A 72089-nucleotide genomic window follows, 5' to 3' on the forward strand; every position below is an offset into this window, starting at 1 on the left:
GAATCATGATGTTGTTTCGTCCTTCTTGGATCGTTGATTTTTTTGCTACGCGTCTCAGCATAAGATGACCCTCCTGCAATGGGGCTTTCTTGTTGAGTGACTCCCAAAGAGAAACTAGGACCATCTATTATATTTTTTATACCTCGAGTTCTCGTGCCCGGAGAGTCAATTTCAGCCATTGAAATCGAATCTGTGAATCTTGAGGAAAAATAACACTAAGAATGGATGATTTCTATATCTGAGAATGATGAAATTAAAGCAACAGAGAATTTTACAAAAAATAAAAAAAAACAGCAAACAACATGCATCTTCACAAAAAATATACTGAAATACATTATACAAAATCAAAACCGAAAAAAAACATACCTATTTTTGGTAAATGATTTACTTAGAAACTGTAAAAATAGTGTGGTGTTATGTGAGAGTGAAAAACGGAATTGATAATTGAAGAGGTGGAAGAAACCGATTTGAATTATGGAAGAAATGGGGGGAATTGGGAGTTAATTGCGTGTATTTAGGGGGGGAGAGAGAGAGAGAGTATATTTGGGAACTATGCGTCCAAACAGGGATATGGTGTTGCACGGTTATTTAGTAAAAAAGTGGGGTAGCTATGAAGTGTAAAATTTGAAAAATATATTTATGGATCATAAATATTAAAAAGGTTAGATATTATCCATAAATAAATCTTAGGGGTAGTTACACCAAGTAAATTTTACTTAATAATATTAGCTTCCATCTTCGTCTTCATCGGACTCGATAGTTTAGAAAGAATTTGCCTATTGGGCCTTGGCCCAACAGGTTGGCTGGACTTCGCCTGAATGGCCATGCAGTGGAGGACTGGAAAAAGAAGAGGAACCCGGTTAGTTTTTGATTTACTGAACTTATCACACACAAAAGTATACATATGCAATATATGTATACATATACATATACATATACAATTCATAAGCAGGAACAGTGTATACACACAAATGTACAAGATTGGGACTTTGTAGCCCAAGACCAAAATATAAGAAGAAAAGTACCTAAGTCCCCTTTCTTTAACTTAGATTTTTAAAGGTTGGGCTATTCCTTACTAAAACTTGAATTGGGCCAGGCCCATCTAGGACTCTAAGATGAACACTATGTTGAAATTGAGGCTTAATAAGAGTTCCCTCCCTTTTTATTTACTTAATATGTAGGACTTATACATTGCTAGCCTGTTCCACCCATATGCATGATATACCCCAAGATATACACACCATGATGTGTATATCAGATTTATATTAAATGTATGCCTTCCCTGTTCTGAGGAACTAATGTATATTTTCTGTATATCCAGCCTTAACATACGTTCTAGAGCTCACATTTTAATTAGTTGACCAGGTCTTTACCCCTTTACTTATACCAAGGATGATTCATATCTCATATAGATATCAAATTTAGATAAGATTAGTTAAACCATTACTTAAGATCAAATAAGCTATACAATTAGACATTGGCACCATAGAGCACATAGTAGAGAGAAATGAATATTCAGTTTAAACACATGGATTGCTTCACAGTTTCAAATAACACAAGAATGGAAAGAATAGGTATCTACTTAACTTTCTCAGACCCAGAATGGGGAAACCATGGGAAACAATTAACATGTCAATCAAGAATGAGATATATATAAACTACAAGGCTCCTGTCATAAGAAAGCAGACACATATAGGTAGAACAGGACTTAGCTAGGCTTGGGTGCACATATGCAGGACACTACAGTATACAGAGAAAGCAAATAGCAATTTGAACCAAACAGGTGCAATATATAGACAAGAGAAGATGCCAACAAGTTTAGATACATGAGATGGTACAAGATTACTCTTCAAATTTCAGTTAAGCTTAACACAGTGGCAACAATATATGACAAGAATATGCAGGATTTATACACAAATGCAACTCAGGAGAGATAGAGAGAATACAAAGAAAAACAACCATGCCTTTTGATAAAATCTTTGAGGGAGGGATTTACAGAGTTCTAGTGGCCTTTAGTGACTCAATTCCTGTACATTTAATACTCAGATTTCATTCATGTTTTGAAACTCTAAAGTCTCTTCTTTTGTTTCTGACTTAGCCAAATGAACACACCTAAATTTCCCACTCAGTCTTAGTAAATCATTCATCCATGTATCCCTGATTCCAATCTGTGTTCTTTTGGTCTAATGATAGAATCTATATGATTATAAGGCATTTGTGCAGTAAGCATGCACCCTATAGGCTACAGAAGTGCCAAGGTACCCTTATATGGAGAAAAGGTGTTATGAACCAAGCAATGCTTGGTTCTTCCTTAATCCTTTCTCAGGACACCTTTTAAAAAGGCTCTTCAAGGCCATATGATTTTTAACTTACTCTTAGTCCCTTATGATCATATGAAATCTGTTACTTAAGATGTTCACAACTAAGTATTCAAACAAGTTCAAATGCATGTACACATAAGCAGACATGACCATTTAGGTTAGGACTAGAATCATTTCTCACCACTAAGGCCTAATAAAATTCATACAGAGTCATAGCATGGGTCAAGTTTTCATTAGTAGGTTCCTTAAGTCATTTAACTTCACAGAACCATCAAAAGCTAGTCTGAACATTCAGCAGGTCATATCATGTTATAAACTCTATCTAACCAAGTCACAGAGGCATATATAAAACAGTCAGTCAAGTAGTGGCAACTAAACACATGGACAAAGTATTAAAGCTCAAACCAAGACTCAAATAGTTCAAGAGGAACACAATAGGCAGACTTTCAATTTGAATCTTGAACCAGTTTTGTTCCAAATAAAACTATGCAGGAATTTTATGATTAAAGCATAAATTCAGGTTAGCAACTTGACTCACACTCTTTTACAGATCTTAGGCATGGGACAATCACACATATTAACTAGGAACAGTGTCAACTCTCATTTTAATGCATTCAAGATCTTCAAACAAGATTCAGAGATATTTCATGTAAACAAGTAATCAAATAGACTTGGATTAATCCTGATTCTTAATAGTGATCTTCTAAACACTTAATCTAATCTAACCTTTAAGACTTTTGGCATAACTAGATTCACAGAAAAAAAAAAAAACAAAGACTCAGTCAGTATTAAAACAGATCCCAAAATGCAATGTGCAGGTGCAAAGGCAACAGGATACTCATGTTCACAAATAGGCTATATGGTAAGCATTTAGATTTCTACTCAAGTTCCAATGACCTAAACCCTTTTAGAAGATTGATTTAGATCACTTAATAGCTTGCTTCTTAGGCAGGGTTCCTCCCATTAACAGATACTGTGTACACAAAGCTCAAACTGACCTAGGTGATTCCATCTTCCCTCCCCTTTACCTGGTCTCACTTTAATATTGAAGAAGATCAGTCCTATAAAGCAGTGTATCCACTTAACCCATTATTAATAACAAATGATCTATTGTTAGACCACACTCTTCACTCTAAAAGAGACCCCTTTTAAACTCATTTCTATTATGGTTATGTCCTTGATTAATGTCTAATACTAACTTAATAGTAGCTAGTTTATTCAGATAGGACTAAGTCCATTCAGTACCCATCAATTCAGACTTAAGTTGTCAAATTCAGGACCATATGCCAATATTCTAGTGTCTAGGAGACTATGCAGCATTCAAGGTTCAGTTGAGAACTCAGATATACCTCAGTATTAAACACACTATTGAGCTGAGCCACCTATTCAATTACTACAAGCATCTTCAAACAATTATTCTAATAAACACCGTATTAATGACTAAATGAACACTACACTTAGGCATAACCTAAACATAAACTAAATCAAAGCAAAAAATGATAAAAGCTTACCTTTTTGATGCGTATCCGCGAACAAGAATGGATTTGGAGCCTTTGTGCTTCCAATTCTCAAACTCAATCACACAAGAAAAGAATTGTGCAATCTCTGTGACTTCCGCGCGAATGCCATTTCGGATTGAGGCGGCGTTCTAGGGTTAGGGGTAAAAAGGGAAGGGAGGAGAGAGAGAGAGAGTCGTGTTTGGTATGAGGAAAATGGAAGTGGAAGGGGGATATTACCCCAAGTCTGAAGTGTTTTGGGTCGGGTCTGGTGGACTCGGTCCAATTTTAAAAGGATGGACATGGGCCCTCTTTTCCCTATGTATATTATATATGTATACTTATGTATACTAGGTGTATATATGTGTATAGGGGTAGGACGGGTAATTTAAAAAAAATAGACGAACATTTACAACAACGAATTATTGACCATGGTATCATATTAAGACATAATTCATCCATTAGTTAATTTTAAGATGGCCAATAGTGTAAAAATCATTTTGACCTCTAAAAATGCATGATTCATTTTGTTGGTCATCCACGGACTCTGAGTAATTAAAATAAATTACGGGAGGTCAAAAATTAGGTGTCAACAGTGACATTTTCCCGTTTCGATCGGGTTTTGGTCTACTTCCTCATCTTAATCTTATTTTCATTAGTTATTCCAGTGTTTTATCGATTCTGTAATAGGATTAGTTTAGTTTAAATTTTGTCAGTTAAGTTACTGATTAATGGTTTACTCCCTAGTATAATCGTGTTTCTTCAGTTCAGTGACCTCTTCCTTTATGCATATATTCTTGTTGAGTGTTCTTTTCGTTGTTAGATGCTTAGTGATTAGTTAAAAGTAGGTGTGGCTGTCTGTTGCCTTTAACTAGTGATGGATTTGAATCTGGTTAACTTCACCAGTTGTTAACATATTATTCTCTAATAATTTTGCTGCTAGATTTGGTTATTAGTTATTTCTTCCTCTTTAAAGTTGCTTGTTTCCTTTGGCTTGTGTGAGGTTTGATTGATTAATAACTACAGTCCGATAATTATTGAATCATATGAAGAAACAAGTCTTGCCCAAATATTTTAAGGGGTCCAAAACTTTAGCAAAATGACTTTTAACTTCAGCCTCCTCTAAATGATTTTTGAACATTTCCTTGTTATACATAAGAAATATATTAAAAGAAATTTGCCTCTTTTCTTTTACTACTCTAAATCAGTAGGGCTATTAGCATCCTTTGAATTACTGGGTTTGCTAGAAGTGCATTTCAAAAACAGTAAGGATCTTTAACTTCACTTCTTTTAAAAGTGTTTATAGAAAATGGTTTTGCCCCTATTTGGTGATTCAATCTACATTTTTAAGTATGTCTTGATAAGGTTGAGAAGCAAAGACTAATAGCATTTACCTAGGGCTACATTACTTTAGTTTATTGTTGCATGTTGAGTATAAGGTCCTGAAGAGTTAAGTTTTGTGCCTTGATTTACTAGCTCCCTGCCCATCACTACTTAACACTCAGTCTTAGATTTATTGAAGAAATTAGGTAAGGTCTTAGTTTGTTGAGTTGAAAGACTGGAGGCTCTAGGACCCCACCCCAAAAATTCTTGAACCAAGACTACCTTTCAAAAAAAATGATCTGTTTTTATTTATTCATTATAACTCCCTCCCCTTTAGATCTTAGTCATGGCCTGTAGCAAGTAGTGTCCTCCCTCTGTTAAAACAAAAAAATGATTTTTGGTATTTCAGAGATTTTGAACTGATCTATGCTCTTGAAGATTGTCATGATTCTCTCTAAGTCAGTTCATCTCTCTGATCTTAACTGATGTTTAAATGTCATTTAATTCAAAGGCTGTTAAATGGATGAATCTGTTAATTTGAAGTAATGTGTGTTCTAAGTTTGAGCTTTCTTTTGTTTAGTCTTAATAGTATTTATCAAATATCTTGGAAAGTTACATGCCCTATGTGTTTGTGATTTTTTCAGAATGTTAGTCTCTTATGAGATTTTATTTAGTGATGTTCATGACCCTAACTCTTTAGAGTCTTTACTATGTTTCATCCACCATAAGTCTATGAATCTCCATGAATCTATGTCCTTAGAACAAGTGTAGATCCCTGGTTCCTTTTTCCTACAAGTGTGAAATTTCTTTTTACTCAGTGTCAGTTCAATTGCATAGCATGCTAAATAGTTAAATGATGTGTGTTCTCCTCATTTATTTTATCTCTTGTTCGTATGGTGTCTTGAATGTAATCTCCGTGTTTGTCTACATGAAGATGGTATATTGATAAATCCAATGATTTTTCTTTGACTAATATACTGTGAAAATTGCTTATGTATATTATCTGTTTAAGTACACGAAACCTGGAAAGAACGTGTCAAAATCTCATATGCTAAATGAAAACATTATGGAACTTTGTCAAAATATATGTTCAGTTTGATAGTTTTCATACTTTAAATTATACGGCTGACTTGTATGAAGAATTTGTTTAATTTCCCATGTTTTTTTTGTATCCTACATTCTAAACTTTTTTTCTCCTCGTCTTTGTTTACATGTGCACCCTGGGAGCAAATGGAGTCTTAATTCGGGACTCTTGCAAACTTGGAGTCTTAACCCAAGACTCTCCTATTACCGAGCATGGAGTCTATTCCGCAGATTCTCTTTTAAATGCATCAAATATGTCAAGAGGAACGAGCAAAATTGCTCGGGACTTCTTTTGGCTATCTTTCTATTACCAGTCATTCCATTTTCATTTTTTATTTTATTGCATTTTTTTAATTTATTTGTTAAACACAATCGCTGGCTTGTTTATGCTTGGTGTATCCCTGTTTTGGGATTTAAGGATAAACTTACTTAGTGTAGGTTTTATTCTATCATTTAGACTCCAATCATTTATTATTAATAAAGTAATATTTTCATCACTTAAAGAGTGGTAATATTTATATAGGAGCTGAAGATGAATCTGAAAGCAATTCTTCGAAGGCAACCACTGAAATATATTAGTGCACTGTTTGGATTTGTATTATTTTTATTATTATTATTATTATTATTATTATTATTATTATTATTATTATTATTATTTTTAAAATCTTATTTTATTTTCTCGCTAAAACCGTGGCTTTGGAACAGCTAGATTAAAATTCCGTTTTCAGTTTTGGCATATTTTGAGATAAAAAGAATACCGTTTTATAAACCTTGCTCATGTTTTGAATTGACTGCTACTTGTTTCGAATCATTCAAATTCAATAATATTTCAATATGTGAAAGTGCCAGGGATTTGTAAAGATTTCTTTATATTTTATTTTGGTTTCAAAGCTATAAAGTTGACTACCATTATTTATGTTTTAATACTATAAGCTTGCTAGGTGCATGTTATTTTTCTCAAATGGTTATAAAGTATCTACAATGCAATGTTTGTATTTTGAGATCATTTTTTTAACCTAAGTTTGGCCGGTTAACCGTAATTAACGGATCTTAAAGGATGCTTAATTTCTTCCCTTTAGGATAATTAAGAACCCTTACCTAGAATCGTTAAGTTAAGAAGACCATTAATCGGAGTTAACTTTTAGCATTACTTAATTAATAATTAGGTGTCCTAATTCACCGTTAAAATAATTAGGTGGCGACTCCTTAAGTTAAATAATTAGGAATCACTAATATGTTGTACTCCGCTTTGACCCGGTTAAAAGGGGGTATAACAGCTTGACGACTCTACTGGAGATTATTTAGGTTCTTAACCATAACAAACATAGGTTAATTAAGTTATTGTGCTTTAGCTGTTCTTCTTATGTGTTTTATGAAGTGATTTTTTTCAATTCATTTCTTTATTTGCTTTAACTATTTCTTTTATGTGATAATTTTTGTTATTTACTTTAACTATTTCTTTTGTGTGATAATTTTTGTTATTTACTTTAACTATTTCTGTTATGTGAATTCTTGTAATTACGTGTTATTGCATTCTTTAAAAACTGCCATTCCGCTCATATTTCCTCCAATTACGGAAAATTCACACTATCACACGTGCACGGGAGGTGTGTTTTGCGCACCCGCAAATTTCTTTCAAAATCTCAAAATTTAGGAGAGTTGGCATATGCGTGGGGTGTCCGAATTCTCAGTGACCGTGTAGCCTTCTCACTCGAGTAGTCCGCTCGGGAACCTTGTTTCTAGTAAGCCAAATCTTAGAAGACTTAGGATAGAGCTATGCCACCAATTCCATCTAAGTCATGCATGCATAAACCTTAGGTGTCGGTCCTTGGTATCGACTCCATAATTAGGAAGCCTACCAAACCGTTGACGGATTTCATAACCCAACGACCAACAAACATATTATGTGTAACGTGATAATAATAATAATAATAATAATAATAATAATAATAATAATAATAATAATAATAATAATAATAATAATAATAATAATAATAATAATAGAAAGATCCAAGCCTAACCATGACATGTCGAGTTTGGGAATCGTTTCTTTTTCTTTTTTATAGGATGGATTTCGTCCCCCAGATCCCCAAGATTAAGATGGTCAGTGGCATCCCTAGCAAGCTGAGGATATGGTGGGAAGATTTGGACCTTGGTAGTAGACTGGTTGTTACGAGGAGGCTGAGGTTTCTCACTTCACTGTTCCAGATCACTCCCGACAAACATGTGATTAGAGCATTACTTCAATTTTGGGATTCAAATCGAGTTGTCTTCAAATTTAAGGACTTTGAACTCACACCCACATTGGAAAAAATCAGTTATTTTACTAATTTGAAATACCAAGGGAGAGGTCAGATTATCCTGCACAGTCAATCAGGGAAGAAATTTCTTCGCTACTTGGGGTTGAAGAACACTAAGAAACTCCGATGCTTCGAGAATAACTGGGTCTCTTTGGATTATTTGTATGAGAGGTACGGTCGTCAAGATGGTCACAAGCTGTTCAAGAAGGAATTCTCATGCACTCCCGCCCATTGACAATTTAGACATCCCATTGTATTTGTTGTTGCCTTACTTGGGACTTTGGCATTCCCACGGGAATACGGGAAGATCAGTACTTGCATATGTTCTGTGGCTCGAGCACTTTTTGAAAGGGTTGACGGTGCGCAACTCACTTTGGTTCCCATGATTTTAGCAGAAATACTTCGAGCTTTAGGAAAGTGTAAAAGAGGTGAAACAAATTTCTTTGAGGGTTGCAATCTTCTCCTGCAGATGTGAGCAATGGAGCATTGTTACCAACGTCCGAATATGGCAGACATATGTTTCAGTGAATCAAATAAAATTGATAGTTTTTACGAAAGAATGAAACTGTTTGTATCTCCAGTCGGCACTAATGATTGGTATGAGTTCTTGATTTCCCGCACTGGTGATCAAATCCAATGAAAATACCCATTGCTATCACGTACCACGGCCTACATAAGAGGTAGAAGACTTACTATATCGAGCTTATTGGGTTGAAGAGCCTCTAGCCATACGCTCCAGTACGCGTACTTTGACAGTTCGGTTTAGACCAAGTAATACCTCTCCAAGCTAATATGAGTGATTCTGAAATCCTCTTTGGGCCATACTTCAGAGTTCCTAGAGCTGGCCAGATTCTCGATGAATGGGATAATATTAATCCAATAAGTATTGGGGTTGGACCGGCAGGAGGTATCCCAGAATATCATGCGTGGCTTCAAGAAGACTATGGTAACATAGATCCTAGCCCAGCAGGTGAACCAGGCTTCGAGAATATTGGGAAGACAATTTGGATAAGACATTCTCGCTTGGGAACCATGGTTGTCACTCCGGAGATGTGGGCTCAAATGACGAATATAATGCAGTATTTGGGGAATGTGGGAGCAGGGCCTAGCAATGATGGGGCATCATCTTCATTTCCATCGCCAGCGTGAACAAGTGCAAAAGATCTAGGCCAAGTCTTAGGATTGTTTTTACATTATGTCATCTTTTATGTATTTCAGTTTATTGTCTCATCAATGTACTCGCTTTTGTTATTTCAATGAAACTTGGCCTTTTATTTCCAAACTCAAGTGTCTCAATTTAATGGCTTGGATCACTCTATCATAATCTCGAATATTTGGCGTTAGGCCTACCTCTGGTACAAAAGAGGTCCCCTACATAATAGATTGCGCTATGATTGCTAGATTTCTCTTTTATTATGTGATTTGTTGCTATGTAATATATGTTTCTTTCAACATTATTTGTCAAATGTTAATATTGTTTTATTAAAGTAGCAATCATTCACACTATACTAACGTAGTTTTCTTCATTTTTGAAGGTTTTCTTTTATTTTGATTATTTCCCCAAAGGTTGATTCGTGTTGACTGCGAACTGGCGGATCACTCATACTTCACAAGATCAAAAGCACTAGCATCCAACAACATGAATGATTCAGGTGCATCTGAACAGACTGGCTTGGGACTTATCACTGTTCCGAGAGACGAACCTGGGGCTTCAGAGGGAAGGAATGCTGATGAACTCATCGCCCAATTGATGCAACAAATGGCCAACATGCAAAGTGAAATTGAGAGACTTCGAAATCTCACCAACCTGTCCATTAACCTTAACACTCCTCCTCATGAACAGAGAACAAGTGCGACAATCCCACCATCCCTTTCCCTCAAACCATCCACTTCACACAATCAATCCAAGCGCTACTAATTCGCCCCCCATCCTACAATAAACTAACCTACAACAAACCATCTCACAACAATCTAATCCACAACAAGCCATCCCACAACCAACTAACACACAATAAGCCATCCTGCAACAAAATAACCCGCAACAAGCCAACCCACAACAAGTTAACTTTCAACAAGCCAATTTGTTACCCTTCACCACTCCATATGTTCCTCAGCCTTCAGTTATCCAAACTATCCCACACAACCAGACTACCCTACCTACCCAAAGCTACCAAGAAACCCAACACATACCGTTGGCACACGCCACTAACCACAACATGCAGTATGTGCCACCAGTATATGTAGTAGAAGCTCAACCTTTCACTACCCCATTACAAACCATGCCACATCTAGAGGCCGATACTTATGAGGAGATAGAAAGGAAACAACGGCAAAAACGGATGAGAATGTTGCCAAGGAGATTCGTAGTCTGAAGGAAGCATTTAAAAGCATCCAAACCCACAAAGGATGTGAAGGACTTGAATACGAAGATCTTTGTATTCATCCCGATATTGAGTTGCCTGCCGGATATAAGGTGCCAAAATTCGATATGTTTTATGGAAAAGGAAACCCTCGGGCTCATTTGAGGTCGTACTGTGATAAGCTCGTTGGATTAGAAAAAGATCCAGCCATTAGGATGAAGCTATTTATAAGGAGCTTGACAGGAGAAACACTTGATTGGTACACATGCCAAGATCCGCAGAAATGGCGTAGTTGGGAAGAGATGGCGCAAGAATTCATGGATAGGTTCAGGTTTAACACTGAGACTGTCCCAGACAGATTCTATTTGATGAAGTTAGAAAGGAAGTCAACAGAAACTTTAAGAGAGTATGCTATGCGGTGGAGAGCAGAAGCCGCAAAGGTCCAGCCCCCGATGGCTAAAAGTGAGATGACGACGCTCTTTGTACAATCTCTTAAAGATGCAACATACTATGAAAGGTTGATAAGTGTCATCGGGCAAAAGTTTTCTGAAGTAGTTAGAATGGGAGATTTCATAGAAGAAGGTACCAAGACGGGAAGAATCACAAATTTGACAGCCTTGCAAGCAACAAGTAAGGCAATTCAATCAGATTCAATTGAGGGTGCAGCTAAGAAGAAGAAGGACGGAGTGTCCACGGTCATGACCATTCAGGAACTTAGACCAAACCAGATGTTAACCTACCAATACCCTTCATCCCAACCTTCATATTACAACCAATACGCCCAAGTCCCTTAGCCTTATTACCAACCTCCACCTGCTCCCTATTCTGTTTACCACACCCAGCCAACATATTGCCCACCTTGAGCACCTGCCTATCAAAGCCCATCACAATACCAACCAACCTACCCACCTCAACCCCAATACCAACCACAAAACCATCCACAAAATGCACCCAGACCTCGCCCAAACTTTGAAAGAAAGCCAACCAAAACTTATACACCATTAGTCGAACCTTTAGCACAATTATACGAAAGGTTGAGAAGCGCAAGGATACTCTAACAGATTCAGGGAAGAGTTCCTAACCCCCTTCCAGGATGGTATGATGGGACTAAGCATTGTGCATATTACTCAGGAGTTGCCGGACATGACACTGAAAATTGCCTTACTCTCAAAGACAAAATCGAGGCATTGATCAAAGAAGGAGTCATTCATCTCAAAGGATCTCCCCCAAATATAAATAACAACCCTCTACCCAATCATAGTGATACAAATGTGAACATGATCACCATTGATGAAGACTGTAACTTGGAAGGGACTATTGTACCGGTCAAAAAAGAGAAAAAAGTTGAATCATTAGCCTTTATTGCTCCCGTAATTGCAGTCCAAATGAGGGCACCAATTGAAATGGAGGTGCTCACTCCAAGGCCTAGGATCACAGCCTTAGTTGCTCAGGCACCTTCTTTCAACACCAAAGCAGTTCCCTGGAATTATTCGTCTAATGAAAGGAACAAAGAAAAAGAAAAATTAGTTGTAGAAACTGTTGCTGCTGGAATAACAAGATCTGGGCGGTGTTATCCCCCGAAGAGGTAGCACCGAATAAGGAAAATAGCCAAAAGAAGGCTGTGATTGAGGCTAAAGTAGAAGAATTCTGGAGGAAAATGCCAACTAAGGAATATTTTATCGTAGAACAACTAAAGAAAACACCAACCCAGATTTCTTTATTGTCATTGTTGATGAATTCTGAAACTCACAGGAGCGTTTTAGTGAAGTTACTAAATGAAGCTTATGTCCCAGCCGAGACCTCTAGCGAGAAATTTTCAGCCATGGTTGGAGAAGTCTTCGAAGCCCACAAAGTCTCTTTTCATGCCGATGAGTTGCCACCTGAAGGTTTGGGGCACAACAAGGCATTGAACATTACAGTCAAATGCAGGGATAAATTCATTTCTAAAGTGTTGATTGATGGGGGTTCAGTTGTTAACATATGTCCAGTCATTACTCTTCGAGCTTTAGGAATTTATATTGGGAAACTTCGTGACAGTCACGTGAGGGTTAAAGGTTTTGATGGAGCTCAAAGGGGTGTCGTAGGGGAAATTGACTTAGCGCTGGAAATTGGACCCGTGGAGTTTATGGTGGAATTCCAAGTGATGAATATATCTGCTAGTTACAAGTTGCTGATAGGAAGGCTGTGGATCTATATGGCTGGTGCAGTCCCTTATACCCTGCATCAAAATTTGAAATTTGTCTGGAATCATCAGGAAATTGTGATCCATGGAGAAGGCAATAATTCGATTTATCCCGAAAACTCAATTCCTGTTATTGAAAGTGTAGAAAGGCTAGACGGATCTGTTTTCCATATTAAGGAAATTATGTGCACTACCCAAGCTGAAAGGGTAAAATTGCCACGTGTGCCTATGATGGTGGCTTGGGAAATGTTGAAGAATGGTTTTAAGCCTGGTCAAGGTCTCGAAGTGAATTTGGATGGAATAGTAGAACCAATTCAATTACCCGATCAGAAGGATACTTTTGGTCTTGGATACGAGCCCACTCTTGAAGAAATCTCATTGGCTAGTCTCAAAAGGAAAGGTGATATTCCCTTGCCAAAGCTTGTCCCTCTCCTAAATCAGTCATTTTTCAAGGCGTCTGTCACCTAAGTATCAAAGGAAGCTGCTGAAGACAGCCTCGTGGAAGGTCTCAAGAATCTATTCATTGCCGAGGAAGAAGTTGAATGCAATGTGATTCTGGATGATTGCCCTGAAACTCCAACTATCTGGGATGCTGAGCCTGGAGATGCTTTAAACAATTGGACTTTCACCCCGCCCCCGGTTCTTCGGGAGTCTTGGTAGATGATTGTATTAGTATTTAATGAAACAACGCGATTCAAAATTGAGGCCTGAATCGTGTTTATGCTTTTGGTGTGTTTTGCCTCCACCTTTTGAAAGCTTAAATGCTAAATCCAAACTATGCTTTTCTATTTTTAATTTCGTCTTCATTTAATTAATTTCACTTTTCTTTTTCAGCAATCAAACTAGTAAATCTACTGATACTGTGTATGTGACACGTAATGAAACAAACGAACCAATCCTAAATGCCGAACAAGATTCTGAAGAATATGAAGAGGACATGCAACCTGAAGAATTAACTAAAGATTTTGAACATTTTGAGAGTAAGCCAAAACCAAATTTGGATGAAACAGAGACCATAAACTTGGGAGATTCAGAAACAGTGAGGGAAACAAGAATTAGCGTCCATTTAACTCCGTCACAAAGGGAAGAATTGATCAACCTTTTGAGAAGATATGTGGATGTGTTCGCTTGGTCTTATGATGATCTGCCGGGTCTAAGCACGGATATTGTTTCGCATAAGTTGCCTACTGATCCATCTTGTCCTCCGGTGAAACAAAAGAAAAGAAATATTAAACCTGATTTGAGTTTAAAAGTCAAGGAAGAAGTCTCCAAGCAATTTAATGCAAAGGTCATTCGAGCTAGAAGGTATCCCACTTGGCTAGCCAATATTGTACCTGTACCGAAGAAGGATGGCAAAGTCAGGGTATGTGTGGATTATCGGGATCTCAACAAGGCTAGCCCAGAAAGATGATTTTCCCCTCCCAAATATTCATATACTTATTGATAATTGTGCGAAGCATGAGCTAAAGTCATTCATTGATTGCTTCGCAGGCTACCACCAAATTCTGATGGATGAAGAAGATGCTGAGAAAACGGCATTCATCACACCTTGGGGAGTATACTATTATCGAGTGATGCCTTTTGGACTCAAGAATGCAGGTGCCACCTATATGAGAGCCATGACTTCCATTTTTCATGACATGATCCATAAGGAGATTAAAGTCTATATGGATGATATCATCATCAAGTCACGAAAGAGTTCAGATCACTTGACGGATTTGAAGAAGTTCTTTGACAGGTTGAGGCGATACAATTTGAAATTAAATCCTGCAAAATGTGCATTTGGTGTTCCTGCTGGGAAGTTGTTAGGTTTTATTGTGAGCAGGAGAGGCATAGAATTGGATCCTTCGAAGATAAAGGCTATTCAAGACTTGCCTGCCCCAAAGAGTCGAAAGGACGTGATGAGTTTCCTCGGTCGTCTCAACTATATTAGCCAGTTCATAGCAAAATCGACGGTAATATGTGAGCCAATAATCAAGTTATTGAAGAAAGATGCTGCTACCAAATGGACGGAAGATTGCCAACCAGCTTTTGATAGAATCAAAGAGTATTTGTCTAATCCGCCTGTTTTGGTGCCTCCAGAAGTTGGAGGACCTTTGTTATTATATTTTTTTGTGTCAGCGAATGCATTTGGATGCATGTTGGGACAACATGATAAAACAGGAAAGAAGGAGCAAGCAATATACTATTTGAGCAAGAAGTTCCTGCCTTATGAGGCCCGTTATACTTTGTTGGAACGCATCTGTTGTGCCTTGACTTGGGTTGCACAAAATTTGAGACATTACCTATCTGCATATACTACTTATCTCATCTCAAGTATGGATCCACTCAAGTATATCTTTCAGAAGCCTATGCCTACTGGAAAGTTAGCCAAATGGCAAATTTGCTAAGTGAGTTTGATATTGTATATGTTACCCAAAAGGTTGTCAAAGGGCATGCAATAGCGGATCGTCTTGCTGAAAATCCCGTAGATGAAGAATACATGCCTCTTAAGACTTATTTCCCCGATGAAAAGGTGTTGTTTATCGGAGAAGATATCTCAAAGGAATATCCAGGGCGGATAATGTTCTTTGATGGGGCTGCAAACTCCAAAGGAGTTGGCGTTGGATCAGTCTTAGTTTCGGAGTCAGGCCAGCATTATCCAATTTCAGAAAAGCTCAGGTTTCCGTGCACCAACAATATGGCAGAATATGAGGCTTGTATTTTTGGACTCAGAATGGCCGTTGATACGAACATACAAGAATTATTGGTTATAGGTGATTCTGACTTACTGGTTCATCAAGTACAAGGCAAATAGACCACTAAGATCATAAAGATACTTCCGTAGCTGCATTGTGTGAAAGATTTGTGTAGGAGATTTATCAAGATGGAATTCAAACATGTCCCAAGGGCTCAAAATGAGTTCGCTGATGCTTTGGCAACCTTGTCCTCTATGATTCAGCACCCGGACAAGAATTACATAGATCCTATCAAGGTGAATGTGCAAGATCAGCAAGCCTATTGTTTCCATGTAAATGAAGAACCTGATGGAGAACCATGGTACTCTGACATTAAGAAGGATCTCAAGGCAGGAGACTATCCAGAAGGCATAACCAGTGTTCAGAAGAGAACACTTCGAAGATTAACAAATCACTTTTTCCTAAATGGAGAAATCATTTATAGGAGGACTCCAGATTTAGGATTGTTAAGGTGTGTTGATGCCAAAGAAGCGGTCAAGTTGATTGAAGAAGTGCATGGCGGTACATGTGGACCTCATCTGAATGGTTTCACTCTGGCTAAGAAAATTCTACGAGCTGGCTATTTCTGGATGACTATGGAAACAAACTGCATTCGTTTTGTACAAAAATGTCACCAATGTCAGATTCATGGCGATTTGATTCGAGTCCCACCAAATAAGTTAAATGTGACGAGTTCTCCTTGGCCATTTGCAGCTTGGGGCATGGATGTCATTGGTCCTATCGAGCCGGCCGCATCAAATGGACATAGGTTCATTTTGGTAGCCATCTACTACTTCACAAAATGGGTAGAAGCATCTTCGTACAAGTCAGTGACGAAGAAGGTAGTGGTAGAATTTGTTCGCAATAACATCATTTGTCGATTCGGAATCCCTGAGTCAATTATAACAGATAATGGAGCTAATCTTAATAGTGGCCTGATGTGTGAGATATGCGAAACATTTAAAATTACTCACCGCAATTCCACCCCATACCGACCTCAGATGAATGGAGCAGTTGAAGAAGCCAACAAAAACATCAAGAGAATATTGCGGAAGATGATTGATAATTACAGACATTGGCCTGAAAAATTGCCATTGGCCCTTCTCGGTTATCGCACCACTGTTAGGACTTCAACTGGGGCAACGCCTTATCTTTTGGTCTATGGAACAGAGGCCGTGTTACCTACAGAGGTAGAGATACCAACCTTGAGGATTAGCCAAGAAGCTGAGTTGAGTGATGCCAAGTGGATACAAAATCAATATGAACAATTGATGCTCATTGACAAAAAAAGGATGAATGCAGTTTGTCATGGACAGCTTTATCAGAACAGAATGACCAAAGCTTTCAACAAGAAGGTTAGACCGAGACAATTCAAACCGGGGCAATTGGTGTTAAAGCGCATATTCCCACACCAAAATGAAGCTAAGGGAAAATTTGCACCTAACTAGAAAGGGCCTTACATGGTTCACTGAGTACTAACTGGAGGAGCACTAATTCTAGCAGAAATGGATGGCGAAGTATGGCCGAAAGCTATCAATGCAGATGTCGTCAAGAGATACTACCTTTAGGAGATTTTCGTTTATTTTATATGCAATGTCTTTCCATGTAATGAAAGCTACGTTCCCTCGGTGGGATACGTAAAGAAACCTATATCGAGTTTGATCTCTTTAAGATAGAAATTTCTAAAATTTCCATTTGCTTGTAATATGAACTACGCCTGACCTGATTCCCGTGGTGGGATACATTGGCGGCCTACATAGGCTTTGGTCACATTATTAGAAAACCTCAATTTTATTTTGCCTTATATGTTATGAACTACGCCTGACCTGATTCCCGTAGTGGGATACGTAGGCGGCCTACATAGGCTTCGGTCACATTATTAGAGAACATCAATTTTATTTTGCCTTGTATGTTTTGAACTAAGCTTGACCTGATTCCCTTGGCGGGATACGTAGGCAGCCTATATAAGGCTCGGTTTCGTCACGTTAAAAGTTCAATATCCTCCTATGCCAGAAACTAGGACAATTTTTAAGGGCATCATTGCAAAACGACATCGAGAGACATGAAAGAGTATATGGTCAACATAGTCATCAGACAAAGGAAAGACTTTGGAGAAAGGACGGTCGCTTTGTTTCACAACGTGTCACGGTTCCAAGTTCGGCAGAAATTATTAATCACTATATACATATTTACCATAAATTTATGCATATTTCCTTTTGAAATAATATGATTTTTAATCAAATAGTTTTATTAATTGGCCAAGACTTAGAAATAGACGGAGGTTACAAGTCCAGACAAAGCTGGAAGCACGAAGCATCAAGAACTGGATCTTCAAAGTCAACGCGAATCAACCTCCCCCGAAACTTACAAATTTTCTTTGAGTGCAGGTTTTCAAAATTGCGGAAACTGGAAATCTGTAATGTTTACAGCCTTGCAAGGACTATGCGTCGAACGGTTTGAGTTTTCTTATAACATTTAGGAAATATTATGCCTCTCAAGTGTCAATAATTCTCGAAATTTACGATAAATTAATTCTTAAGTCTTACAAAGATTTTCAAATGTATCGATGCACAAATATTTTCTACTCCTTGCTCCGCATAAATGCTTTCAAATGCACTGCACATGCACTACTGCTTTCAAATGCTCTGTATAAATGCTTTCAAACGCACTGCACATGCATCGCACTACTGCTTTCAAATGCTCTGCATAATTGCTTTCAAACGCACTGCACATGAATCGCACTACTGCTTTCAAATGCTCTGCATAAATTCTTTCAAATGCACTGCACACGCATAGCACTACCGCTTTCAAATGCTCTGCATAAATGCTTTCAAATGCACTGCACATGCATTGCACCACTGCTTTCAAATGCTCTGCATAAATGCTTTCAAATGCACTGCACATGTATTGCAATACTGCTTTCAAATGCACTGCACATGCATTGCATAACTGCTTTCAAATGCTTTGCATGCCTGGTTTAAGAAACACTACACACGCACTGCACAAATGCTTTCAACCGCTTCGCGTAAATGCTTTCAAACGCATATGCACCGCACAAATGCTTTAAAATTCACTACATAAATGCTTTACACCATGAGTCATGTTGGTTTGAAAAACCTCATTTTCATCAATCATTGGGTTTTAAAGAAAAACCTCATTATGCCGGCTTAGAAAGCCCCGTTTTCATAAATCATTCGGCTTAAATAGCCTCATCTTCATATCCGGTTTGAAGCCTCATTTTCATTAATCATAGCCAAAGGCATCATTCTCATGAATCATTGGCCTAGAACTTCATTTGCATTAGCCTTAGCTAAGGCTATCATTTTATTAAATCATTGCAGCTCACATTGCCACATTCTCATAAGTTAACACTTGAGATGTGTCATTTCCATGTGTTTATTTTACATCGCTTTACCTTCAATATTTATTTAATAACTTTTTATCTAGCTCAAGTTTCGCAGGAGCTTTAGCGCAACGTGGAACTACTTCTTCGGCAATGAACTGGGATAATTTATTGGGAAGGATAATCAGACTTTCTGACAAAGGTCAAGGGTCTACCTCGATCGCCCATCTCTACCCCCCAAATATTCCGCTTACATCCATAATCCGATCATCGAGTTCACACGTATTCATATTTCAGAATTCTCAAGTTCGATATATTTCCTCAATCATAATAACTAGTGTCATTATAATTCGACACTGGGACAATATTTTTCAAAGATTCGCACCAATCGTGACTCGTTATTCGCAGGTGTCATAGCCATCCCAGAACTACACACGGCCTGATTCTCGTGCAACCCGGGATATGTAGGCAACTCGGAGACCAGATTTCGGCCACAATTCTCTCAAATTTTCTTTACCCTTATAGTCTCCCAAATCCTTTTAGCCGGGACAAAATAGGCTACTAAGTCAACGTCTTTGCCCGAAAATTCTTTCATCATACTGGCCAAAGAGGGACAAGTTGTTGACACCCAATTTTGTCCGGCCTTTCTTCCAAAATATTTATTTTCGCTTCTAAAATTTTTGACAACTTAAGAAGAGTTATTTATATTTTATTGCAATTATTAGCTTTCCATTAATATCGTCGTTTCATTGTCCAACTATAATCGTTGGCTATTATCATTATTATTACCGTTATTATTATTATTATTATTATTATTATTATTATTATATTGCCATCACTTAATATCATGATTGCCATGATCACTTTTAGCATCTTACGCATCACATTTATTTTGTATATTTAGACGATAACATTTACTTACTTTTAAACTTTATAAATATTATCGCGCAACTATTACGATATCATATAATTTTACTTTTATTTGAGTACTAATGAATATATTTTTATATTAAGTAATATTTTAGCACGTGTTAATATATAATTACCTAAGAAGTGTCTTTCGTTTAAATTTAGAGGCCAACGAAATCAGCTAGACCAACCCAAGTCAGCTAAAGCAGCCCAAGTCAGCTAATTGGAGCCCAAAACTGAAGCCCAGCAGATCCATTCCAAATAAAACCTATACTAAAAAATTTACCTTCTTACCACCAATGCCCAAACGTCCATCAATGCCCAGCAGAACCTTTTGTCTTCTACTCATCTTTGGCTAACGATTCAGCCTTCATCAGCCATGGCAGAATTTTGTTCTTCCATTTCTGGGTAAGAACTGCCACCTATAACGTCCCCTTATACCTTCTCTCTAATGAGGTCAACACAAAAGGCCAAAACACCTCTGAAATTTCTGAGAAAAATCAACCCTAGGAGATTCAATTTTGATTTCAAACAGCAAATTCGTATAAAATCCAGCCCAAAACTTTGAATCCGAAAAAAAGCCTATTTTGTATCTATAAATACTAGCATTTGGAGTCCATTTGGACCAAGGTTCTGGCCGCCACTCTTGCTCTCAAAAACTCTTGTTTTCTTCTCGTTTCTTACCTCCTAAAAGTTCAATTGCTTGCTGCCATCTTTTTTATATATATAAAAAATACTCAAGTTCGAGGTCGGATTGCGTAAGATCTAAGACCCCCGCACCCCGTTCACTGCACCATTAAAAGGTAATTTTTCCTTCGTTTCAGCTTTATTTTCCTTTTTGTTAAGTTCTGTGTGCATTCTGAATTCTAGTATAGGTTAGCTTAGTTTTGAAACGCTGTGTTAGAATTATATGAGTAAACTTCCTTCCTCATCTTAATCTTATTTTCATTATTTATTCCAGTATTTTATCGATTCTGTAATAGGATTAGTTTAGTTTAAATTTTGTCAGTTAAGTTACTGATTAATGGTTTACTCCCTAGTATAATCATGTTTCTTCCAGTGACCTCTTCCTTTATATATATACTAGTAAATGTAACCGCGCTTCGCGCGGTCATGAAATATCTCATCACCTTTACAAACTAATTTACTATATTCGAAAATTGAATATACTATAAAATAGTCTTTTTAAGTGTTAATCCGTTTTATTATTATTATCACTTTTTTCTAAAAAAAAATGTTTGACATTTATCATCTTACATAATTAGATCTATCCAAAAAGAAAAACAAATCCCTTAAATTATGGGTAAAAAATATTTTTCCTCTCTAATTTTGCTTTAAAATCAAATACCTTTCCCAATTTTGAAGAATCGACATTTTCTCCTCCTATTCTATGCTATGTTTATTTTGCCTTCATCATTATCAATCTCATTTATTATATTTTCTTAAGTTTTTGACTAATTACCCATGTCATTATACAATTTTATATTCTATGTGATATTTATTTTGTTTGACCTAGCTCCTGGTATAACTAATATAAAAAACATTATAACCGCATATACATAAAGCAACTATTCCTCTTCTTTCTCCTCTGCCCGTTACTATTGATTTATTTCATCAATAAAAATCAACAAACCTGAAATTAATGTTTATTTCATTAAATTTAAATCAGGAACAGAAATTACAGAATTGACATCAAAAGTTTCAAATGAATGTGAAAATCTTACCATCGAATATGCGATCTGAATGAAGTTCCTCCCATTTATTCCTCATAGTCAATCATCTTCGTACTACCACTTTAGTCCATGAAGATTGCAGGAAAGAAGTTGACATCAACTTATTAGTATTCATTCAAGAATATACAGTTACATAACCCCCACCTATATAAACATATTATACTAAAAAACATTGTATATAAATATATTTTTTATCATATACAAACCGGAATTTATATATTTAGACAACCGATGGTCTCCCTCGGTTTAAACCACGTCCACTCCCAAGGATCTCCTCCGATCTTGAAAAAGACACTGACCAAAGACGGAAGTTACACTGGAGTTCAGGATTTTTTGACGGATTCTATCGGTTTATCTTCCAAACCATTCTTTTCCGATATTGTCAAATTCGGTTTTATTTCGTTGGTTTTGACCTTCGATTTTCCTGTTTTTAGTAGTGATCATATAAGATTTGGTAATCTTGAAAATAAAATAAATTACACGATATAACATGTAAAAATAATCGAATATGCAAAATTTCTTATTCTAACTGAATACATAACTTAAATACATATCCAATTGAACCCCAAGAAGGAAATAAATATGAAGGAAAAAAGCGATACCTGATAATTTTTGTTCTGTTTTCATGGCTGCAAAAAAGCCACCAATGAAGCTGTAAAAATATGGAGAAGATGGTGTTGTATCTTTGAAGTAAGATCATAAGATATATATTTAATTAATTCAACATGCGAAAACAAAAGAAAGTTTGAAGTCATTGTTGCTGGGTGTTGAGAATTTCCTTTAGATGCTACATCCGAGACGCAACAATTTTACAAGCTGATATATAGCCAACCTCCATAACTTGCACAACTCTTCTTCTCCTCCATAATCTCTGCCACATGTTTGATGGATTTATTATAATTATTGTAATTAAAAGCTTATGTTTTGATATTTGCCGTTTCTTTTCTTCATATTCATCAGGTTAATTATGCATATTAGAATAGTGTTGAGTTGGTCAAGTTAAGGCAGTGATTAATGAGAGCTATTATACTAAAAAATTGGAAGAAAAGGCCATATCAGTATTGCCCCAAAATGGAGACGGTATGCGTTCCTTTTTCTCCATGATTAAAGAATTGAACATTGAGCATCTAATTGCAATAAGTAACCTTTTAATGCTTGAATTGAATTTTTTTTTCATGATTATATTTCATTTTAATTAGAAAAATGAGGTAAAATGTCAAAAAATTGACAAAAAAGATAAATACCAATGGTGGCCATAGAGAGGTGCCACATCACCTTGTCTATGCCTAGCTTTATATTATATATAGATTCTTGTTGAGTGTTCTTTTCGTTGTTAGATGCTTAGTGATTAGTTAAAAATAGGTGTGGCTGTCTATTGCCTTTAACTAGTGATGGATTTGAATCTGGTTAACTTCACCAGCTGTTAACATATTATTCTCTAATAATTTTGCTGCTAGGTTTGGTTATTAGTTATTTCTTCCTCTTTAAAGTTTCTTGTTTCCTTTAGCTTGTGTGAGGTTTGATTGATTAATAACTACAATCCGATAATTATTGAATCACATGAAGAAACAAGTCTTGCCCAAATATTTTAAGGGGTCCAAAACTTTAGCAAAATGACTTTTAACTTCAGCCTCCTCTAAATGATTTTTGAACATTTCCTTGTTATACATGAGAAATATATTAAAAGAAATTTGCCTCTTTTCTTTTACTACTCTAAATCAGTAGGGCTATTAGCATCCTTTGAATTACTGGGTTTGCTAGAAGTGCATTTCAAAAACAGTAAGGATCTTTAACTTCACTTCTTTTAAAAGTGTTTATAGAAAATGGTTTTGCCCCTCTTTTGTGATTCAATCTACATTTTTAAGCATGTCTTGATAAGGTTGAGAAGCAAAGACTAATAGCATTTACCTAGGGCTACATTACTTTAGTATACTGTTGCATGTTGAGTATAAGGTCCTGAAGAGTTAAGTTTTGTGCCTTGATTTACTAGCTCCCTGCCCATCACTACTTAATACTCAGTCTTAGATTTATTGACGAAATTAGGTAAGGTCTTAGTTTGTTGAGTTGAAAGACCGGAGGCTCTAGGACCCCACCCCCAAAATTCTTGAACCAAGACTACCTTTCAAAAAAAATGATCTATTTTTATTTATTCATTATAACTCCCTCCCTTTTAGATCTTAGTGATGGCCTGTAGCAAATAGTGTCCTCCCTCTGTTAAAACAAAAAAATGATTTTTGATATTTCAGAGATTTTGAACTGATCTATGCTCTTGAAGATTGTCATGATTCTCTCTAAGTCGGTTCATCTCTCTGATCTTAATTGATGTTTAAATGTCATTTAATTCAAAGGCTGTTAAATGGCTGAATCTGTTAATTTGAAGTAATGTGTGTTCTAAGTTTGAGTTTTCTTTTGTTTAGTCTTAATAGTATTTATCAAATATCTTGGAAAGCTACCTGCCTTATGTGTGGTTGATTTTTTCAGAATGTTAGTCCCTTATGAGATTTTATTTAGTGATGTTCATGACCCTAACTCTTTATTATGTTTCATCCACCATAAGTCTATGAATCTCTATGAATCTATGTCCTTAGAACAACATGATTTTTTTAAAACCAGTCAAGTGTAGATCCCTAGTTCCTTTTCCCTACAAGTGTGAAATTTCTTTTTACTCAGTGTCAGTTCAATTGCATAGCATGCTAAATAGTTAAATGATATGTGTTCTCCTCATTTCTTTTATCTCTTGTTCGTATGGTGTCTTGCATGTAACCTCCGTGTTTGTCTAAATGAAGATGGTATATTGATAAATCCAATGATTTTTCTTTGACTAATATACTGTGAAAATTGCTTATGTATATTATCTGTTTAAGTACACGAAACCTGGAAAGAACGTGTCAAAATCTCGTATGCTAAATGAAAACATTATGGAACTTTGTCAAAATATATGTTCAGTTTGATAGTTTTCATACTTTAAATTATACGGCTGACTTGTATGAAGAATTTGTTTAATTTCCCATGTTTTTTTTTGTATCCTGCATTCTAATCTTTTTTTCTCCTCGTCTTTGTTTATATGTGCACCCTGGGAGCAAATATAGTCTTAATTCGGGACTCTTAAAAACTTGAAGTCTTAACCCAAGACTCTCCTATTACCGAGCATGGAGTCTATTCCGCATATTCTCTTTTAAATGCATCAAATATGTCAAGAGGAACGAGCAAAATTGCTCAGGACTTCTTTTGGCTATCTTTCTATTACCATTCATTCCATTTTCATTTTTTATTTTATTGCATTTTTTTAATTTATTTGTTAAACACAATCGCTGGTTTGTTTATGCTTGGTGTATCCCTGTTTTGGGATTTTAGGATAAACTTACTTAGTGTAGGTTTTATTCTATCATTTAGACTATCCCAATAATTTATTATTAATAAAATAATATTTTCATCACTTAAAGAGTGGTAATATTTATATAGGGGCTGAAGATGAATCTGAAAACAATTCTTCGAAGGCAACCACTAAAATATATTAGTGCACTGTTTGGACTGGTATTTTTTTATTATTGTTATTATTATTATTATTATTATTATTATTATTATTATTATTATTATTATTATTATTATTATTTTGCAAATCTTATTTTATTTTCTCGCTAAAACCGTGGCTTTGGAACAGCTAGATTAAAATTCTGTTTTCAGTTTTGACATATTGAGATAAAAAGAATACCGTTTTATAAACCTTGCTCATGTTTTGAATTGACTGCTACTTGTTTCGAATCATTCAAATTCAATAATATTTCAATATGTGAAAGTGCCAGGGATTTGTAAAGATTTCTTTATATTTTATTTTGACTTCAAAACTATAAAGTTGACTACCATTATTTATGTTTTAATACTATAAGCTTGCTAGTTGCAAGCTATTTTTCTCAAATGGTTATAAAGTATCTACAATGCTATATTTGTATTTTGAGATCATTTTTGTAACCTAAGTTTGGCCGGTTAACCGTAGTTAATAGATCGTAAAACGTGCTTAATCCCTTCCCTTTAGGATAACTAAGAATCCTTACCTAGAATCGTTAAGTTAAGAAGACCATTAATCGGAGTTAACTTTTAGCATTACTTAATTAATAATTAGGTGTTCTAATTCGCCGTTAAAATAATTAGGTGGCGACTCCTTAAGTTAAATAATTAGGAATCACTAATATGTTGTACTCCGCTTTGACCCGGTTAAAAGGTAGTATAACAATAAGAATAAATAGATTTTGGGTTTTGAGAGAGTGATAGAAGGATCTTGATTCGACGAAATAGGGATTTTTAGGTGAGAGGATTGAGGTTCTTGGTCTGATGGGATTGAGCTTTTAGAGGGTGAGAGAGTAATCTTATTTCAGGCATGGTCGAAAATTCTTTTTAAGACATGATTGAACCGAGAGAGAAAAAGGTTGAAGAACAGAGTTCTTACTAAGAGTTCTAAAGAGAGGATAATCAGAGAGTTCAAGAGAGAAAAGGGGAAATGAGCCTTTTAGTTAAGGGTTCAGCGATGAATCAATTTTGATTGGCTGGGAGAACTTTTCTTTATCAACTATGTTGGTTCAGATAGATGAGGCATTTTGGATCAGCAGGGTTGATATAAGGAAAAAGTTTAATGACATGGAACCCTTTAGCAATTTAAAGACATATCAGTACTGAAGAACTACTAACCTGAGTCTAGGGTTCTTTGACAAATGAGTACCAGGCATGAACTTTGAGAAAAGCAAACTCTCCAATACTTCAATCATCCTAATATTGCCCTGTGTGTACCTTTACTCTTGTTATTTCCAATCATATAGAGGAACCTTTGGAGGGAGGACAACAAGTTTCTCATATATGGGAGAGTGTAGAGCCAGTTTTCCCACAATCCAAAAGACACACTCTCATTTTGGTAGGTCTTGAGTGAGAATAAAAACTTGATTTATTTTTATTTGGAGCAATCTAATATTTAAGCCACATTGAGAGTATCCCTTTCTACTGCCTCGTCTCACTCAAGCCTTTCGACAGAATTATTTACCAGACTTAGGAACCCAAACTAATTTGTGTCCCCTATCATGATAAGACAGATGAATCACATCCCTCTTTGCCCATGCAGGAAACACCTTCTTATTTATCCAGGGACCATGTCCCTCCATTTGAGTTTCCTTTTGGTGGATATCTTTCTTTTCTGAAGATAATGATGTCTAATTCTGAAGGCATCCTTGCGGCAATTTCTTCGAACATTGTGTTTATTCAAACAATTTCCACTTTTAGCATCAATTTTTTTAGCATGGTTGTTAGGAGTTTTATCATCCTGAACGTCAATTCTCTTCTTGCCTTCACACTCAATCATGACTATAGGAGCAGTCTCATTCATTGACCAGGACCAATCAAGAGATTTGTCCAGAGAAATATTAACCCCTTTCAGATCCTCATGTAGTTGTCTGTTCTTTTCTAGCTCAAAGGTGAACTTCACTTTGAATTTCTGAAGCTCATTTTCCAATTCAAGTTGAGCCTCACAGGCTTCTTCTATTTCTTTCAGAGTATTCATCCGTTGCTTCTTTTGATTCTTTAACAGAGAGTTTTCTCTTATTACTTCAGCAATTTGATTGTCAAGATCTGTAGTGGATGCTCCCATATCATCGCTTTCAATTTCCAAACCATTGATTTCCTCATACAGAGAAGTCTTTTCTTTAACAAGACTATGAAAAGCATCAATTAGAGCATTTTTCAAGGACATCAACTTTATTTGAGAGTAATTTTTTAAGTTCTTCTGAACTTCAAAGAAGTTTACCTTAGCATCTTCATCTTTACTATCCGAGTCAGATCTGGCCGTGAGTGCACGCGTTAATTCATTTTCAGAAGCCTCATTATCGTCTATCATGAACTCTTTTCTTTGGACATTCCCATCTTTAGATCTACCGAAGATATCCTTCCAAGCACTCTGCTTATGAGAAGGACAGATTCTAATAACGTGGCTAGGTTTCCCACACTTGAAACAACAGCATTGTTCTCTTTATTTTTCTGAGTTTTCTTTTCGAGACTGACTATTACTTCGAGTATTCTTTTTACGTCCTTGATTTAAACAGTCCGGGTTAGACTCCCCCTCACTTGAGTTACTTTCAGGAGCTACCTTGTGGTTCAAACTCTCTTCTTCTTTCAACTTTCTCCTTTCTGAATCTTGCACGGTTTCATCATTTTTTATCTTGAGAAGTTCAAACTTTGTACTGAACTTGTCAAATCCATTATGTGCACTTTTGAGAGCCTCCCAGATATCCTTTGCTATCTTACAAAAGGCAAATAAGTTGTATTGACCTGATCCAATGCTTCGAAGAAGAATATTTTTAGCTTTTTTATCCTTTTGCAGGGTATAGCTATCTTGTGCAGAAGTAAGAAGGCCATTAGAGATAATGTGCCATAGCACTAGGTCCTTAGTAGTGATGAATTCTTCCATTTTAGCCTTCTAACAGTCATAGTGTTCTGCACTGAATCTTGGTGGTTTTAAGATACACTCAACCTTCGTTTGGTTTAACGAGCTAGCCATGAAGAAGATCCTTTCTAGGTGTTAACCTTTTAGAAAGAACCTGCTCTGATACCAAATGATGCAGGTTGTTCGTCCACCAAACACAATATATGAGGGATCTGGCTGAGTACCAGTTCCCTTATGCAATGCAGTAAGTACAGAAGGCAAGATATTGCCATGGAAAACTCATTGCTCAAGGGATTATAAATCACAACCTACCCCTGTAGGATTTTAACTCCACTACACAAGCAACTTCAGGTTACAACTCCATCGTAAACTGCGGTTATGTAACCTAGGAACTAACTCCCATAGTCCCTCAACCCTTGCATTACTCCGATTACAAGAAACTCTACTTAGCTAACTCTAGCTAAGGACACTAATACAGTTAGACTAATCCTAGCCTAGTGTCACGACCCAACCCTAGGGCCATAACGGGCACCCGAAGCTCACCTCCTGAGCACCTCTTCTCATACATCTCATAATCATATCTAGGTTGTTACACCTCTTATTTTCGTCGCAAGAAAGTCTTTAGATTATTGGTGGTTTATACCCTTAGTATGGAAATCCGCACCCAAATTTTTGAGATATTAAGTTCTTTACCTCGCGTGTACCAAAGTGTGAGCATACGTTCTTCGCAATATGATAGGATTAGAAGCTAAACGAATCGAATCATCGCGAGTCGGAACGACTCAAGTAACTGGCAGGAACTAGTCCCTTTTGACGGACCGTCGACATATCGACGGTGGCATCAACCCACGCCGTCGACACACTGCATCTCTGATTCTCAGGTGGCTACATTGACGGTGCAAGTCGACAGCTTTTGACGTGTCAACGGGCTGTCGACCCGCTCGTCCAACCGCACCCTTGGAATTTTCTTGAACCATCTATATATGTCTAGCCCCACGACTTTATTTCATATTTTCTCAGTTCCAAGTTAGAGAAAACCCTAATATATTTCCCCTCTACACTTTCCATTATATTGCAAGAGTTTTAGCAAGATCCGAGCTCGTAAAACCCGAGCTAGTAAAGTAAAAGGTTATTCATAGGGTTTCTTTGAAGTTAATGAACTTGGGAATTGGAGTTTGATTCTTGGTATTCTAGTCCCTTCAATGTATGTATACGATTTCTACCTTTGAGTTTGAGTTATTATCAAGAATTTTAGCGGTTTTAAGTAAAGGGATTATAGTTATGAAAGTTTTAAGTGGAATAAGAGCAAAGATTGTGCTTGAGGGCTATGTTGAGGGATGATTTAGAGTAGAATTGATTACATTGTGATATGTAAGAATTGATATTGTTATGGAGGATGCCGTTGTTGATGTTTGAGTTGAATTAGATAGTAAGTGATGTAAATGGGCTAATAGTGGCCTATGTTATCTTGTTTGTAGACTTACGAGTTCGAGAAGTAGATGTTGAACGATTAGATACGCTTCAAGGTATGTTAAGGATGTTCCTTTTATTCTCTTGGCATGATCCTTATTATCTTAATGAACACAGTAAGCGAGCGAATTCCAAAGACTCTACTCTTAGATGGTACAGGATTCATCGTATCCTTGATTTCCTATGTTTTATGTCTATGGCTTCCAGAGATCCCATGTTGCTTATAGTAGTCCAGATTACAATTTTCATGAGTCCTTCATGCATATATATATATATATATATATATGTGTGTGTGTGTGTGTGTGTGTGTGTGTGCGCGCATATGTATATGTATATATATATGTATGTGTGTGTGTGTGCGTGTGTATGTATTTTCTCACACCGTGCCTATATGGCCGGGCAGCACCACTACGGTGGGTGGCTTATGGATAATGATAGTAACACCGTACCTAGAGGCCGGGTAGACACCACTAGTGGGCAACTTATGATATCGTTCCGGACGCGGGATGATGATGATAACACCGTGCTTACATGGCCGGGCAGTATACACCGCACCTATATGGTCATATATATATATATATATATATATAGATATATATGATTTTTAAAGAAAGTATGCATATCATACACCGAAGAGACATTTTCAGTTATTCAGAGTTATACAGATGTTTTCAGACATTTAGTCGTATAGATGCATTCAGACAGTCAGTTAGCTTATGAGTTTCCGATTCGTGTCATGATTCTTATGTATATGTTACTCTTATACCTTGCATACTCAGTACATTGTCTGTACTGACTCCCCTATTACTTGGGGGGCTGCGTTCATGCCCGCAAGTTCCGATAGACAGACGAGCAGCCTAGCTCAGTAGGACTTTCATCCAACGGTGGTCAGTGCGCCACTTCATCCAGAGCTGCAGTTCATTTTGGTATGCTACTTTTGAGATGTAGATATGCATATGGTTATGACGGGGAACTTTCCCGTCCTTTCTACAGCTTTATATTCTAGTGGAGGTCTATAGACAGATGTATGTAGATGACATGTGATGTAGCCTTGTCGGCTCCTATTCTTTTGTGTACAACATATGTAGCGGCCAAGTCGGCTTGCACCGTTCTTTTCAATAATTATATATATTATGATGGTATAGAGTTCATGATATTATCCTTTACTTGAGTCAGTATATTTCAGATCGAGCTATTCATAGGCCCTTATTATTCAGTGAAGTTCAGGTACGAGTATAGGGGTGCTTGGTCATCAGAGGTCAGGCACTCGTCACGACTCACCGGTTGGGTCGTGAAAGAAGTGGTATCAGAGTAGTTCCATCCTAGGGTTGTCTACAGAATGTGTCTAGTAGAGTCTTATTTATTGTTGTGTCGTGCACCACACTTATAAACAGGAGGCTACAGGACATATAGGAAATGATCATTCTTTCTCTGTTGGATCGTGCGATAGAGCCTTGTGTTAAGCGTTCATTTTCTAACGATTTGTTTTGATTTCAGCGATGTTTTGCAAGAAAGCTACAGCCGCCTAAAAGGGAAAAGGAGTGGCTGGTGAGGCCACTGGCTGTGCTTAGCGAGTTACCAGGGCTCGGGGCTAGTCCCAGAGTGAGAGCCCATCTCAGATTTCGCATACCCTGCCTCCCGCACCTGCTCCAAATCCTCAGCTAGATGCACCGGCCCAGGATATGCGAGATGCTATGCAGTTATTGACCAGATTGATAGCCGCTCAGGCACAACGTCAGGGAGTTGGTATTGATCAGGTAGAACGAGCTGGTAGTGTGAGGGTTAAGAGTTTCCTCAAGTTAGATCCTCCAGAGTTTTTCGTGTTGAAGCAAAATATGGATCCTCAGGACTTTATTGAAATTATGCAGAGGACTTTGGGAGTTATGCACGCCTATGAGGTCGAGTCAGTGGAGCAAGCATCTTATAGGCTCCGTGATGTTGCGGTGCAGTGGTAGCAGACATGGGGGCTATCTAGGGAAGAGAATGCCCCTCCAGCCGTTTGGCGAGAGTTTTCAGATGCTTTTATTCGTCATTATTTACCACCAGAAGTCCGACGGACTCGAGCAGATAATTTCTTGTATATTGAGCAGGGCAGCATATGTGTTCAGCAGTACAGTGTACACTTCGATTCATTGGCTAGATATGCCCCAGCTATTGTGGCTGAGATGGAAGATCGAGTTCATTGTTTCATGGCTGGTCTAGGGCCACATTTGATAGATGAATGTACTACAGCTGCGTTACAGCCGGGGATGGATATTTCCCGTATACAGGCATATGCACAGAATCTGGAAGATCGTAACCTTCAATGGAGTACCGAGCGTGAGCGTAACCGGAGCCATGATAAAAGGGCTAGGTCTTTAGATATTGCTGGTGAGTTCAGGGGAAGACAGAGACAGCCGCATTCCCGGTATTCATTTCATTTAGCAGGGGGTGCATCTTCGTGGTTTCCAGGCCCTAGATTTGATCGGTCTTCTTATTCCGGAGCGGGTCAGAGTTCCAAAGCTTCAGGTTCTCAGCTTAGACGGAAGTCAGGTCAGAGGAGACCACCGGTACCGCGGTGTATTCAATGTGGTAGATTACACTCTAGACGGTGTCGACTGGATAATATGCTTGTTATGCCTGTGGCCAGCCAGGTCATGTGATGACAGTGTCCCATTGAGGGGTGGTGTAGGTATTATTCAGCCTACCGGCTCCGTAGCTGGTTCTTCTTCAACAGTACGCCCTTCAGGGCAAGATTCTCAGACACCAGTAGGGCGTTTTAGAGAGAGGAGTGGAGCATCTAGTTCGAGCGATTTATGCATTACCTGGTAGATAGGATCGCGAGACGTCTCCTGATGTTGTTACAGGTATATTTTCGGTCTCTTCCTATGAAGTATACCCACTGTCTGATCCAGGTTCCACCTTATCATATGTTACTCCACTTGTTGCTGGTAAGTTTGGGATAGAACCTGAATCGATCAAACCGTTCGAGGTGTCTACGCTAGTTGGGGATCCAGTTATAGCTAGGTAAGTATGTCGAGGCTGTGTGGTGGTAGTTTGTAACCACCATAACCTAGCAGATTTGATTGATTAGATATGATTGATTTTAATATTATTATGGGCATGGATTGGTTGTCTTTTGTTATATTAATGTTGATTGCAGAACAAAAATAGTTCAATTTCAGTTTCCCGACGAGCCAGTCTTAGAGTGGAAGGGTAATGCTGCTTCACTGAGGGGTAGGTTTATTTATTTCCTACCTTAAGGCAAGGAAGATGATCAGAAAAAGGATATATTTATCACCTAGTTCAAGTTCAGGATGTGCAAGCAGATTCACCGACCCTTCAGTCGGTCCCTGTGGTCAGTGAATTTTCAGAGATGTTTCTAGATGAGCTTCCAGGCATTCTGCCAGAGCGGGAGATTGATTTTTCTATTGATCTATTGCAAAATACCCAACCAATATCTATTTCTCTTTACAGAATGGCACCTGTGGAGTTAAAAAAATTAAAGGAGCAATTGAGGGATTTACTCGAGAAGAGTTTTATTAGGCCCAGTACATCGCCATGGGGAGGACCGGTATTATTTATAAGAAAGAAGGACGTTTTTTTGTGAATGTCTATTGATTATCAGCAATTGAATAAAGTGACTGTAAAGAATAATTATCCACTTCCGAGGATTGATGATTTATTTGACCAGCTGCGGGGTGCTAGATATTTCTCGAAGATAGACTTGAGTTCAAGGTATCATTAGGTTAGGGTGAAAGAGGAAGACATTCCGAAGACGGCATTCTGGACTAGATATGGACACTATGAGTTCCCTGTTATGTCATTCGGGTTAACTAATGCTCCAGCCGTATTCATGGACTAGATGAATCGTGTATTCAGGCCTTTCCTAGATCTGTTCGTGATCGTGTTTATAGATGATATTCTGGTTTATTTTTCGTCAGAGGCTGAATATGCAGATCATCTACATACAGCGCTTAGAGTTCTACGAGATAGGGGATTATATACGAACTTTTCTAAGTGTGAATTCTGGTTGAACTTTTTGGCTTTTCTTGGTCACATTATTTCAGATGAAGCCATTAGAGTGGATACTGTAAAGTTTGAAGTCATGAAGAATTGGCCAAGGCCCACGACACCACAGAGATACGTAGTTTCTTGGGCCTAGTAGGATATTATAGAAGATTTGTGGAAGGATTTTCTTGTCTTTCAGCCCCATTGACCAAGCTGACTCAGAAATTAGCTAAGTTCCAGTGGACGGATGCATGTGAGCGGAGTTTTCAGATACTGAAAGACAAGTTGACCTCAGCACCCGTCTTGACTCTTCCGGAGGGAACAGATGGCTATCTAATATATTGTGATGCTTCAGGTATTGGGTTGGGTTGTGTATTAATGCACCACGGAAATGTTGTCGCTTATGCTTCTAGACAGCTGAAGAAGCACGAGAAGAACTATCCAACCCATGATTTTGAGTTAGCTGCAGTGATTCATGCCTTGAAGATGTGGAGACACTACTTATACGGTGTTCATGTTGATATCTATATCGATCACAAGAGCCTCCAGTATATCATTAAGTAGAAGGACTTGAATTCACATCAGAGGCGATGGCTAGAGTTGCTTAAAGATTACGACGTTGATATTCTGTACCATCCTGGAAAGGCTAATGTAGTAGCTGATGCTCTTAGTCGTAAATCCATGGGTAGCCTGTCATATGTGCAGCTAGAGAAAAGAGAGATAGTCCGCAAAGTTCGTCGATTAGCTAGCCTTGGAGTCCGGCTGTTAGATTCGGGTGATGCCGGAGTTACGGTTCAAGACACAGCAGTGTCATATTTGGCAACGGAGATAAAGGAACGCCAGTACGAAGATCCTGTTTTAGTTCATTATTGGGATACAGCTCCTTAGAAAGAAAAGACACCTTTCATGATCACAGGAGATGGAGTACTTAGGTATCGAGGTAGATTATACGTTCCTAATGTTGCAGGGCTTCGTCAGCAGGTTATGGGGGAAGCTTACTATTCTCTCTATTTTATTCACCCGGGCACAACATAAATATATCATGATCTCAAGAAAGTTTATTGGTGGGATGTTATGAAAAGAGATATAGCAGAATTTGTCTCAGTGTCTGAATTGTCAGCAAGTCAAAATAGAGCACCAGAAGCCCGGAGGTTTACTATAGACTATGGAGATTATGACATTTATATGGGAGGTAATCAATATGGATTTTATTACAGGTTTGCCCCGTACTCAGCAGAAGTATGATTCAATATGGGTCATAGTTGATAGGCTTACAAAGTCAGCCCACTTTCTGCCTGTCAAAACCACTTATTCAGCTGAAGATTATGCGAAGCTTTATCTTAAAGAGATCGTACGACTTCATGGTGTTCCTACAACCATTATTTCAGATAGAGAAGCGCATTTTACAGCTAACTTCTGGAAATCTTTTCAGAATGGATTGGGGACTCAGGTGAGCCTTAGTACTGCATTTCATCCGCAGACAGATGGATAGGCGGAGCGTACTATACAGACACTTAAGGACATGCTGAGAGCTTGTGTAATTGACTTCCGAGGTAGACGGGATGATCATTTGCCTCTTATTGAGTTTGCATGTAATAACAATTACCATTCCAGTATACAGATGGCTCCTTATGAGGCTTTATATGGGCGAAGATTTAGATCGCCTATAAAATGATTCGACGCGGGAGAAAATCAGTTAGTAGGCCCGAACTTGATACAACAAGCAGTTGACAAAGTGAAAGCGATTCAAGAAAGGCTACTAGCGGCACAAAGTCGACAGAAATCCTATGCAGATAACCGGCAACGCAAGTTAGAGTTTGAGGTAGGCGATTGGGTTTTCCTGAAAGTTTCACCTATGAAGGGAGTTACGAGATTTGGCAAGAAGGGTAAGTTGAGCCCTCGATACATTGGGCCATATAGAATTATTCGTATAGTGGGTAAAGTAGCATATGAACTAGAATTACCTTTTGAGTTTGAGTCTGTACATCTAGTATTCCATGTGTCCATGCTTCGTAAGTGTATAGGAAATCCCTCGAGAATTTTACCGGTAGATGATATCCAGGTGACCGAGCAGTTATCATACGAAGAGATTCCCATGGCTATATTGGATAGACAAGTTCGTCGATTGCGAACTAAGAACATGGCTTTCGTTAAAGTTCTGTGGAGGAATAATAATGTTAAAAAATGACTTGGGAAGAGAAAGAAGAAATAAAGGCTAAATACCTCTATTTATTTCCGTCATCTCAGGAGGTTCAGTCTGAGGCATTATCTTCCCTAGATATTGATTTTATTTATAGTTATTGTGACTGGTCGTGTGAGGCCATGGTGTTGTATATTTTAGTAAATGGCCCTGTGCGGCATTATTTTTGGTTGCTGTGTACAGGTTGGATTGGTACATTTACATGGGAGACACTACCAAAATTATTATAAACAACAACTTGTATGAACATTCGAGGATGAATGTTTCTAAGGGACGGAGCATGCTACACCTACCGTTTTCATCGCAAGAAAGTCTTTAGCTTATTGGTAGTTTATACCCTTAGTATGGAAATTCGCACCCGAGTTTTTGAGATATTAAGTGCTTTACCTCGTGTGTATCAAAGTATGAGTATACGTTCTTTGCAATACGATAGGATTAAAAGTTAAATGAATCGAATCGTCCCGAGCTGGAACGACTAAGGGAACTAGCAGGAACTAGTCCCCTTTGACGGACCGTCGACATGTCGATGGTGGGTTGACGGTGGCATCAACCCACGCCGTCGACACTCCGCCATCTCTGATTCTTAGGTGGCTGTAGTGGCTCGACAGCATCACATACATATCTTCCGTATTCGGCCACGTAGTGGCTCGACAGTATCACATACATATCTTTCGTATTCGGCCACGTAGTGGCTCGACCATATCACATACATCATAACAAGGATCAGTATATATCATCATCATCATTGTCATCGCATACATCTTATAAGCGTATCGTAACCTTTCATTAATGCATACATTTAAATTTAAAGACAACCTATGAAAATCACATCATATTCGTAGCATGGACTTCGTATGAATATCGTAGGATAGACTTCATCATCTCTAGGCTTAAGCTAAACATTACCACTGTCGTTTATATAACATATCTCTTACCTTTATCTCGTATGAAATCCTCTATGAACATAGACTCGCAACTTTGAGGAACATTGGTCATAAGACGTGCATTAAGGCTTATGGACAATCTATAACAATGTCGGGGTGACATAAGGTTGAGAACCCCCAACTACATTATGGAGCACTCATAGGTATTCTGCCTCACCTTGAAGGAATTAGTATATAAGGTGAGTGTATACAACAAGTAACACCAATAGATTATAGTTAATATCGTAAGCTTGGTAGAAACATTATACCATGAACTCTAGGATCTTTAGACTTGAGCTTATCATCTTCATTGTCATGCTCATAACATTCCTCTTACCCTTATCTCACGTGACTATTTATGATCATAAACTCTTAGTTTTCCGGAAGGTAGGGAAGTCATGGGGAGGTAGGGAACATAATATCATGGGAGTTACATAAGCATCATTAGCTTTGTAAGAATGTCATATCCTGAACTTTAGGACTTCCAGACTATTATTCATCATCAGTATCGTCATGCTTGTAACATATCTCTTCTCTTTATCTTGTATGAAACTTCTTATACTCGTAGACTCATAGTTTTTGATACGTAGGAAAATCATGAAGAAGGAGGGGACATCACACTATAGGATTCATGCCTTAGAAATAAGGGACTAGCCTTACATACCTTTTCCTTTAGCTATTACACCGCTTGATCGTTCCCCTTCAATATTCGCGTTCCTACCTTCAAGAGAAGTCGCACGAACGTTAGTCAATCGATTACTTAAACGTGCTTACTATTTCTTGGAAAATTTGGGCAGCATCTCCTTTGTTTATACAACTTTCCTCAAATATTATATCAACTCCCAAACGTTCATAACAACATTCACAATATCGCAAGCAACAATCATTGTTCATCTACATTTACCACAATTCACCATTTCCCTTCAATTTCTCCACAATTATGGTTATAGCTCATTATCACGTTTTCTCATATATAATACTTATTCCATGGTCTAAATTTCATTTATAACATATTCACAGGCACAACATACCAACATTCATGATTCATCCCAACCACTATTCAACAATGACGCTATTCACTCATTTATGACCCATTTTCTATATCTTTCTACAATTCAAGTGTCTTAGCATTCCAATACCTTAAACAACATGGTATAGTCATGAAAATTACCTTAGATGATGGATGAACAACCCTTGAGTGAAACTTCTCTTCTTGCACCAAAACCCTAATTCACTTCCCTTGAGTTTTCTTGGTGTGGATGAGCTTCTGCTAGGTTTCATACACTTGTTTTCATAGTTTGAAGTAGTTGATCATGAATTTCCTTTGATTTCCTTGTGGATGAATATTAGGGAGTGTTCTAGAGTTTTCTTGAAGTGTATAGAAGTGAAATGAAATGAGAAAGGGTCCCTTATATCAAATCATGAAAGCTGTCCCGACCAACTTATACGGACCAACATACGGTCCGTACATTTTATACGGACCATATGTGTGTCCGTATGTTTGGTCCAGAGAATGGTGTCCCTCTTGGCTAATTATACGGCCTAACATACGGCCAGTATAATTTATACGGTCCGTATGTTGGGCCGTATAGTGCCCAGTTGTTCCGTTTTCGTTCTCGTCGACTCGTTTGATCTCCGATCCTTATGGAAACTTCTTGACACTTGTTTAACACCTCAATACCAATATAAGGGACGTTATCACTCGTCTCCAAGACATCATTATGACATCATCCATGATTCTTACCCGACGCACAACATATCGTTTACTTCCTTTGTCAAACTTCTTCCTTTACGTCTAATGTCTTGAACCTCGATTAGGATCGTCAAATAATATCTCTCACTTATCCGAATCATCGTATACCTCATGCACTTCGCTAGCCTATTCACTGTATGCTAACGGGAAATTTTCGAAGGTGTAACATTCTTCCCCCCTTTTTGGAACATTCGTCCTTGAATGTTAAACACTCGGGAATTTTACAAAGATTTCGCTAGAGTTTCCCCTGTAATATGGAACTACCATCGTGTCACAAAAACCCATAATAATATTGCCTCACAGGGCCACAACATTATAGCAACAGAGTTTGGCCACACACGACCTAAAAGCATAAAAGAAAACGTACATACCTTTATCAAGCTTGTATTTTTTTGGTTCTTAACTTACATCCTGGGGCTATTTGGGAGGGCATTTTTATATCTGCCTACACCTCTCCCATTCCCTTTCGATCATACAGTAAATTCTTCTAGGACATCTCTCATGTCCTTCATTGATTATGCAGCCTCGTACTACTAACTCAATAATCCTGTAATGGTAACTTCTAAAGTGCGATAACTCATGTCTCGAATATTTTCCTTACATTCACATCTTCATAAAACATATTGACAATATAGTTTACATGATAAGGAGGCTTTCATTCATAACTAACTTACTCGGTAGCGTAGGTCACTCTCTTGCTTTTTCTAATTGATGCTATCTTTTCTCTATTCTTCAGCAATTACTATCTTGGATATTCTACTCTTCACACCCTATTCCCTTAAAACTCGCGTACCATCGTCCTTACAATCCCCTTTTAGTCTCATCGGTAGTACTTTTAAAGGTATTTCACATAGATTACATGTGGTGGATCAATACTATCCTCAAGGATATATATAAAAACTGTTAATACCACGTATCATACTTTACCGATTACCGTCGCTACATAGCATAAAACCTCTCAATTCATACTTGTTTAATATGATAATATTTATTTCTCCTTTCACACATTATCAAAGGTGCAGATATACCTGTGACGGCATCGGGAAATGACTCTGGATCCTGTCGCTCAGCTAAAGCATATATACGGGGCTGAGTGGCACCTGAAGTAGATGCTCCCCCTCTGCCTCTACCTCGACCTGCTAGTACCGGGGGAGTCTACCCTCCCGGGCGCACCGAAGAAGAACCAGCCGCTGATCCTGCGGGCCGAACCGCATGCCTACCACCTCGAAATGGGCACTCTCTCATAATATGACCTGACTGGCCGCAAACATAACAAACATCCGAACCCAATCGCCACGGTCCCCAATGTAGCTTACCGCACTGAGTACATTGTGGTATAGTTGATCTCCTCTGGCCTGAATCACTCCTATACCGAGAGCCCGACTCTGTGAAACTCTGATCCGGTCCGGGATGACTAGAGAAGTCGAACCCCTGGCCTGCAAATCGTGGAGGTGTACTAGTCACTGACTGACCTGAGTGTCTAGAATACGTCTGCCTCAATCCCCTTCTATGGTCGCCATTAGCACCTATAGATTTGGCCCTCTTACTTGTCCCCTGATCCGTATCACGCTCGCCCCTTTGCGGATGTCGTTGCTCTTCTAGATTTTGAGCATGGGCTTGAATGCGGGAAATATCCATCCCGTCTTGCAATGAAGCCGTTAAGCAATCTTTGAAAAAATGTGGCCCTAGGCCACTCACAAACCTATGCACTCTATCTCCCATATCGGCCACCATAGGCGGGGCATATCTAGCCAATGAATTGAATTGAAGGCTATACTCCCGGGCACTCATATTTCCTTGTTTCAAATTTAAGAACCTATCCGCTCTAGATCGGCGGACCTCGGGTGGCAAATAGTGGCGGATGAAGGCATCTACAAATTCTTGCCAAACCGGAGGAGGCGCATTCTCTCCTCTTGATAATACCCATTTATTATACCATAAGACTGCCACATCCCGGAGTCTATAAGATGCTAACTCCACCGATTCGGTTTCAGAGGCGTGAATTGTCTTTAATGTTCTCAACATTTTATCAATAAAACCTTGAGGGTCTTCATCTGGCTTTGACCCGAAAAACTCCGGAGGATTTAAACTCATAAAATCGCGGGCTCTGGTACTAGTTGACCAATCACTTGGGCCCGCATTTTTTCGCTGTGCCTGGGCGGCAACTAGCTGTGTCAATAAGTGGATAGCTTCAGTCACTTGTTGACCCGAAGCAACTGGTGGAGGTATTGGATCTGAAGCTCCTCCTTGTTCTTCTACATTGGGCGGGGTGGAGGAAGTATTAGATAGGGCCTCATTATGTGACTCGCCCTCTTCTACATTCATCGGAGGCTCTCTTTCCACCCGTCTCTTTGTCGTAGTCTTGCACTTCTGGGCGGATGTAGCTTTTCCTTTTGGCGGCATTTCTAAAATCATAACACACTATTAAGAGGGGAAAAATCTTATAACACAGCTCTATCGCACGATCTCTTAAGAAGAAAGATGGTCATTTTTCCTAAATGCCCTATAGCCTCTTGTTATTAGTGTGGCGCGCAACACACCATAAACAAGATTCTACTAGACACGGCTCGTAGACACTTCCTAGGACTGAGCTGCTCTGATATCACTTTTGTCACGACCCGACTAGGGGCCGCGACGGGTACCCGGGGCTAACCACCGAGCACCGCTCGTTCTATTACTCGTCATACTCATTTAATGCTCTTTTATCAAATTTATACTCAATTATAAGAAAATCATCTTTCATTTTGAAAACGTAATTACTTTCATATATACATAATAGCATCCTCGTGAGACCATATAACCCACACTGCGTATCTACGAGCCTCTACTGGAGTGATAGACATAGGGACGGGACAAGACCCCGTCGTGCCCAAAATACATATTTTACTACTTGCGGAAGAAAGGCAAGTATGAAGGAAAAAGTACATACAGATACACCACTGTTGACTTTATTTTGAAAATATGGATTGCGGAAACCTTTGACAAGTATGTTACAACTAATGGTGACACGAGTGTAGCTAAAGAAGAAGATGTTATATGCGAGTACCTTAGAGGCTACAGGTTGATCGCTAATGTCCCGTGGCATACTGTTGACAATGTATTGATCCCAGTTAACGTGAAGGACATACATCATTGGGTCTTGGCAGTTGTATCATTCCGGGACAGATGTATCAGGGTATATGACTCATACCGATTAGTAGGCTATGACGCAATTGTTAAGATTGAAATAGATAAGATGGCTAAGATCCTACCTCAATACTGTCTATAAGTGATTTTTATAGAAAGAAGGAAGGCATATGTCACGACCCGACTAGGGCTGCGACGGGTACCCGGGGCTAACCACCGAGCACCGCTCGTTTTATTACTCATCATACTCATATAGTGCTCTTTTATCAAATTTATACTCAATTATAAGAAAATCATCATTCATTTTGAAACATAATTGATTTTTATATACATACGCCCTTCAGCTATCAAAATAATAACATATACACCATAATAGCATCGTGAGACCATACTACCCACACATATGTATCTTCGAGCCTCTACTAGATTTCTAGGTATATGGATGGGACAAGACCCCGTCGTGCCCAAAATACATATACATATATATATATATATATATATATATATATATATATATATATATATACACACACACAAAAGTGTAAACCCGATTAGCACCTCCGGAATAATGGAGTGCTCCTGCAAATCTGCTGATTGCTCCTAAAGGTCTGCGCCGTCTCCATGTCTACCTGTGGGCATGAACACAGCGTCCAAAGAAAACGAACGTCAGTACGAATATTATACTGAGTATGTAAGGCATGAATGAAATAAACATGATAGAGAAATCATAAGTCATAAAGTGAAGGCGAAACCTGCGCGACCCTTAAGGATGAATACATTTAATACATCTATCATATATACATAACCGTCGTACATGAATCATCATAGCGTATACATCATCGTCATATAATTCATCATCGTAGTGCCGTATCTGCTCATACACATTAAACATTATCCGTATTCGGCCACGTAGTGGCTCGACAGCATCACATACATATCTTTCGTATTCGGTCACGTAGTGGCTCGACCATATCACATACATCATAACAAGGATCAGTATATCTCATCATCATCATTGTCATCACATACGTCTTATAAGTGTATCGTAACCTTTCATTAATGCATACATTTAAATTTAAAGACAATCTATGAAAATCACATCATATTCGTAGCATGGACTTCGTATGAATATCGTAGGATAGACTTTATAATCTCTAGGCTTAAGCTCAACATCACCACTACCGTTTATATAGCATATCTCTTACCTTTATCTCATATGATTCTCTATGGACATAGACTGGCAAATTTGCGGAACATTGGTCATAAGACGTGCAATAAGGCTTATGGACAATCTATAATAATGTCGGGGTGACATAAGGTCGAGAACCCCCGATTACATTATGGAGCATTCATAGGTATTCCGCCTCACCTTGAAGGAATTCGTACATAAGGTGAGTGTATACAACAAGTAACACCAATAGATTATAGTTAATGTCATAAGCTTGGTAGGAACATTATAACATGAACTTTATAATCTTTAGCCTTAAGCTTATCATCTTCATTATCATATTCATAACGCATTCCTTATCTTTATCTCATAAGAAGCTCTCTATCAATGTTGACTTGCAGTTCCGGAATATAAGAAAGTCAGGGAGAGGTAGAGAAATAATATCATAGGAATTGTATAAGGATTCCCATCTTCGTAGGAATGTCGCTCATGAGCTTTAGGACTCCTAGACTTAGATTCATCATCAATATCGTCATGCTCATACATGTCTCTTTTCTTTATCTTGTGATACTCTTTATAATCGTAGACTCATAGCTTTTGATACGTAGGAAAATCATGAAGAAGGAGGGGACATCATACTATAGGATTCATTCCTTAGAAACAAGGGACTAGCCTTACATACCTTTTCCTGTAGCTATTCCGCCGCTTGATCGTTCCCTTCAATATTCGCGTTCCTACCTTCAAGAGAAGTCGTACGAACGTTAGTCAATCGATTACTTAAACGTGCTTACTATTTCTAGGAAAATTTGGGTGGCATATCCTTTGTTTATACAAATTTCCTCATATAGTATATCAATTCCCAAACGTTGATAACAACATTCATAACATCGCACACGACAATCATCATTTATCTACATTTACCACAATTTACCATTTCCCTTCAATTTCTCCACAATTATGGTTATAACTTCTATCGCGTTTTCTCATATATAATACTTATTCCATGGTCTAAATGTCATTCATAACATATTTACAATCACAACATACAAATATTAGTCATTAAATCCAAACTATTGTTCAACAATGACACTATTCACTCTTTCATGACCCATCTCCTATATCTTTCTACAATTCAAGTGTCTTAGCCTTCCAATACCTCAAACAACATGGTATGGTCATAAAACTTACCTTATATGATGGATGAACAACCCTTGATTGGAACTTCTCTTCTTGCACCAAAACCCTAACTCACTTCCTTTGAGTTTTCTTGGTGTAGATGAGCTTTTGCTAGGCTTCACACACTTGTTTTCATGGATTTGGTGTAGTTGATCTTGGTTTTCCCTTGAATTCTTGTGGATGAATAATGGAGAAGGTTCTAGAGGTTTCTTTACCTGTGGAGGAGTGAGATGAAATGAAATTAAATGAGAAAGGGTCCCTTATTTTAAATGTTGAAACCTGTCCCGACCAAGTTATACGGACCAACATACGGTCCGTACATTTTATACGGGCCGTATGTTTGGTCCAGTAGGTGGTGCTCCTTTTGGCTAAATATACGGCCTAACATACGGCCAATATATTTTATACGGTCCGTATGTTGGGCCGTATAGTGCCCAGTTGTTCCGATTTCGTTCTCGTCGACTCGTTTGATCTCCAATCCTTATGCAACCTTCTTGACACTTGTTTAACACCTCAATACCAATCTAAGGGACGTTATCACTCGTCTCCAAGACATCATTATGCCATCGTTAACTCGTCGTCCATGATTCCTACCCGACACATAACATATCCTTTACTTTCTTTGCCAAACTTCTTCCTTTTAGTCAAATGTCTTTAAATCTCGATTAAGATCATCAAATGCTATTTCTTACTTACCTAAATCATCATATACCTTGTGTTCCTCACTAGACTATTCACTGTACATTAACGGGGATTTTTCCAAGGTGTAACAGCATCGATTGGTCTCAAGAACCAGCATACAACGACAAAGCCCTGTCAGATTCATTTGATGTTGTGTGTGTTGATAATCTGCCACAACAGAGACATGGGAGCAAGTATGTATTGACTTACCTTTTTAAAATTTATATCATGTAATCATTTTTTTTAAAATGATACTTTTTTTTTTACAGGGATTGTGGGGTGTATGTGGTAGCGTATGCGGAGTATTTGAGCTGGGGTGTTGGTATTCCGATCGAAGACTTTGACGCTAATTTACTTCGTACGAGATATGGTGCACTTCTTTGGAGCTATGCTATGCGGAAGCAAGAAGACGAGGCGATAAGTGATAACGAAGCACCACCAAAGCTAGTTAGGCCAAACATACATTCTGATATATGTGAAAAAATCATCATTAATTAGTTTTACGCATTTCATACTGTTGTACTATAGTTGACAAAAATAAAATGAATACAAATTATTGTACCTCTGAATCCATTTGAATCCCAAAGTATCACATCCAAATTGTATGCCTTCCTGTTGTATGCCATCAATAGCCTCATATAGATCATTGATGCATTCATAGGTATTGTCAACAGGGAACCGAACTCCAGCATCCTAAAAATAAAATTAGAATACACATATGTAATTACGGGTAAAAACTTTGAACATACATATATCTCATATACACTTAAAAAAAAACAACAAAATACAGCTGAATAAAAGAAAATATACATCTAAATCCATACGTCCTCCTGAGAAGTCACTGCCTTTTCCCTTGTGCGGGCACCTACCTAATTCTCACCTAGTATGCGAAACCTAACCAACCAACCCGTTATTAAAACTCGCTTTCAATTCAACAACTCGTAGGAAAGAACATTAAGTAAGGAAACATAACGACACTCTTTAAAAATTTAAACATTACAACTTCTCAGAACCTAGTCTAGACATGTACAAGAGCTTTTACAATACAGTGGAGTAAACTCAAAATAAAAATGACCCAACTTCTGCCTTGGAATAAGATACACAGAAGCTATAGGGAGATGTCTGCCACTTCCTCTATCGAAACCTTCAAGCCATAACCTGAAACACATCTACACCACGAAAAGGATGTAGCAAGAGTAGTATCAGTACACCACACGTAGTGGTAAGCATCACAGGCTTACTGAGATTAGTTCACGCAATACGATATAGAATTAATCAAAATAAAAAGATAAGTACAATCATAACACCCTTTTAAATCCTACACATGCTTAAACAGTTCCAACATAAACATGCTCATATCCCTTTACCATGTCTGCGCAACAACAGGATGTAAGGACCAACAGACAACGAACAGTTACATTCAAGACAGACTCCTAGACCGGCTAACCCACCACAATCAATAAAAAACAGACATCAACCTCCATAATTTAATAGACTCGTGAATTGACAGATAGACACCACGGTACAGCAGCCCATATCAGACATTTAGTCAATAAACACTTATCAAATGCAAGTAAACCAAGTAAAAGCAATACAACCAACTACAGTAGCTCGACTGTACTTCTAAACTTGAGCCATGCTAAATGGAATCACTCCAACACCACCTTTTCTCATTAGTCAATCGAGTCATGAAGTTGCACATAAAAATAACGCCCACGACCAAATAACATTATCAACAGGATGAGCCATCAACCAATCACAGGGATATGATAAGTCCAATCATCAACCAAACACAGTAATAATATGAGACCAATGCAATGTAACCCAATAATAATAGTATCACATCCATGTAGACACATGCTAAATGGTAATATTTTCCCAAGTAGCCATGACCTGCATGAGACCTATGGTGCCCATGTACCACTGTCTCCGAAACTGACCTCGGATCACGAGCCTGTAACTAGGACACATCCCGACCCCCTATCAAATGTGCCTTTGTGTGTGTATATATATGTGTGTGTGTGTATAACATCAATCTCTCGTATTTCTGGTTCAACAGTCAATATGGGACATAATCAATCAATAATGTCAACGTAAAGATATACAAGGCACCATGCCACAAATCATAACGAGACTCAGATAATTTCACTCAACAATAGCAAGACTATGCAACCATCTCAATCAACAAGAAGAGTATCAATGCCAATGAATGCAAGACCCCAATTTCACAGTTTCATGATAGACTTATAGAATACACTCAACAACAACATGGATAGACAACGAAGTCATTACATTCAAAGTACGAATCACCCAAGTATACGATATAACAAGACCCTATTGTGGCAAGTTCAGTAATAGATGACTACCCCACACTAATTAATCTGCACCTAGAATATATACATAACACCTACTTCCCCTCAAACACAACGACTACACGATTTCGCTCTACTCCTCATTTAATGGCGACTAGCCCACAAACAACATTCTTACTAACCTTGATAATATCCAACTGAACTCCGTGTCCGAAGATCTAATCATGCTTTCTCCTATAAACCCTATAGCATATATACTACTCACTAATCAAAGTCTAACTCAATTAAACCATAACTTACCTCGATAACGAGCCGCTGTCCCGAATTTTCATAGAGTCTCCACTTTCCCGTTTCCAACCAGAAACTGTTACGGAGAAGTCTATCACGAACACGAGAACAAAATTCGAATTTAAGCATACATTGTAATCTAGACTCAATAATTACTAATATTTATAATTCATAGGTCAAGACTTAATCCATTCTCTAAATATTGATAGAATCATTATTCGTGATTAGTTTATCATCCCAAAACACGAATCTATGAGAATGTTTCGAAAGTATAAGATTTTCTAGTCAAGATCACCCGTTACACTTTTCTTGGGTGGAAATATTGATAAGGACCCCATCTTTATTAATCTCATGAGATAAAGCTTAGGAAAAGAAGAATTTTTCTTTGAAGAAGATAACATGAAGAGTGTTTGAAGATTTACCTTTCTCAAGCCTCTAAGTGTTCTATTCATAAATCCTCGTTGGTGACGGCCTAGAATAAGGTTTTGTGGAAAAGTGGGATCAAATTTCGAAATAAGGTTTTTAAGCTGGGTCTAATTCGCATCGACCGCTGCAGCTGTCCACTTGACTACTGGGGCGGACTCGCTGCGATGGTTATGCACCTGCTACGATGAAACAGTGCTACCAGATCCCATACTTTTAGTTCTAACCGACTCAACTATAGTTAAAATTGAACGTAAAATTTCCCCGCGGACTAGTCATACCACAAATCAACTTGGTTCTCATACATGGGCTACAGAAAGTATAATAATGACCAGAAGAGTCGTTACATCAGTTACTAATTAAACAACCCTTTCGTCCCCGAATGGCTTAGGGTGGTATAGGATTAAACAGTCAATCATTCTGAGTACTGAAAATTTAATGGAGCTCATACTAAAATTTTGATAGCCAAAATCCTTAGTCTTGGTCTCTATACACTATCCGGAATTTGTACGAGTTCGTACTGCTAATCACCCGCTAACGGACCTTAATACGTCATGCTACATGAATAACATCTTTACTGGACCAACAAACTAAGGAATGAACTGGGTACCAGACTCTCTTTAATATGGCTAGGCCTTTTTAATGCTGTACACACAATTCAGGAAGCGGGCTTAGATAGCACAACACAGATAAAATCAATACGGTTGAAAAGGCGGGACGACGAGCTGTTGCCGCAGCTCGAGACCGCGAGCCACTGCAGTGGGTATAATCGCTGCTGTAGCGGTACAGATGTGGTAATGGTCGTGCCGTTGCGGCGAAACCCACACAAACATAATTTAAAACGGGGAGGGTGATTCATTTCACCTTCCCATTCGTTCACCCCTCTTAACCGATTTTTCTCCCCACTCCTCACGATTTTCTCCCCCTATTTACTAACTTGTTCTCTAATCTTCCCCTATTTCACACTTTTTAAACCCCCCCCCCCCCCCAACACATTCACTATCTACACTTCAAAACACAAGGGAAAATGGCAAAATTTTGGTGCAATAGCAAGGGTCAAATTTTTTGCAACTCTCACAATTTTCGATTGTTTAAAGGTATACACCCCTCTCTATCACTCTCGAAATTTATTAGATGTCTCTATTTCAAAATTTCCATGTCTAAATTGTTGGATATTGCAAGAAACCTTTGATTTGTTAGAGCAAGGGTTTTGGCTCTTTGAGGGAGGGAAATTTTTTAATTGTAGCATGTTATTTAACGTTCAAAAAGTGTTAGAATTGTTTGCTACTTAAGACTTTCTTGAAAATGAGGGTAAACCCATGTTGGGGTGGTGGGTGCGTTTGGTAGAAGGGTTTTGATATTTGCTCAAAATCAGAGGCCTATTTGTTGTTATGATGATGTCCTATGGGGTGTAAATGACATGCATGCTAACATATTAACAGATCTAGGTTGAAATTGGCCAAAATTTTGAGGCACCATTTTCTAGAAAATAAGGATTTTTCGCTGGAGAAGACGGGTTCGCTACAACAAAACTTCTTTCGCTAGCGCTGACCCGCCATAGCGCTTGGTTGAGCGTCGGCGCGGAACACAGAGGATTGGGGTTTTAGTGGCAGAGATCGCGGGCTCGCTACCGCATCACTGATACCCCTGCAGGGAGAAGCAAAGACTGAACACTAATAACTTCACACCTATGTTGATTTTTGTTGGTTTCCTTGGTCCGTAAACATCTTATTGCTGACTGAACTCAATGTAATATTGAACTAATGCTATTTCTTTCCATAGGTACATGTTTTCACTATAACATCGCCCAGAATTAAGAAGCTCTTAGTTATGAAAGGTTCGTCACCCCACAATGCAAAAGATGCTTCTTGGAGCAGAAAAGCAAGGTGCTATTGTGTGAGAGAGGCTTCATTATGGATCGGGTGGATGAACTCGCCCTGAAATTTTACAACTGCCTACAAGCTATTGGGTGGAACAAATTGGTTGAGGATCTCGATCAATGCAATGCGAATTGGGTCAGGGAGTTTTATGCTGTGCCCCTCACTGTGTATTTTTCCTCTTCAGACCCGGAGATTCAGATTCGGGGCGTCAAGGTGAAGATTGGGGTGGAGGTGATAAATGAGATCTATGAACTGGAAAACCACCCAGACAATGAGATGAGTGCCAAGGGTTGCGATGGCAATGGCCCTTGGTTGGTGTCTAAGCTAGTGCCGGAGGGAAAGAGGAGTAAGATTACTTGGGTCCATAGCTTGATCGGGATTAAAAGCCATTACTTTTCCGCAGACGCCCGTAGGTGGTTGAACCTTGTGTCCCGCAAAATTCTCCCCTCGAGTAACACTACTGACATTACCTACCCTCAGGCATTCGTGGTGGCTTGTGTGTTGGATGGTTTACCGATGAATGTGGGTAGGCAAGTGATCCTGGAGTGGAGGAATTTCGTGGACAGAAGTGGTCTGATTTTGATGTTCCCCTCTCTTGTTACCTCATTATACACGCATGCCGGGGTTCCTACGGAACCTACTGATACTATGGGAGTAAGATTACTTGGGTTCATAGCTTGACCGGGATTAAAAGCCATTACTTTTCCGCAGACGCCCGTAGGTGGTTGAACCTTGTGTCTCGCAAAATTCTCCCCTCGAGTAACACTACTGACATTACCTACCCTCAGGCATTCGTGGTGGCTTGTGTGTTGGATGGTGTACCGATGAATGTGGGTAGGAAAGTGATCCTGGAGTAGAGGAATTTCGTGGACAGAAGTGGTCCGAGTATGATATTCCCCTCTCTTGTTACCTCATTATACACGCAAGCCCGGGTTCCTACGGAACCTACTGATACTATGGTAAGTTCTGACGTTGACTTTAACTTGTTGAGGGTTAAGAGTTCGAATAGCCGAGGCAAGAAAAGAAAGGTTGACTCCGATGATGAGGGTAGTGATGGTCAGGAGAAAGGAGGGGACGGGGCAACACTTCGCAGCCTCAGGGTCTTTTTGAGCGCATAGAGACCGCGATGGCATCCACGAAGATCACGATGCTAAACTTAGCCCGGTCTTCCATGGAGGCCAGTTCGTCTGGTGCTGCAGCTGGTACAGGTGGTTTCACCCAGGACGAGGTGAAGAAGTACATAGAGGCTCAGACGAGGATGTAGGAATCAATGGAAACCTTACAAGGTGTCTACATTTCTATGGCTGAGGCCCATGAAGAGCTCTGGAAGGACTTTGATAAGGAGAAGAAAAAGAGCCGGTCGAGGGACAAGCTGTTTGCAAGGATGTGGAAAGGCATTAAAGGCCTTATAATGACTATAAACCCCAACGTGAAGCTTCCAAAGATGACCAAGGGCGACGCCCAGCAGTTCTTCTTCTTGAGCGGGTCCGAGCTTGACAGCAATGCTTCCAGCAGCTGGGGTGACGGAGGTGATGAGGCGACCAGCAGAGTAGTGGCATAGTGGTTCCTCTGCCCCTTTTAAGCTTGGTTTTCTTTGCCCTTGTAGGGCTTTCATTTTAGACAATGGTTTTATTTCCTTTGGTTTATTTAGTTAGATGTTTGGAACAATTTGCTGTTTGTTTGTTGACTTCCGTACTTTGGGTTTGGATATTTTTTTGATATCTTGAATGACTTTTTCCCTCATTGGACTGGATGTTTTATGGAAGTGCTGGATTCCTTTGGTTTTTCTGAATTGCATAGGTTGAGAAAATGTTCAGCTGGAAACCTGGTTACTGGAAAGTGGCGATCGTTGCAGCGGTTGTTTTTCCACTGTAGTGATATCGCTATGGCAAAGAAAGGCTTTAGCGATGGCAGAGTAAAGGGACATTAAGGGTCCGCTGTGGCAGACAGATTTATGCTATGGCGGCGAACCCGCTATGGCGGATGGTGAACCGCTACAATGAAATGACTGATCCAGTAGGCATTTTTTGATGCCACTAGAATTGTACAACATAAGAAACTTATCAGTTTACTCATCTCATGCAAACGCCAAACACATATTATCAGCAAGACGCTACCATTAGATACCAATTGAATTCAACTAGGAGGTCGAGTGACCGAAATAGCAAGATAGGAAAGAAGAAAGGGAAGATTTCTTAGATGCCCCATAGTCTCTTGCTGATGGGTACGAACGTCAACATTCCATTCCACGAGACTCTACTAGACATTACTCTTATACTTGTGAGACCGATAACCTGGCTCTGATACCAACCGTCACGACCCAATTTATGTCTCATACAGGCAACTATCTTATTCTCACCTAGTAGGCGAACCCTTACCAACCAACCCGTTATTAAAACTCATTTTCAATTCAACAACTGGAAGGAAAGAACATTAAATAAGGAAGCATAACGACACTCTTTATAAATTTAAAAATTCCATCTTCTCGGGACCTAGTCTAGAAATGTACAAGAGCTTCTACAATATAGAGGAGTAAACTCAAAATAAAAATCACCCAACTTCTGCCTTGGAATAAGATACACATAAGCTGTAGAGAGAAGTATGCCACTTCCGCTATCAAAACCTTCAAGTCATAAGCTGTAACACATTTACACCCCAAAAAGGAAGTAGCAAGAATAGTATCAGTATACCATATGTACTGGTAAGCATCATAGGCCGACTAAGATTAGTTCACACAATACGATATAGAATCAATTAGAATAAAAAGATAAGTACAATCGTAGCACCTTTTAAAATCCTATCCATGCTTAAACAGTTCCGACATAAACATGCTCATATCCCTTTACCATATCGGCGCAACAACAGGAAGTAAGGACCAACAGACAACAAACAGTTACATTCAATATAGACTCCTAGATCGGCTAACCCACCGCAATTAATAAAGAACAGAAATCAACCTCCATAATTTAATAGACTCATGAATTGACAGATGGCCACAACGGCACAATAGCCCACATCAGACATTTAGTCAATAATCACTTATCAAATACAAGTAAACCAAATAAAAGCAACACTAAATGGAATCACTCCAACACCACCTTTCCTCATTAGTTAATGCAGTCATGAAGTTGCACGTAAACACAAAGGCCACAACCAAATAACATCATCAACAGGATCAACCATCAACCAATCATAGGGATATGATAAGTCCAGTCATCAACCAAACACAGTAATAATATAAGACCAATACAATGAAAAACACTAATAATAGTATCACATCTGCGTACACACATTGTCACGCCCCGTACCATGGCCTGGGCGTGACACGGCACTCGGTGCCTGACTGTCTATGACCGAGAGAACCCATGGCTGCTGAGTCTAACAGTTGTATCATGAAAGCATGCAAGATATAAAATGAACCAAGAGAATATTCTAACTCCAATATAATAGAGGATGCGGAAATAAATGTTGTGAGGCAAAACCAACATAACTAACTAAAGACTGTGTCTATAAAACCTCTATGGTCAAAATACTGTAAGAATAACTAGGTCAGGACAAGACCCTGACATGCCTCAAATACTAATGAACTAACTAATACTCGAAAGTTGGAAATAGACGGGAAGCCCGAAATAATTATGTATCCATATGAATCATAACTATGGCCTTAGGCCCAATTAAACAGGAAGCAACAGGTGTAAAACTGACTACTGGCTCTGTAACCTGACTGACGACTTAGACTGCATTCTGAGACTCGTTGATTGAATTACAAGTCTTTTAGAGTAAGCTAGGGTCCATAGCATGCATAACAAGTATGAACATAATCAGAAAACTGAGCTCTAACCCTAGGTTATGAAAATCAAGAACTAGGGCAATATTATGAACTGGTTGGATTTCTGAGAATTATGATAATTGAAGTATGAGGATGATTAGACAATGTTCCTCATGTAGATAGTATGCTTAACATACCTGGAATTGCTCCCAAACTTGAATAAAAGACTTGAACTTTGAAGAACATTTCCAAAATCTTGAATCTTGAACCTTGAGATGGGTTTTCTGAAAAACCCTAGGCTAGGAATGATGATTTCTTGTTTAGATTACAACGATATATATTAGAATTGACTTGGAATGATTAGAATAGGCTTACCTTGGTATTCTTGATGATGGAGGAGGGTAGGAGGTCGTTCTAGGGCTTGAAGGAATGAAAACTTAATGATTTGAACTGATATAGGCGACTATATACTGTTCTGGAAAATTAAATTTTATGCCCAGTAAAATATTGGCCGAATTTTGAAAGACGGGTCGTATTCTGTGTGGACTACACTGCGGCTCTTCAGTAAAATGACCATAACTCTTTGCACTTATTTCCGTTTGACCCCCATAATATACCGTTGGAAAGGTATTTCAAAGATCTACAACTTTCATCAAGGAAATTTTCCCAAATTCCAAATATGTTTGAAATACGGGCCGTATTTCAAAATATGGTCCGTATTTAACAATGTAACCTCCAAATGCCAAATTCCAGAACGCTCAGAAATCTTTGGTACCAGTTTACCACTTGAAATACAGGTTGTATACTGAAATACAGTCACTATTCATGGGCGTAAACCCCCATCTTACAACTGAAGAGGAAATTTCAAATTCCCACATTCTTTATCTGGTTTTCTAAGTTTAGGATCATTGTCAAAGCTTAGGTTAAAGGTACGAGGTGTTACAATATCTCCCCATTGGGATCATTCGTCCTTGAATGATGGGTCATGGTTAAGAATATGGCTGGACATGGCTTGAAGACAAGAACATGAAAGAAACATGACATAAAACATAAGAGCTTGACATGGTTACGTGGGAACATGGTCATGGACCATGAGAACTGAATACGTGATTACATGGAAACATGTACATGGAGAACATGAAACTGAGTAGCACCTTAATACGCACGATGTGAGATAGGAGTATGACTTAGACATGATGTGATGTGAGATAGGAGTTTGACTTAGGCTTTGAATGTAAGCGCAACTCGATGTGAATGCGACAGACTTGAGTCGTATAACAAGAATGATCCTAACATAGGTATTCATAAATCTCTAGCATAGGCATGGCATGAATACGTCGAATCTGAGTAGAGTACTCCTGAGATAAGTATCGCAGGGTACATGAAAAGATATCTATTTGAATATAGGAATGCACCTTACTTCTGATTATCTTGTTAGTTGTTAATCATGAATGCACCTTACTTCTGATTATTTTGTTAGCTGTTAATCATGATTAATAGCTCATCTTGCTCATTCTCGTGAGCGAATTATAGAGGACTGAGAGAAAAGGAATTATTGGTACTATTCACATAAGATACTTTTGCTTTAGAAAACAGACATGACATGATACATTGTACATGGAGGACGTAACGTGGAACATGCGTACATTAGAACGTGATTCATAGGGCATGAAACATGAATAGCATGACATGGGGCATGGGACCAAGAGCAACCTGACATTTACATGAGTACATCGTAGATGCATATCGTGGTGTCAGGACATGATTTCATGAGTATTGAGCTAATAATAAAGGATAAGTGTGATTTGCGTGGAGTACAATTGTAGGCTCACTCTTGGGTTCTCAGAGACGTAAGGCATGGATAAAGTATTACCTTTAGAACATAGATATACTGAAATGATGGGACATGATTCAACATAGCTTACTCTTATCACCGTGAGGAATTGCCCTTGTTATAGATAAGGCTAATGAAAGAATGGATTATACGCATGAATAATTCATTCCTCGAGCATCTAAGACATGGGTAGAAAGTCACTTTGAACATAAAAATGGCATAGGTACTTTGGAAAAGATAAGGGCATCCTTTGTGCCAAGCTACGAGATAGTTTAAAACATTAGCCAAAGAAACATAAGCACGAATTACATAGAATCATGGGTAGGACATCCATCTTGGTTCACCTTAATTATCAACTAACAACATCATTGTTACGATACCGCTATAAGTGGGATGCATAACGAAATGGATTGGGGCACGAGTATGTAGTAACATGGATAACATAATCTTAGGGGTCAAGATCATCATCAGATTTGAAAAGCACTTAGATGCTAGAACATGAACATGAGTATAAAAGCATAATAGATACGTGAGACCTGAATGCGGTTTTTAACTTTAGACATGAGCACACCTAATGTGTGAAACATAAAAGAACATTCCCTTGCATAACTTACTATCGTATGAAGTCTTAATTCTTGTATCTTAAACGTGGAGTGTAAAACTCTAACATGGGCATGATATGGGTACGAAAGACATGAGTAGAGTATGTCTGGGCATTAGTACCGCATAGTACATGAGTTACTCTGGAATTGAAACTGTTATACCCTTAAAACCCGCTATTCGATCTAGAACTTTATCTCATAACATAATTACTTAGTACCTGATCTCACCAGCATGACAAAAATCACATTATACGCACCTTATCTTGGCTACATGAAACTGTGATCCTCTGACATAATCTCCTTAACACCAATCAACTTACAAAACACATAATCTATATCGGTACCTTATCACACGATCTCCCCCTAAGTTCAAAAGTTGACGTTTAAAGCCTGTGGATCCCTTGAGTTAGCAATAAGTGGTCATCTAGTGGTTCTGCTAATTTCCTCTAACATACTGACGACTCATTTCTTCGTCTTATTTCAAGCAAGTCTTACTTACTGGGAAAACTAGATTACTTAAATGAACGAGTTTCTAATGTACATAACTGACATACTAGCTTTGTCAGTCTTGAGGAAAACACTTTTCTGATAACTCTTAAAGGCTCTTCTTCTGTAGTTTGCTCTCTTACTGCTTAGATGGTTTTCTTCTTTCAGCAATTTCTATAACTCAAATTTAACTTAAACCCCTTGGGTTCTAACACGCCTTCAGTGTATTCAGACAGTTACGCACTTAGTAGTGCTAACTTGACTAAGTAACTCAAATCATACTTCTACTAACTCTGCTGAAAATTTCTAATTCACTGTATCTATTCAAACTTACTTACTATGCTTCTGTTAACCACTTGCTAGCATCATATTCTCTAATTCTTCTCTGAGTACTAAAGTGAAGCATAAGGTTATTTCTAACTTTTCCTCCTTATCTGACTCTATTATGGGGTTGTATACTATCTTTCTGAACTATAGACATAGATCACACTTAGGGAAATTTCATCTGTCTCAAACAAGGAATTGGAACAACTAACCCCAAACTCCCTATACACTTTCAAAATTATATCATACTATACACATCAAGGATAAATACTTAATCACATAACCTAAGAGGGAATTGTCATATCTTTTATCTCATAGTAATATCTGCTTCTTGTAGTAACTTACTAACGTCATACTCTCTAGGCCTGATCTGAATAAGCTTAAATAATTTAAAACTAACCCTAAAAAAATTCAATATCGTCTGCTCGTGGTTTTCTTATCGCATCAGTCCCTTCCAAGTCATGTGCATAGATCATATGGCAAAATATATATCCTTTAAAAAGTCGAGACTTTCTGGTATTACAGGTGGTTTTCTCTTTTACTATTTCCTGCTCAAAACTATCATGGACAATTTATGTCTGCTTGCGGTTAACTTCATAATATGCTACCTCGTGGGGTCTTAAATCTGAACCATCATCCTTATAGTATAGCTCCATGTTCAAAGAGTCCAAATAAACTTATTCTATAGGGTATGTAACCTATATGTACTACCATACTGAAACTTGTCTTTCAAATGGTACTATCACCTGATAAACACACCATGCACTATTTGGCAAGTCTTGGGTCTCAAATTTCATTCTTGCCGCTTACACGTTTGATACGTTCAGAATTCGATGGAAAAAAGAATGTTACTTACTGCTCTAAGATTTATGGCAGGAATTAGAATAATTCCTGATGACTGCATCTAAAAGCAACAAATCAATAATGATTAGATTTACATCTTCCTCATCCATTGAGACGTGGCGTATTCGGTAGAACGGGAAACAACTCACGAGTCCGAGTGATTTCTGAGAACATAGCTCTATTGCACCATCTAGAGTTGAAAGAAGTGAGACAATCTTAAATGTCTTGGTGGTCAACAGTTTACATGTGTGGGCACCACACACATATAAAAGTGGCCCCACTGGACACGATTTCATAGACTCCCTAAGATATATGAACTTAGTGCTTTGATACCAAGCTTTGTCACGCCCCGAACCATGGCCTAGGAATGACACGACACTCGGTGCCTAACTATCTATGACCAAGCGAACCCATGACTGCTGAGTCTAACAGTTGTATCATGAAAGCATGCAAGATATAAAATGAACCAAGAGAATATTCTAACTCCACTATAATAGAGGATGCGGAAATAAATGTTGTGAGGCAAAACCAACATAACTGACTAAAGACTATGTCTATGAAACCTCTATGATCAAAATACTGTAAGAATAACTAGGTGAGGACAAGACCCTGACATGCCTCAAATACTAATGAACTAAGTAATACTCGAAAGCTGGAAATAGACGGGAAGCCCTGAATGAGAGGGGCTCACCAACTTGATGATGTACTCAAAGTGCTGGAAGCTAAGCGGCAGCTATATCCTCCTGAAAGTCAGACTCTGCACCGTGAAGTGCAGGCCCATGCATAAGGATGTTAGTACATTTGAATTGTACAAGTATGATAAGCAACTAAAGCAATGATAAGGGATACATGAACAATAAAGTATAATGAAACTGAATACTCATATCATGAGCTGATCTGTATAGAAACCACCTATGCAAATATCATGTAACTATGGCCTCAGGCCCAATAAATAATGAGATCTCAAAGCTATGGCCTCAAGCCCGAAATAATTACGTATCCATATGAAGCATAACTATGGCCTTAGGCCCAATTAAACAGGAAGCAACAGGTGTAAAACTGACTACTGGCTCTGTAACCTGACTGATGACTTAGACTGCATTCTGAGACTCGTAGATTGAATTACAAGTCTTTTAGAGTAAGCTAGGGTCCATAGCATGCATAACAAGTATGAACATAATCAGAAAACTGAGCTCTAACCCTAGGTTATGAAAATCAAGAACTAGGGCAATATCATGAACTGGCTGGATTTCTGAGAATTATGATAATTGAGGTATGAGGATGATTAAACAATGTTCCTCATGTAGATAGTATGCTTAACATACCTGGAATTGCTCCCAAACTTGAATAAAAGACTTGAACTTTGAAGAAGATTTTCAAAATCTTGAATCTTGAACCATGAGATGGGTTTTCTTAAAAACCCTAGGCTAGGAATGATGATTTCTTGGTTAGATTACAAGGATATATATTAGAATTGACTTGAAAAAGTAGAATAGGCTTACCTTGGTGTTCTTGATGATGGGAGAGGGTAGGAGGTCGTTCTAGGGCTTGAAGGAATGAAAAATAATGATCTGAACTGATATGGACGAATATATATTATTCTGGAAAATTAAATTTTACGCCCAGTAAACTGCTAGCCGTATTTTCAAAGATGGGCCGTATTTTGAAATACGGTCCATATTCTGTGTGGACTGCACTGCGGCTCTTTAGTAAAATGGCCACAACACTTTGTACAAATGTTTGTTTGACCCCTATAATATATCGTTTGAAAGGTATTTCAAAGCTCTACAACTTTTACCAAGTACGGTTTCCCAAATTCCAAATATGTTTTGAAATACGGGTATGTCAAAATACAGCCCGTATTTAACAATGTAACCTCCAGATGCCAAATTCCAGAATGCTTAGAAATCTTTGGTACCAGTTTACGACTTGAAATACGGGCCATATACTGAAATACGATCACTGTTCATGGGTGTAAACCCCCATCTTAAAACTGAAGAGGAAATTTCAAATTCCCACATTCTTTATCTGGTTTTCTAAGTCTAGGATCATGGTCAAAGCTTAGGTTAAAGGTACAAGGTGTTACACACATGCTAAATGGTAATGTTTTCCTAATTAGCCATGACGTGCAGGGGATCTATGGTGTCTATGTACCACTCACTCCGGAACTGACCTAGGATTACGAGCCTGTAACTAGGCCACATCCTCCCCACCCCATATATATATATGTCTCTGTATCTTGTTACAACATGAATCTCACGTATTTCAAGTTCAACAGTCAATATGGAACATAATTAGTCAATAATGTCAATGATAAGAAATACAAGGCACCATGCCACAAGTCATAATAACACTCAGATAATTTAACTCAACAATACCAAGACTACGCAACCAACTCAATCAACAAGAAGAGTACCAATGCCAATGAATGCAAGACCTCAATTCCATAGTTTCATGATAGACTTACTAAATCAACTCAACAACAACATGGATACACAACGAAGTCAATTATATTCAATGTATGAGTCGCCCTAGGATACGGTATAACAAGAACCTATTGTGGAAAGTTCACTAATAGATGACTACCCCACACTAATTAATCCGCACCAAGAATATATATACATATATAACACCTCCTCCCCCTCAAACATAACGACTACAAGCTTTGGGTCTTCTCCTCATTTAATGTCGACTAGCCCATAAACAACATTCCTACTAACCTAGATAATATTCAACTGAACTCTGTGTCCGAAGAAGTAATCATGCTTTCTCCAGTCAACTCTATAACATATATAAGACTCACTAATTAAAGTCTAACTCAAGTAATTCATAACCTACCTCGAGCCGAGCACCTATCTCAAATGTCCATAGAGTCTCCACTTTCATGTTTCCAACCAAACGCTGTGACGGAGAAGTCTAGAAATATGTCGAACCCGAGAACGAGAGTCAAATTTAAGCATACGTAGTTGTCTAGTATCCATAATTACTAGTCTTTATAATTCATAGGAAATAACCCTTCCTCAATAAGTCAAGACTTAATCCATTCTCTAAATATAGAAAGAATCATTATTCGTGATTAGTTTATCATCATAAAACAAGAATCTATGAGGAATTTTTTAAAGTATAAGATTTTCTGGTCTAGATTACCCGTTACACTTTTCTTGGGTGGAAACAATGATAAGGACCCCATCTTTATTAATCTCATTAGATAAAGCTAAGAAAAAGAAGAATTTTTCTTTGAAGAAGATAGAATGATGAGTATTTGAAGTTTAACCATTCTCAAGCCTCTAAGTGTTCTATTCAGAAATCCTCCCAGGTGACGGCATAGAATAAGGTTTTGTGGAAAAGTGGAATCAAATACTGAAATACGGTTTTTAAGCTGGGTTTGGTTCGCTTCGACCACTGCAGCGGTCCACTTGTCCTCTGGGGTGGACTCGCTGCGGCGGTTCCCCACTGCTATGGCAAAAAGGCCCTACTAGGCCCCACGGGGCTATAGAAAGTCTATTAATGACCAGACGGGTCATTATAATCTCTTCCATAGAAGCCTTTATGGTTTCGGCACTAGATTTACTCCAACATCCGACATATCACCAGATAACTTAGTTGCAGCATCCTTGATATAAGAAATAAGAAAAAAAACAATATTATAGTCAAATACATTCAAATACAACTATATTCTCAAACATACACTACTTCAAAATATAAATACATTATAATAAATAGACACATATATGAAAAATACATTCCATATGACCAGAATACATATGTAGGACTATTTTAAAAACGCCGTCATGTTAGTGAATTAATGTAATGACCCGCTAGCCCGTTTTGAGCTTTTAGACACTTTTCCTTCCAAAATATCCTTCCGTAGCTTTAAAATGGTATTCTTGATATGAGGGGATGGGTGGTATGATTCTCGAGGTAATTAGGTGCATATCAAACAAGAAATGGTACAATTGGAAATTCTTACGTTAAGGAAATGAGTAAATTTGACCAAAGTCAAGATTAGGGGTAAATGACTCGTATAACTATATATACACAGCATGATCAAGCATTGGAACTTGGAAGCCAAAATCACAAAATAGCCCAACGACGAGAGAAACGTGTGGGCAATCAACACTTTCATCTCAAGAAGAGTCAACTATCCAAAACAACAAAGAACCGAGCATATCAAGATTCATCTATCTCGGCCTTTAGCCGTAGTTGGGGTTTTTTTTTTTGTTGTGTCCACCTATTTAGCTTTGAAAGTATTGTGTAATAGGTATTCGTTGGTTAAGTTATTTATCCCCACCCAAGAGCTATGCTGCTTAGATGAACTGTTGAAGAAACAGTTCCTTTAGGTTTGACAAGAAGATTGTAAACCTATTCATCCGCTCGATTATAATGAAGAATTTGGGAAAAATCCTATAGGAAGATAGGTCATGGTTTTTTATGCCCTTGAGCAAGGAATTTTTCAGTGTAAATTCTTGTGTTAGTTCTTTATTTCCGCTGCATTACCTTCATACGTAAAATGTTCGAAGAAACAGATCCTTGTAGTGCATAGGAGTAGCCCAATCCTAATAATCTCTTTGTTTTTTTGCTTAATTAACTTTGAAGAGTTGGCAATTGGTTGGTATTGGCTTACTGGCTGCCTATCTGGTTGGGAAAAGGTGTTATCACGCCTATTAATTTTGGGTTGCGATAATTTGGATTCAGAGCCATAGGTTCATCAGTCTCATGAGTACAAGAGCAATCTCTAGTAGAGTCTTATGAACCGGTACGAAGTGCTCCGTACCTATCTTCGAGAGGCTGTAGTATGTTTAGGAAACATCCATCATTCCTTACTGTGCATACTTGACACTATTTGAATTCTAAATTTTATTATTTCACTCTCTCACAGATGGTGAGGACTCATTCATCTACGGCCGGAGATCATGAGCTCGTGCCTGCACTCTCATGTGCTTCTAGGGTCGTTGCACGAGGTAGAATCATGGGCGAGGTCGAGGTAGAGCCCGTGTTGCAGCACCTGCTAGAGTAATATCTCCTGATCTGGAGGTAGTATTGACACCCAATTTTAGCTTGCCATATGTGAAAAAATAACGTCTCAGGGGCCCTGGTCATTAAAAAGAACGAAATAGAACTTTTTGCATTTTCAGTTATTTATTAATAATTATCCTTATTTTAGGAATTTTATTTATTTATTGTCACTTTTTAATCATTTTCAAGAATATTTATTTCTCTGCACGTGTGCAACATAATACTACAATTTTTGTGCAGTTGATAACTGTTTCGTGATTTTATAGCTAATACATTTTATTTATATTTTTAATTACATATTAATACCTACAATTTTATATATGTATATTAGTTGTATTTTTTACAGTCTGTTAGCATAAGAAAAGTCAGAGTAGACAATCCTAAAATATAGAGCAAGAATTCGATGAAGTCAAGATCTTGTCATCTTTTTTAAAGGTGACATTTGACATGACTAATTGGGGCTCTTATCCCTTGCTAATGAGTTTTCATCTAATGGTTAAAAGAGGTAATGAATCATTGTGTTATAACTAGCGGACAAGAGGGTGAGGATTATTATACTTTGGACAATAGGAAGGGTTATTTTTTATTATGAGTAAAGGGGAGGGGTTTAATTTTGAAAGAGACATCGTATACACCACATTCTCTATATTTTTCAGATTTTTCTAAACCTCACACACTTGTTCTTATTCTCTCATTTCATAGCCGCCAAGTAGCTTTTCTTCCATTCCGATGGAGTCTCCTCTGGTGAGCCAACAACTCCTACTTACACTGCTCTATTGAGCTCATTGCTCACTCCCTTTACCCCCTCCCTTTACTTCGTTCACACTGAAAAAAATTGTCGTCACCACTTCAAAATCAGATCCGGCTATTTTTGCTATTTTCCGACGTAACCATGGTGCTGCTCCGGTGTTTATCACTATTTAGTAATGCCACTGGTCCAGCTAATAATATTTCCCTTTTTGATACTAACGTTTCGCAGATCTAGTAAGAGTTTTAAAACTCTGGCGACCTTTGCTTGGCTTTATCTTTTGGGATCTGCTTTGTACTATTGCTAACGGACTGATTTTACATAATTTTTGGCCGCTCCGGTGATGTTCTGAATTTTCCGGCGATAATGGAATTTTTCCGGCCTTTACTACCACGTACTATTTGGATAATGTTATTTTCCAGTTTGTTAAATTGTAGTTATTTGTGATAGCACTGTTTTGGATACCGATGATGATTGTCTAGTTTTTCCGGCGAGCATGGCCGAACCCACTACTGTTTGTTTTGATTTTGGATTTTTTTTACCATGTTGCCCTTTACTATTTTTGTTTACACTGGTTCTAGACAGATGAAACATCGATTGGCCAATAAAGAAATTTTCGTCGATTTTTAGGCCTCCACAATGAAAAGATGGATATAATTATAAATAAAATAATTTTAGGCAATAACGAAAGCCAAAGAAAAATAAAAGACAGGAATGCTGTCACGACCCAGTTTCGCTAAGTCGCGCGGGCACCTACCTTACTCACCTCGGTAGGTGAACCCTTATCCCAACAATCGTACAATCATGAATAAATAAATAAATAAATAAATAAACAAGCGAAAGAGTTAAAACCACGTAAGTCTGACGATAATGATCTAGAATATGCGGAAGTAAGGAATTACATCAAATCCACTTAGAGTCTGGTCCAACCATACAAGAGATGTTACAAGTCTGAAAGTAATAAAATATATCAATAGTCTCAAAAGTATGTCTTAGAACGAAAATAAAGACATAATAGATAGAGGAATCTTCAAGCAGCGAACGTCCCCTTGCTCACCCTGAAGACTTGAATTAATAGATCCTTGAACAGCTAGCTATCAGCCACGAGGTGTAAAGATCGAACCCACCTGGAACTCTGCATTCATAAAAGAATGCAACAAGTGCATGTCACTACAAACAACAAGTACTGGTAGGTATCATAGGCCGACTAAGATTAGCTAACATATTTCAAGGCAATAATGTAAGATAAATAGGCAAACCAATAAGGTTGAAGTCAAACACGAGCCAGTAATCAAGAACACGTCATCACGTATGTTATAGTGTCTAAACCCAAGTGTGCCAAGTCTTGATATGACAATCCAAATCCGTATATCACAGGTACATCACAAGAATATCACAATAGAAGCCATAGTACAATGCAATGAAATAATGTATGAAATGTGAATGCAATGCATATGCATCATACACATGTACTCCGATGATGGAGCATCACATCTAGGCAGCACAACCCATGGGGGACCGGCGATGTCCATGTACCTCACGGTTCTGAAAACAACCTCGGCAATCGCTACACTCACCCTCGATTCTGGGATAAACATCGGACATTGGTCCTCACGTCACTCTCATCCAACTAAGCCCAGCTCATAATAGTGTTTTCTTAATTATCATCAATGTATCAACTGTATATCATGAAGAATGAGAATGCGTGCATTGTATGAGTTCAACGTCAATAATCAAATCAATATCACAAGTATCACGCATGGGCACATTAACAATATCATGAAAAGGATACACAATAAGCCATAATAGAACACCATCCTCATATCAAACGTCAACAAGTAGGATACTATAATATCATGATCAAGATATATCAATAGTCTCCAATATCTACTATCTCCATGTGGCATCAAGCCAACAACTGTAGAATAAGATAAGTCATAACACAACGAGGTGGCTAACCCCAATCACACAACAAGGTCCAACCTAAGACGCTATCCAATCCCACTTTATACCCGAAGGTTTACATGCTTTCTCCGACAATATCGTCTAAATATATGTTTTGCTAAACGAAGTCTCACCATAGGGTAAACCGTAACCTACCTGGAAAGCCGAACAATAATATCACTAACAATCACTTCTTAGACTTCCCTTTCCTTTGAGCCTCGAGATAAATAAAGTCTAGGCACATTTGGATCAAGAAATTAGAATCAAGAAGAATATCAAACGAACCCTACTTCTATTCAAGACCCAAATCCCCAACTTATGGAGTGGGCTTTTATGAACCAGAAGGGTAAAATTAGGGATCTAAAGGTCTCAACATGAAATTAAAGCTCTAAGTGATCAATTGTGCCCATCAATATCAAGCTAGAATAACCAACAATTTACTCAAATTCGAATTCTAGGCAAACCCTCCAAATTTGGGTATACACTCTAACTTCCAATCCCATAATTTAGCCATTAATTAGAAAGAATTCATGAAATAAAGGATTCTACTCATCAATTTTATGTTTAAAGAAGCTAACCCAACCAACAAATCATGATTTAGAAGTCTAGAAAGAATAACTAATGGAACCCTCATTTAATTGTCAAACATTTAATGAACTATCAAGATAAAGAATTCTAAGGTGTTTAAGGACAATAGAATAGTAAAGGAATTAGAAGAACTTACCACTAAGAATTTCCTTCAAGAATTACCTAGAATTGCTACCAGTAGCTTAGATTTCAGAATAGTAATAAATGAGAGACTTAGCGCTTTTAACACTTCATTTAATGAACTAATTGCTCGACACCTGCTTCTGCGACCAGCTGATCGCTCCAGCGGCACCGCTACAACGTCATGCCCAAATGGCACTGGTCGCTTCAGCGGTAGGGTGACCGCTATAGCGGTACCGCTGTCGCGGTGTTGGTGACCGCCTACACCAGAAAAGTCCTAAGTTTAACACTTTCAACCCGACTTTTCGACTATCTCCCGAGGCCACCAGCTCAGTTACCGAATATGCAACATACATAAAAACACGCTATGAACACACTCGTGGCCTCAGAATTCCCAACGGAGGTCTCGTTGATCGAGCCAACCCCGGATACCTCAAATCTAATTTCCCAACCCAAGTTCTGAAATGCTTCCAAGTGCATTGGGACCCAAACCAAATATGCAAACAAGTTCTAAATGACCATCACGCCTTTTTGGAATCAACAAATTTCTGAAAAAGGTCCATTTACCCAAATGTCAACTTTGAGTCAAGTCTTTTTCGCTCAAAGTCCAATTTTCCCAAAAAGTCACCCAAATCAATTTTGAACGCCTTAGAAAGCTTGTCAACAGTCTCCTCGGGTCAAAAATGAGCTAACAAGCTCAGGGAAAGGGCAAAAAGTGCCGAAAAGACTATAATGACCAAGCGGGTCATTACATCAGATACCAATTAAACCATCGCTCGTCCTCGAGATACAAAGAGAAAGGAACGGAGAAGTACATGAATCGGCAAACAACTGAGGATATCGGCTAAGTATGTCGGACTCAGTCTCCCAAGTGGCCTCCTCAACAGGATGATGCTTCCATTGCACCTTCACAGAAGCAAACTCCATGGACTGTAACTTTCAAATCTGCCTATCCAAAATCGCAATAGGCTCCTCCTCATAGGTCAAATTCTTATCAAGCAATACCTAATCCCAACGAACAATATAAGTACCATCGGTATGGTACTTTTTCAGCATAGACACGTGGAAAATTGGATGAACTCCTGCCAAGCCTGGCGGTAAGCCAACTCATAAGTAACATCGCCCAGACGGTCAAGAATCTCAAATGGCCCAATATACCTCGGACTCAACTTGCCTCTATTCCCAAACCTCATAACACCCTTGATGGGTGAAATATTCAATAGGACCTGATCACTAACGGGAAACTCTAAATCTCGGAGCTTCCGGTCCGTATACATATTCTGCCGACTCTGAGCTGCCAAAAGCTTAGCCTGAATGATCCTCACCATCTCAAGAGACTCTCTCAAAAGATTCGTACCCCAAGGTTGAACCACAAATGCATCAAACCAGCTAACCGGAGATCTCTATCTCCTACCATACAAAGCCTCAAAAGGCGCCATATCGATACTCTAGTGATAACTGTTGTTGTATATAAACTCGGCCAACGACAAGTGCTGTTCCCAATGACCACCAAAATCAATAACCCAAGCTCTCAACATACCTTCGAGCACCTGAATGGTCCGCTCGGACTGCCCATCGGTCTGGGGGTGGAAAATTATACTAAGATCCAATCGGGTACCCAACTTCTCGCGAAAAGCTCACTAGAAATGGAAAGTGAAGATAGTACCCCGATCAGATATGATAGAAATGGGAACCCCATGCAATCTCATAGTCTCACGAATGTACAACTTGGCAAACATCTCCGCAGTGTAGGAAATCTGAATGGGAATGAATTGAGCGGACTTAATCAACCGATCAACTATCACCCAAATTGAATCAAACTTACCTAGGGTCTTCAGAAGACCCACAATAAAATCCATGGCAATCCTCTCCCATTTCCACTCGGGAATGGGTATACTCTAAAGTACACCACCGGGTCGCTGATGCTCATGCTTATCTTGCTGAAAATTACCATACTTAGCCATAAAATCGGTTATATCCCTCTTCATCCGACGCCACCAGTAGTGCTACATCAAATCACAATACATCTTAGTCGCCCCTAGATGAATGGAATATCGAGAGCTATAGGCCTCAGTAAAAATCAAATGAAACAAGTCACAAACATGAGTAACGCACACGCCCCCCTTAATCCTCAAAGTTCCCTCTGAATCAATCATGGCCTCCTTGGCCTCACCCCTCAGGACCCTATTTCGAATCTTTCTCTACTGAGCATCCTCAAACTGATGAGTCTTGATCTGATCAAATACGGATGATCTCACCTCTACACAAGCCAATACTCTGCCAGAGGCTGAAATACCAAGACGAATAAAACTGTTGGCCAGAGTCTGAACCTTCATGGCCAACGGACCCTCGGAAATAGCTAAACATGCTAAACTCCCCATACTCATAGCCTTGTGACTCAAGGCATCAACAACCATATTGGCTTTCCCTGGATGATAAAAAATATAGATGTCATAGTCCTTCAGGAGCTTCATCCATCGGCGCTGCCTGGAATTAAGATCACTCTGGGTAAACATATGCTGAAGGCTACGGTGGTCGGTGAAAACCTCATAATGGACACCGTACAAGTAATGCCTCCAAATCTTCAAAGCAAAGACCACGGCCAACAACTCCTAATCATGGGTAGGGTAATTCTTCTCATGGATATTTAACTGACGGGAAACATAGGCTATGACTCTACCCTCCTGCATCAACACAGCACCCAAACCTACATGGGATGCATCACAATAGACTGAGAAATCCTTACCCTCCACGGGTAATGCTAGAATCGAGGCTGAAGTCGAAAGAGTCTTGAGCTTTTGAAAGCTCTCCTCACAATCATCGGACCACTGGAAGAAAACATCCTTCTGAGTCAATCTGGTCAAAGACGAAGTAATAGAAGCAAAACCCTTCAAAAATAGATGATAGTAGCTAGCCAAACCCACAAAACTACGGATCTCAATCACAGTAGCGAGCCTCGCCCAATCCCTCACAACCTCAATATTCTGAGGATCCACCATAATCCCGTCTATAGACACAACATGGCCTAAGAATGCCACAGACTCCAACCAAAACTCGCACTTCAAAAACTTACCAAAAAAGCTATTCTTCTTCAACAACCAACACAAGAGCACCCTAATGGGAGACACTCGATCTAATGAACCCCTTAATCAATAAATCATGTAACTGCTCCTTAAGCTCTCTCAACTCGGCTGGTGCCATCCGATATGGCAGAATAGAAATAGGGCGAGTGCCCGGATCCAGGTCAATACATAGGTCAATATCGTGATCGGGTGGCATACCCGACAGATTAGATGGGAATACCTCCGCAGACTCGCTTACAATAGGAATGGACTCAAGGGGTGGAGATGCAACAGTAGTGTCACGCACATGAGCCATATAAGCTAAACACCTCTTGTTGACTGGTTTCTTCGCCTGACGAAAGGAAATAATCTTTTTCAGAGCGGGGCTCGGAGTACCCATCCACTCAAGTCTAGGATTGCCCGGAATGGCTAAAGTGACTGTCTTAGCATGACAGTCCAAGATCGCATGATAAGGAGAAAGCCAGGTCATACCCAAGATAATATCAAACTCCATCATATCAAGAATTATCAAATCTACCCAAGTTTCATAACCCATAAAAGTAACAAAAAAGGACCGATAAACTCAATAAACCACAACAAAATCTCCAACCGGCGTAGACGCATGACCAGGTATAGCTATGTTATCACAAGGCAAATGCCAACCAATGGCATGATATGCAGACACATACAAATAAGTGGATCCCGGGTCAAATAACACAGATGTTGCTCTATATCGGATAGAAACGGTACCTGAAATGACAACATCCGAGGCCTCTGCCTCAGGTCTACTTGAGAACGAGTAACACTGGGCCCCACAACATCCAAAATGCTATCCACCTCTTAAACTCTGGTACGCACCTCTAACAGCCTGGGATCTATCCATAGAAACCAGATAACTGCCACGACCTGACTGAGCACCGCCCCTCTGAGAAGTACCTCCTCGACTACCTGATGGTGCCAGAGTCCTTTGGGAATGATGACCATGCCTAGATCGGGGACACCCCCTAGAATAATGACCGAGGGTGGAGACTGACAGATTGAAAGTGAGGACCCGGCTGGAACAACCCTGTCTACTGGTCGAGAAAATGAGCTCTCAGGAGCTCTGTATCTGGGTGTCCCACTGGAGGAAGCCTGCAACGCTGAATGCATAGGGTGGCCGGAATAGGACTGATGTGGCCTAGAAGACTGACTGGCGCCCCTCGAGCTAGAACCACCAAAACTCCTAAACTGTCGTGACCTCTTCTCATTACCCCCTCCAAATGCACGAGCCTTAGAGGCCTCGACTAAAGAAGCATGCTCAATGATGGACTGGAAGTAAGCCCCCATAGCCTCAAGCTGAAGGCAAGGAATCTGAAGAGAACCAACAAGCCCACCAACAAAGCGCCGAATCCTGTCAGGCTCAGTAGGAATCAAAAGAGCTGAATAACTAGCCAAGTGCAAATAGTGAGTAACATAGGCCTCCACTGAAAATCCCCTCTGCTGTAGATATTGAAACTCGTCCCTACACGCCTCTCTCAAAGCTCGGGGTACATAGTTCTCAAGGAAGGCCCGATGGAACTATGTCCAAGTCAGTGGAGGAGAACCTTCAGTTTTGCAGGTAATCAACAATCCCCATCCTATGTAGCAACTCTTGTATATCCAAGATGAACCCATACACATTCTCTCTGGAAGTACCAGAGAATCTCGACGGCTCCAACTTCCTAAACCTGCCAACTAACTCTTGATCAGTCAAGGTCATAATAGGGCCCACCACGGGTCTAAGATCATCTCCCAAAGCTGGCATGACATCCATCCGTAGAGTCATAGCTGCTGCAGGGTGCGCTGCACGAGCTGGTCTCTGCTCAGGATTCTGCACCCAACCCTAGTCTGCGATTCTCCGCCTAGAGAAGCAACACCAGTGGTAGCCTGCTGGGCATCTAAGTGGAGTAGTACACAAGCCATATATCCTGCATCATTTGCTCTGAAGTGGCCTCGGGGTGTGCCTGTACCGGAGCCACATCATCCTCAGCAGCCTGGCCTCGAACCTGCTGAACCTCAGGCTTTGGAGATGGAGATCTCTCACATTGCTGCCTTACCGCAGGAGCCCTGCCCCTTGCTGCGGTAGATCCGCTGCCTCTAGCTCTACCGCATCCTGTAGCTGTCACTGGCCCTCTGGTGCAAGCCGTAGCTGTGGGCTCTGGCACCTGGTCTTAGGCTATCGTAGCTCAAGTCCTCAACATCTGTGAGAGAAGAGTTAAGTCAGATACCAATTCGATTAATCCAGATACCAATTAGAATAAAGTAGCACGAAAGAAGGAAAGAAAGTGAAGTTTCCTAAATGTCCTAGCTTCTCGTAGATAATTACAGAGCTCATCACCGATCCACGAGACTCTACTAGACACGCTCTTATTTTATAGATGAGTAACCTAGGGCTTTGATACTAACTGTCACGACCCAGTTTCACTAGGTCGCGCAGGCACCTACCATTCCTACCTCGGTAGGTGAACCCTTACCCCAACAATCATACAATCACGAATAAATAAATAAACAAGCGGACGAGATAATATCACGTATGTCTGACGATAATAACATAGAATATGCAGAAGTAAGGTATTATATCAAATCCACCCAGAGTCTGGTCTAACCACACAAGAGCCTCTAACAAGATACAACAAGTTTGAGAGTAATAAAATGCATCAATAGTCTCAAAAGTATGTCTTAGAACTGAAATAAAGACATAATAGATAGAGGAATCTTCGGGTAGCGAACGTCCCCCTGCTCACCCTGAAGATTTGAGTCAGCAGATCCTCGAATCGCTATCAGCCACATGGTGTAGAGGTCGAACCCACCTAGAACTCTGCATTTATAAAAGAATACAGCAAGTGCAGGTCAGTACAAACAACAAGTACTGTAGGTATCATAGCCGACTAAGATTAGCTAACATATATTAAGACAATAAAGTAAGATAAAAAGTAAACCAAGAAGGTATAAGTCAAACACGAGCCAATAACCAAGAACACGTCATCACCTATGTTATAGCATCTAAACCCAAGTGTACCAAGGCTCGATATATCAATCCTAATCCGTATATCACAAGTACATCACAGGAATATCACAATAGAAGCTAAAATACAATGCAATGCAATAATGTATGAAATGTGAATGCAATGCATATGCACTGTACACATGTACTCCA

The 72089-nt window shown here is 38.8% G+C and overlaps 1 protein-coding gene and 1 long non-coding RNA gene across 10 annotated transcripts; one reads left to right on the top strand and one right to left on the bottom strand.

The window, feature by feature from the left end:
* The first annotated feature begins 20309 nt into the window (after positions 1-20309).
* On the top strand, positions 20310-45300 carry LOC132635927 (uncharacterized). Of its 8 annotated transcripts, XR_009580857.1 has the most exons (6): positions 20310-20837; positions 22728-22847; positions 31156-31415; positions 31527-32504; positions 44759-44869; positions 44945-45300. XR_009580857.1 is itself a non-coding variant. In XM_060352538.1 (4 exons), exons 2-4 carry the CDS (start codon positions 22782-22784, stop codon positions 45171-45173), a joined length of 441 nt encoding a protein of 146 aa, XP_060208521.1. In that variant the 5' UTR covers positions 20316-20837; positions 22728-22781; the 3' UTR covers positions 45174-45300. The 8 variants fall into 8 exon arrangements, 1 of the variants encoding a protein (XP_060208521.1); XR_009580853.1 differs by having other exon boundaries at positions 31156-32504; XR_009580854.1 differs by having other exon boundaries at positions 31156-32504; positions 44768-44869.
* On the bottom strand, positions 21530-23071 carry LOC132635928 (uncharacterized). Of its 2 annotated transcripts, XR_009580859.1 has the most exons (3): positions 22370-23046; positions 21759-22191; positions 21530-21667 (listed from the first exon to the last, which is right to left on the bottom strand). It is a non-coding gene; the product is annotated as an uncharacterized LOC132635928 (long non-coding RNA). The 2 variants fall into 2 exon arrangements; XR_009580860.1 differs by lacking the exon at positions 21530-21667 and having other exon boundaries at positions 21669-22191; positions 22370-23071.
* Positions 45301-72089: the final 26789 nt, after the last annotated feature.

This window comes from Lycium barbarum, chromosome 4 (assembly GCF_019175385.1).
Source record: "Lycium barbarum isolate Lr01 chromosome 4, ASM1917538v2, whole genome shotgun sequence".
Classification (NCBI taxonomy): Eukaryota; Viridiplantae; Streptophyta; class Magnoliopsida; order Solanales; family Solanaceae; genus Lycium; species Lycium barbarum.

Excerpts from the sequence above, each read along its gene's own strand:
- LOC132635927 (XM_060352538.1), top strand. The coding sequence starts at position 22,782 with ATGAGAGCTATTATACTAAAAAATTGGAAGAAAAGGCCATATCAGTAT. Across the intron at positions 22,848-44,723 it reads ATTGCCCCAAAATGGAGACG|ACTATTCACTGTACATTAAC; the intron begins GTATGCGTTCCT and ends GTTCCTCACTAG. Across the intron at positions 44,870-44,944 it reads CAACAGAGACATGGGAGCAA|GGATTGTGGGGTGTATGTGG; the intron begins GTATGTATTGAC and ends TTTTTTTTACAG.